This window comes from Carex rostrata, chromosome 27 (genome assembly GCF_964058835.1).
Source record: "Carex rostrata chromosome 27, lpCarRost1.2, whole genome shotgun sequence".
Classification (NCBI taxonomy): Eukaryota; Viridiplantae; Streptophyta; class Magnoliopsida; order Poales; family Cyperaceae; genus Carex; species Carex rostrata.
In genome coordinates this window covers 509,669-581,757 of record NC_135944.1, presented here as the reverse complement: position 1 = coordinate 581,757, position 72,089 = coordinate 509,669, and the positions used below count along the sequence as shown (strand labels likewise).

Genomic DNA, 72,089 nt, shown 5'->3' with positions numbered 1-72,089 from the left:
CTTGTCATCTAGAGACACTACTAGAGTGTTCCAAACATCTTCAATTGGAGTGTTGTATTAGGGTTGTAAATCACCTATTATCTTGTTATATAGAACACCATCAACTTGAGTGTTGTGGGCTTGTAAAATGCCATATTTTCTTGCTTTATTGAGTCAGTACTAGAGTTCTCCAAAGACCTTTAATTGGAGTCTTGTATTAGGGTTGTAAAAGCCCTATTATCTTGCTATCTGGAAACACTACTCGAATGCTCCAAACACCTTCAATTGGAGTGTTGTAATAACTTACTATCTTGCCATTTGGAGTCATTACTAGAGGGCTCGAAACACTATAAATTGGATTGTTTTGTTCGGATTGTAAATTCCCTATAATCTTGCCATATAGAGACACTACTAAAGTGCTCCAAACACATTCAATTCGAGTGTTGTATTAGGGTTGTAAATTCCATTTTATCTTGCCATATAGAGACATTACTAGAGTACTCCAAAAACCTTCAATTGGACTATTGTATTAGGGTTGTAAATGCCATTATCTTCCTATATAGAGTCACTACTAGACTACTTCAAATACCTTCAATTGGAGTGTTGCACGAGGGTTGTAAATGCCCTATTACCTTGCGATATAGAGAAACTACTAGAGTGCTCCAAACACCTTCAATTTGAGTGCTATATTAGGGTTGTAAATGCCCTATTATCTTGCTATATAGTGACTACTAGAGTGCCTCAAAGACCATCAATTAGAGTTTTGTATTAGGGTTGCAAATGTCCTATTATCTTACTATAGAGAGTCACTACTAGACTACTACAAACAACATCAATTGGAGTGTTGTATTAAGGTAGTAAATGCCCTATTGTCTTGCTATATACAACCACTACTAGAGTGCTTCGAACACCTTCAATTGCACTGTTGTATTAGGGTAGTAAATGCCCTAATATATTATCATATCAAGAAACTAATAGAGTGCTCCCAACACCTTCAATTGGAGTATTGTATTAGGGTTGTAACTGTCCTATTATGTTGCTATATAAAGTCATTACTAGAGTGCTACAATCACCATCAATTAGAGTTTTGTATTAGGGTTGTAAATGCTCTATTATCTTGCTATATAGTGTCACTACTAAAGTGTTACAAACATTATCAACTGGAGTGTTGTATTAAGGTACTAAATGCGCTATCATCTTGCTATATGGAGTCACTACAAGAGTACTCCAAACACCTTCAATTGTAGTGTTGTATTACGGTTGTAAATGTCCTATTAACTTGCCATCTTAAGACACTACTAGAGTGCTCCATGCACCTTTAATTGGAGTGTTGTATTAGGGCTATAAATGCCATCTAATATTGCCATCTTAAGACACTACTAGAGTGCTCCATGCACCTTTAACTAGAGTGCTCCAAACACCTTCAATTAGAGTGTTTTATTAGGGTTGTAATTGTCCTATTATCTTGGCATTTGAAAACACTACTCGGGTGCTCTACACATCTTCAATTGCAGTGTTTTATTAGGGTTCTAAATGCATTATTATCTTACCATATATAGACACTACTAGAGTGCTCCAAGCACCATCAATTAGAGTGTTGTATTAGGGTTGTAAATGCCATATGATCTTGCCATCTAGAGACACAAATAGAGTGTTTCAAATTCCTTCAATTGGAGGGTTATAAATGCCCTATTATCTTGCCATCAGGAAACACTAATAGGATGCTCCAAACACCTTCAATTGGAGTGTTGTATTGGGGTTGTAAATGTCATTTTATCTTGCTATATAGAGTCACTACTAGTGTGCTGCAAACACCTTCAATTGGAGTGTTTTGTTGGGGTTGGAAATGCCCTATTATCTTGTTATATAGACTTACTACTAGAGTGCTTCAAACACCTTCAATTGGAGTGCTGTATTAGGGTTGTAAATGCCATATTATCTTGCCATCTAGAGACACAAATAGAGTGCTCCAAACAACTTCAATTGGAGTGTTTTATTCAGGTGGTAAATGTCCTATTATCTTGCTATAGAGAGTCACTACTAGAGTGCTTCAAAGACGTTCAATTGGAGTGTTGTATTAGGGTTGTAAATGCCCTATTATCTCGCCATCTGGATAAACTACTCGAGTTCTCCAAACACCTTCAATTGGAGTGTTGTATGAGGGTTGTAAATGTCATATTGTCTTGCTATATAGAGTCACTCCTATAGTACTCCAAACACCTTCAATTGGAGTGTTGCATTAGGGTTGTAAATGCCCTATTATCTAGCTATATAGAGTCACTCCTAGGGTGCTACAAACACCATCAAGTGCAGTGTTGTATTAGGGTTGTAAATGCCATATTATCTTGCTATATAGAGTCACTACTAGAGTGCTGCAAACACGTTCAATTGGCGTCTTGTATTAGGGTTGTCAATGCCTTATTCTCGTGCCATGTAGAGACAGTACTAGAGTGCTCCAAACACCTGGATTTGGAATGCTGTATTAGGGGTGCAAATACCCTATTATCTTGCCATTTGGAGACACTACTAGCGTGCTCCAAACAGTTCCAATTGGAGTGTTGTATTAGGGTTGTAAATGTCATATTATCTTGCCATCTAGAGACACCAATAGAGTGCTCCAAACAACTTCAATTGGAGTGTTGTATTAGGGTTGTAAATGCCCTATTATCTAGCTATATATAGTCCCTACTATAGTGCTTCCAACACCTTCAATTCAAGTGTTTTAGTAGGGTTGTAAATGTCCTATTAACTTGCCATCTGGAGGCAATACTATTGAGCTCCAAAGACCTTCAATTAGAGTGTTGCATTAGAGTTGTAAATGTCCTATTATCTTGCTATATAGAGTCACTACTAGGGTGCTCCAAACACCTTCAATTGGAGTTCTATATTAGGGTTGTAAATGCCCTATTATCTTGTTATATAGAGTAACTGCTAGAGTGCTTCAAACACCATCAATTGGAGTGCTTTATTAGGGTTGTAAATGTCATATTATCTTGCTATATAGAGTCACTATTAGAGTGCTACAAACAGCATCAATTAGAGTGTTATATTATGGTCGTAAATGCCCCATTATCTTATTATATTTAACCACTACTAGAGTGCTCCGAACACCTTCAATTGAAGTATTGTATTAGGGTAACTGCCCTATTATCTTGCTATATAGAGTCACTACTAAAGTGCTACAAACACTATCAACAGAAGTGTTCTTTTAAGGTAGTAAATGCGCTATTATCTTGCTATATGGAGTCACTACAAGAGTGCTCCAAACACCTTCAATTGGAGTGTTCTATTAGGGTTGTAAATGCCCTATAATCTTGCCATCTGGAGACACTACTAGAGTGCTCCAGAAGCCATCAATTGGAGGACTCCATTAGGGTTGTAAATGTCCTATTATCTTGCCTTCTAGACACACAACAAGAGTGCTCCAAACATCTTCAATTATAGTGTTGTATTAGGGTTGTAAATGCCATATTATCTTGTCATCTTGAGACAATACTAGAGTGCTCCATGCACCTTTAATTGGAGTGTTGTATTACGACTGTAAATGCCATCTAATATTCCTATTTAGAGACACAACTAGATTGCTCCAACCACCTCCAATTAGAGTGTTCTATGAGGGTTGTCAATGTCCAATTATCTTGGCATTTGAATACACTACTCGAGTGCTCCAAACACCTTCAATTGGAGTGTTTTGTTAGGGTTGTAAATGCCATTTTATCTTACCATATATAGACACTACTAGAGTGTTCCATGCACCATTAATTGTAGTGTTGTATTAGGGTTGTAAATGTCATATTATCTTGCCATATAGGGACACAAATAGAGTGTTTCAAATTCCTTCAATTGGAGGGTTATAAATCCCCTATTAATCTTGCCATCTGGAGACACTTATAGGATGCTCCAAACACTTTCAATTGGAGTGTTGTATTGGGGTGGTAAATGCCATTTTATCTTGCTATATAGAGTCACTACTAGTGTGCTGCAAACACCATCAATTGGAGTGTTTTGTTGGGGTTGGAAATGCCCTATTATCTTGTTAGATAATAACATCCAGGCTAAAATGAAAAATGGCCATTCGTTCCTTCTGACATTCAGGTGTTTGATGTAGGTCAAAGTCAAAGTCACACCACCCCAACATCTGTCCAATTCTAGGGTTTCTAGAAAAAGTCAATTATCAATATATATTGCAACCTAGGGGTTCATACACTCTAGAGAGTATTTTTCTTTTAGCTTTACAGTCAGACTGGTATGTGAGATTCTTGGTGTTACCAGATGTTAATTGAGGATCAAGAAATAGAAAAATTTAGTGCGGAATACAAAATGTTGATTGAGTATCAAAAAATACAAGAATTGACTTTGGAATACCAAACATTGATTGAGGATCAAGGAACACAAGAATTTAGCACGGAATACCAAAGTAAAGTGGATCCCTTTTTTTTCATTCCCGAAGAAGTGCATATCTTACCGAGATACTACTAGAGCGCTTCAAACACCTTCAATTGAAGTGTTGTATTAGAATTGTAAATGTCCTATTATCTTGCTATCACTACTAAAGTGCTACAAACACCTTCAATTGGAGTGTTGTATTAGGGTTGTAAATGTCCTATTATCTCGCCATCTGGATACACTACTCGAGTGCTCTAAACACCTTCAATTGGAGTGTTGTATTAGGGTTGTAAATGCCCTATTATCTTACCATATATTGACACTGCTAAGAGTGCTCTAAACACCTTCAATTGGAGTGTTGTATTAGGGTTGTAAATGCCCTATTATCTTACCATATATTGACACTGCTAAGAGTGCTCTAAACACCTTCAATTGGAGTGTTGTATTAAGGTTGTAAATGCCCTATTATCTTGCCATATAGAGTTACTACTAGAGTGCTACAAACACCATCAAGTAGAGTGTTGTATTAGGGTTGTAAATGTCCTATTATCTTGCTATATATAGTCACTACTAGAGTGCTCCAAATACCTTCAATTGGAGTGTTGTATTAGGGTTGTAAATGCCCCATTATCTAGCTATATAGAGTCACTCATAGGGTGCTACAAACACCATCAAGTGGAGTGTTGTATTAGGGTTGTAAATGTCATATTATCTTGCTATATGAGACACTACTACAATGCTCCAAAGACTTTCAATTGGAGTGTTGTATGAGGGCTGTGAATGCCATATTATCTTCCTATATAGAGTCACTACTAGAGTGCTCCAAACACCTTCAATTGGCGTCTTGTATTAGGGTTGTCAATCCTTATTATCGTGCCATATAGAGACAGTACTAGAGTGCTCCAAACACCTTCAATTGGTGTATTGTATTAGGGTTGCAAATGCCCTATTATCTTGCCATCTGGAGACACTACTAGAGTGCTCCAAACAGCTCCAATTGGAGTGTTGTATTAGGGTTGTAAATGTCATATTATCTTGCCATCTAGAGACACCAATAGAGTGCTCCAAACACATTCAATTGGAGTGTTGTATTAGGGTTGTAAATGCTCTATTATCTAGCTATATATAGTCACTACTATAGTGCTTCCAACACCTTCAATTGAAGTGTTTTAGTAGGGTTGTAAATGTCCTATTAAGTTGCCATCTGGAGGCGTTACTAGAGAGCTCCAAAGACCTTCAATTGGAGTGTTGTATTAGGGTTGTAAATGCCTAATTATCTTGCCATCTGGTGACACTACTAGAGTGCTCCACATACCTTCAATTGGAGTGTTGTATTAGGGTTGTATTAGTGTTGCAACTGCCCTTCTCTCTTACCATATGGAGACACTCTTAGAGTGATGCAACGACCTTCAATTGGAGTGTTGTATTTGGTTTCAACTATCCTCCTCTCTTGCCATATGGATACACTACTAGGGTGTTGGAAACACCTTCAATTGGAGTGTTGTATTTGGGTTACAATTACCCTCTTCTCTTTCCATATGTAGATACTACTGGAGTGCTCCAAAGACCTTTAGTTGTATTGTGACTTCTCTTTCCATATGGAGTCACTACTAGAGTACTGTAAAGAACTTCAATTGGAGTGTTTTATTGGGGTTGTAATTACCCTCTTATCTTCCTGTCTAGATACACTACTAGAGTGTTACAAAGACCTTCAATTAGAGTATTGTATTAGGGTTGCATCCACCTTATTTTTTGTCTTACGGAGATACAACTAGAGTGCTGCAAACACCTTCAATTGAAGTATTGTTATTCTGGATATAACCCCCCTCTTCACTCGCCATTTGGAGACACTACTAGTATGCTGCAATGGCCATTAATTGGAGTGTTGTATAAGGTTACAACTATCCTCATCTTTTGCTATCTGGAGAGACTACTAGTGTGCTGCAAAGATCTTCAATTGGAGTGTTGTTTTAGGGTTGCAAGCACCATATTTTCTTACCATCTGGGAACACTACTAATGTGCTGGAAAGACCTTCAATTGGAGTGTTGTATTAGGGTTGCAACCACCCTCTTTTTTTTGCTATTTGGAGACATTATTAGTGTGCTGCAAAGATCTTCAATTGGAGTGTTATTTTAGCGTTTCAAGCACCATATTTTCTTGTCATCTGGAGACAATACCGGTGTGCTGCAAAGTCCTTCAATTGGAGTGTTGTATTAGGGTTGCAACCACCCTCTTCTTTTGCTATCTAGAGACACTACTAGTGTGTTGCAAAGACTTTCAATTGAAGTGTTATATTAGGGTTACAACTACCATCTTCTCTTGCCATCTGGGGGCATTATTAATGTGATGCAAAGGTCTTCCAATGGAGTGTTGTCTTAAGGTTGCAAGTGATACCTCGCATATTTAGCCTATATTTGACTTGATTTCGTACCAAATTCACGTTCTAAATTGTCAAAATCATGTGCATTTCATTGATATATCCTTAGAATTTGGTACTGTTGAGAGTTTGTTTGTTTTCTGCAGGATTGGAGCAAAATACACGAAGAAACGGCGTTTTTGGACTCCCTGGTACGACCCTTACCAGGCTTGGTACGGCCTGGCCGTACCACCTTGGTACGGCCCTTACCAGGCTTGGTACGGCCCTTACCAGACTTGGTACGGCCTACCCTTACCAGGCTTGGTACGGCCCTTACCAGATTTGGTACGGCCCTTACCAGACTTAGCCGATCCAGCCTCTTTCCCATCTTGTACGGCCTGGCCGTACCACCTTGGTACGGGCCGTACATAGATGCCGCCTGACAGAATTCAAATCTTGGCAGAGGCTATTTAAAGCGAGGGATCTCTCCATTTTCGGAAATTCGACTTCATTCCAGATTGAGAGCTCAGTGAAAGAGAGAAAGAGAGCAAAGGAGCAAGAAGAGAAGATCAAGGAAGAGGAAGAGGCGAGAATCGACGGATCTACACCTTCTCCATTCCCGATCTTCAATCTAGTTCTTTCATGACTTTCTCTATCTCTTTTCTTGTATATCTGGACAGATCCATGACTTGTGAGTAGTAGACTTTCGTTTCTAGGGTTTGTAGATGGATTTTCTTGATTTGTGTTGCTTTTCTTGATTTGGATCTTGTATGAACTCTTGTGATTGATTTGATTGTGAATTTGCTTGTCTTGATTGCTTTGTGTTTCTGTGATTGCATGTGGTGTGCCTATAGTGGTAGATCAACCCTAACAAGGTCATGTGACCATTGCCTTCTCTCAACCAAACCAATCCCTTTAGGTAGACTTGATCGAATTGAAGCCGAAAGGTTGAATTCTCCTCTAATCGACAGATTAGAGGTTACCTTAGATCTCCAATCAATCAACTAGAGGATCTGGACCAAAACACGAGAGTTGAGGTTTAGAAACCCTAGAAGGTAAAGAATTGAATCCAAAACTTAGATCTTGAACCAACACACGAGAGTTGAGGTTTAGGAACTTTAGGTATGGTCAATTGAACCTTTATCAAGAGTTTAATACGAGGTACCAGCAAGAAATGCATCAACTCGAACTTGTAAGCTCTGTTCTGGTAAACCAGTACGGCCCTTACAAGAGTGGTGCGGCCTACCCGTACCAAGCCCCATACGGCTTGGTCATACCAGGTTGGTGCGGCCTGGCCGTACCAACTTGGTAAGGGCCGTATCACTAGAGGCAAATCAGAGATGAAGTCTGAAACCCTTGAAACACCTTTTATCCCAAATCAAAACACAGTTTATACCTTTTCTTGCACATTTACTATTATATATCATTGTGTGATTGCTTGAGTTGATTCCTTAGGAAAATTAAACACCAAAACCCCTTTTTCTCACTTCTAGTCTTTAGCTAAGCTAAGTAAAATTCTAGATAAAGAAACCGTCCCTGTGGATCGATACCCGATTATACTCCTCGATAGGGTTGTGCACTTGCAACCCTAATCGGAAGGTGTAACCGAGGTTTAAAAGGTACGCTCCCAAGCGTACCGAAACTTGTGTTGCGCTTTACGCCGATCAAGTTTTTGGCGCCGTTGCCGGGGACGGCTACCATTTTCTGGATTTTTGCTTATCTTAGCTAATCTAGATTTTAATTTGTATCTTTTTCTTTTATTTTTCTCTTACCACAGGAACACAGCTCTTGCTGCACAACCACCTCTCGACGCGCCCCGCATCACGACCGACGCGACTCGCGTAGAAGAGACAGAGAAGCTCAAGACGCTATGGCAACATACCAACAGTGGTCCGGCCACGACAATTCTCGAGGAGGAGGGGAGGCGGTCGATACAGGGTTGATCAGATCGCAGCTCTATCTGCTAGAGCTGCCGAGCTGGAGGAAGCTTTAATCAAAATGAGCATGAAGGTAGTCGGTAAACATCAACCACAGCCATGTGTCATATGTGGGGATAGGAGGCACTCTTACGAGTATTGCCCACTGGCGGAATGGGATGAGGAACCCGAACAAGTCAACTATCTCAGCAACTACAGTCGCAACTTCTATAACAATGCACAATTCGACAACTCAAACAACTGCTCATTCCAATCCGATCCACCCGAGCCGTACATTGATCCCGTTGTGAGTGACTTCATGCACCAGCAAAGGAAGATGAATCAGATGATGCTCGAGCAGATGCAAGCGATCAATGCCCAATTAGCTTCTCGAAGCAAGATTATAAATACGCTAATGGATCAATTGGCTAAGGGACAACTCCGCAAGGGATACGAGAGTTCAGTTAAAGATGACCCTGATGAGTTGCAGGTTGAAACAAACGAGTTAAAACCAGTGTATGGAGCAGAGGTGACAACTGTTGACCTGGGGGAACCTGGACGCGAGCCGCATGAATCTCACGCGAGTCGCATGCCACAACCTGAAGACTTGGAGACCAGAGGAAGCGGGTCGGATGAAACCCACGTGGGGTCCGCACGCGAGCCGATTGCACCAGACGCGGGCCGCGTCAAAATCCAAACAGAGAGTCCGACCCCTGAACTCAAGCCTCTTCCAGTAAACTTCAAGTACGAGTTCCTCGACCCAGATAAAGCCTGTCCTGTGATTGTAAATGCAGATCTCAATCCTGATCGGACTGCAACACTCTTGGGGAAATTGAAAGCTCACATAAGCGCGATCGGGTGCTCGATCAAAGACTTGAAAGATACGGGGTGGATTTTTCTTTTGCAAGTGTTTGAGAACACGACGCTCCACTCAGATTTGCCCCCGTATTGCACTGCTGGACACTTTGAGGATTTACAAACTCCGCGAAATGTGATCGCGAACTTGATCGAAAAGCTGATGGGCACGAACCCAGCCACATGCATGCACAAGACCTTACCAGCGGATGATCACAGATACACGGACCATGCAGACCATCATACGGGCCATGCACAACCAACCTGGTCGATGCATTATGTTCCTTGGTGTGTTAGAAAGAAAAAACCACCCGACCCTTATGAGGAAAGAATGGTGTATCCCTCCGACACATTCGACAAGGCGCTCCACCAAAAACCACCCGATCCACCTCCCACCAACCAGTGAGGCGCCCCCGCCTCACCCTTCACTTCATGTCTGGTTAGTTTCCATATTTTCTTCTATTTACTTTTTCTTGTGTGAATTCAAGCATTGAGGACAATGCTTCATTCAAGCTTGGGGGGGGTGAATAGAAGAAAACTGTATCTGCATTTAGGTCATGTTTATTTTTCCAAAATTTGCATTTTTAGGTGATAAATTTGTGTGATTGCTTGGGTTAAGGACTTGTTCGAACAATTTTGGTTGTGATTTGGATGACTTTGAAAAATTAGAACTAACATCATAATTGATCAAAGAAATGATTAGGAAGGGATGTTTTGAGAACTTGAAAGGATGAAAACTTGAATTGTATCAAAAATCAATTTTTGAAACTGAACTGTGCCTTTTAAATAGGGAAATGGAGATTTTAAATAAAGATAGATTTGGATATTCATTGGTATGAATGAATACCAATGGATGTGTGTATTCATGGTATGTGCAAAAGGAAAAAAAAATAAAATAAAAAGATGGAGAAAATAAGAGTACTGGCAATAAGTCCTATTGGGCGCCTTTGAGCTCGTCTCCCAAATTTAGAAAAGAAAAAAAGAAAGAAAGAAAGGATGGAGAAAATAAGAGTACTGGCAATAAGTCCTATTGGGCGCCTTTGAGCTCGTCTCCCAAATTTAGAAAAGAAAAAAATAACTTTTGCATATATCAACACACGAAGTCCGGGACTTGCTAACCTAAGCTTGTTCCAAGCTTGGGGGAGAAAAAGGGAAAATCTCCACAAATGAGAGCTTGGTTTTAGTAAAAGAATGATAGATTGATCAATTCGAGTATTCAGCTTTGCAAGTATTAAAACATTCTAGAACTTGAAGTTTGATTAGTCAATTTGTGGGGTGAATCAAAATTGATCAAGGAAAGTCCAAATCATACCATAAAGATTCTCGAGGTTCTTGATTTAAGCAATTCATGTAAATTTTCACATTTAGGAACTTAACTTGCATTTAGAGTTCAACCCGGTAACAAAGAACAGATCTTTGCTTGAGGACAAGCAAGAGTTCAGCTTGGGGGAATTTGATACCTCGCATATTTAGCCTATATTTGACTTGATTTCGTACCAAATTCACGTTCTAAATTGTCAAAACCATGTGCATTTCATTGATATATCCTTAGAATTTGGTACTGTTGAGAGTTTGTTTGTTTTCTGCAGGATTGGAGCAAAATACACGAAGAAACGGCGTTTTTGGACTCCCTGGTACGACCCTTACCAGGCTTGGTATGGCCTGGCCGTACCACCTTGGTACGGCCCTTACCAGGCTTGGTACGGCCCTTACAAGACTTGGTACGGCCTACCCTTACCAGGCTTGGTACGGCCCTTACCAGATTTGGTACGGCCCTTACCAGACTTGGTACGGCCCTTACCAGACTTGGTACGGCCCTTACCAGACTTGGTACGGCCCTTACCAGATTTGGTACGGCCCTTACCAGACTTAGCCGATCCAGCCTCTTTCCCATCTTGTACGGCCTGGCCGTACCACCTTGGTACGGGCCGTACATAGATGCCGCCTGACAGAATTCAAATCTTGGCAGAGGCTATTTAAAGCGAGGGATCTCTCCATTTTCGGAAATTCGACTTCATTCCAGATTGAGAGCTCAGTGAAAGAGAGAAAGAGAGCAAAGGAGCAAGAAGAGAAGATCAAGGAAGAGGAAGAGGCGAGAATCGACGGATCTACACCTTCTCCATTCCCGATCTTCAATCTAGTTCTTTCATGACTTTCTCTATCTCTTTTCTTGTATATCTGGACAGATCCATGACTTGTGAGTAGTAGACTTTCGTTTCTAGGGTTTGTAGATGGATTTTCTTGATTTGTGTTGTTTTTCTTGATTTGGATCTTGTATGAACTCTTGTGATTGATTTGATTGTGAATTTGCTTGTCTTGATTGCTTTGTGTTTCTGTGATTGCATGTGGTGTGCCTATAGTGGTAGATCAACCCTAACAAGGTCATGTGACCATTGCCTTCTCTCAACCAAACCAATCCCTTTAGGTAGACTTGATCGAATTGAAGCCGAAAGGTTGAATTCTCCTCTAATCGACAGATTAGAGGTTACCTTAGATCTCCAATCAATCAACTAGAGGATCTGGACCAAAACACGAGAGTTGAGGTTTAGAAACCCTAGAAGGTAAAGAATTGAATCCAAAACTTAGATCTTGAACCAACACACGAGAGTTGAGGTTTAGGAACCTTAGGTATGGTCAATTGAACCTTTATCAAGAGTTTAATACGAGGTACCAGCAAGAAATGCATCAACTCGAACTTGTAAGCTCTGTTCTGGTAAACCAGTACGGCCCTTACAAGAGTGGTGCGGCCTACCCGTACCAAGCCCCATACGGCTTGGTCATACCAGGTTGGTGCGGCCTGGCCGTACCAACTTGGTAAGGGCCGTACCACTAGAGGCAAATCAGAGATGAAGTCTGAAACCCTTGAAACACCTTTTATCCCAAATCAAAGCACAGTTTATACCTTTTCTTGCACATTTACTATTCTATATCATTGTGTGATTGCTTGAGTTGATTCCTTAGGAAAATTAAACACCAAAACCCATTTTTCTCACTTCTAGTCTTTAGCTAAGCTAAGTAAAATTCTAGATAAAGAAACCGTCCCTGTGGATCGATACCCGATTATACTCCTCGATAGGGTTGTGCACTTGCAACCCTAATCGGAAGGTGTAACCGAGGTTTAAAAGGTACGCTCCCAAGCGTACCGAAACTTGTGTTGCGCTTTACGCCGATCAGCAAGCACCCTCTTTTTTTGCCATCTGGGGACAATACTAGTGTGCTGCAAAGACCTTCAATTGGAGTGTTGTATTAGGGTTGCAACTGTTCTCTTCTCTTGCTATATGGAGAACTCTTAGAGTGCTGTAAAAACCTTCAATTGCAGTGTTGTATTAGGGTTGCAACTACCATCTTCTTTTGTCATATGGAGACACTACTATAGTGCTCCAAAAACCTTCAGTTGTACTGTTGTATTAGGGTTGCAATTACCCACTTCTCTTTTCATATGGAGTCACTACTAGAGTGCTGCAAAATGAAGTATTGTATTGGGATTGTAATCACCCTCTTCTCTTGCTATCTAGAGACACTACTGATGTGCTGCAAATATCTTCAGTTGGAGTATTATTTTGGGGTTGCAAACACCCTCTTCTCTCGCCATCTGGGGAGACTACTGATGTGTTGCAAATATCAATTCGTTGGATCTTCAGTGTTGTTCTGCCTATCCTTCTACTTCGACGTATCTCTTTCGTACTCCATTGGATCTCCTGTGTTGTTTTGGCCAATATTATTTATCCATGAATCTCCTTCTTACTCTGTTGGATCTCTAGTGTTCTTCTGGCTCTCTTTCTTTATCCATGAATCTCCTTCTTCCTCTATTGGATCTCCAAAATTGTTTTGGCTCTTCATCTTACTTCGTTGGATCTGTAGCGTTGTTCTAGTTCTATTTTTTGACCCAAGAATCTCCTTCTTACTCTATTGGTTCTCCAGTGTTATTATTATTCTTAATCTTCAATGTTGTTATGGCTCTCATTCTCCATGCACGAATCTCATTCTTACTCCGTTTGATCTCCTGTGTTGTTCTAGCTCTCTTTCTTCATCCAAGAATCTCAATCTTACTACTTTGATCTCCATTGTTATTTTGGGTCTCCTTGTTCAATCACGAATCTCTATCTTACTCTGTTGGATCTCAAGTGTTGTTCTAGCTCTCCTTTTTCATCCATGAATCTCCTTTTTACTATGTTGTATCTCCAATATTGTTTTGGCTCTCCATCTTAATTTGTTGGATCTCTAGTTGTTTGTTTGGCTATCCTTCTACTTCAATGAATCTCTTTCCTACTCATTGGATCTCCATTGTTATTCTGGCTAACGTTCTTCATCCACGAATCTCCTTCTTACTCTATTGGTTCTACAGTGTTGTTAAGGCTCTCTTTTTTCATCCATGAATCTCCTTCTTCCTCTGTTAGATCTCCAATATTGTACTGGCTTTCCATCTTCCTTCTTGCTCCGTTGGATATCCACTGTTGTTCTTGCTCTCCTTCTTCATCGACGAATCTCCCTCTTACTCTTTTGGATTACTAGTGTTGTTCTGGCTCTCTTTTTTCATCAATGAATCTCCTTCTTACTCTGTTGGATCTCTAATATTATTCTGGTTCTCCATGTAATTTGTTGGATCTCCAGTTGCATGATGTTTGGTGAACATTTTGCAGCGATGTTAGGTGAACATTTTTGCAGCGATCTCCAGTTGCATGATGTTTGGTGAACATCTAATTCGTTGGAGGTGAACATTTTTTTACCAATTTCTCTCAATGTATGTTCTTTTCCTTGTGGTGTCCTCCAATGACTCGTGAAAATCATATTGCATTTTCACCTACAAATGCATGTGAAATGGATTTTGTAAGGTGTTTGGGTGTTAAATTATGAAATTAACGTGTCATAATGTGGAGGTTAATTTGTAGGTAAGACAAATTCAATGTTACTTTTTTAGAATTAGAAAATACAAGTTGCATTGCTACTAAATAGTAGGTAAGACATCAATTTTGTGCTCACATGAAAAGTTGTATGAGAAGTGAATATATATTAAGAAAAACAACTTTTAGGGCCCAATAGGCCCAGTAATCTTGTTTCTATTTCATTATAACCTACACGATGAGACTTCAAGCAATAATGGCCACACATCAGTTCTTTTCTCTTAGGGGCATTATTTTATTACTGGATCAAGCAATAATGGCCACACAAAAAAAAGTACAAATGCAGCTATCGCAAAAAAAAAAAAAAAAAAAAAAAATATCTTGCAATGCAGAAATAGCATAAAAAAATGTGAACTACCAATATATTAATGACTTTTCTCCATTCATCTCTTATATGTTATATCTACATCTCTTATACACCACCCAGGGACACTTAGAATAACTGGGTGGAAATTTTACCAATTATGCCTTGGCTCTTTTCTCTTTGTTCCTCTTTTCCTAAGCTTGTTACAAATGGCCAAAAGTACAACGGCTATTTGTATACTTTAGGAAATATGTTCAACAGCTATATGCATCAAATTGTACCATGGAAACTATGAAAAAATTCAATAGATTACTTTATTAATTACAATCACTGTTTTATCAAATTACAATAGGATGCATATTTTATACTTCCAGAAATAAAATAAGACCAGAGCCTAATCAACAAAGAACAATGATCCACTAACTCCAAGATAATTATAGGTTTTTCATCCGATTCACAACTATCTTGGTCATAGTTTCAAACTATCTTATTGTTGAAGTGGAGGTTTAAGAATTAATTTTCACAACTTCCACACTACAGGAAAAAAATTAATAAGACTAGAAGAAGCTTACTACCAACATAGCACTAGAGTAATTAGTAATTACCACTCTGTCTTGTAGTCAAATAGTCCATAGAACAGCAACCGTTGTGAAGTACAAAAAGAAGTTTAAGAAAATAAACCAATTCCATCTCCTAACATATGAGGCCAACTTGGGGAATTGAATTGTAATTTGGTGAGTTGTCTGAGTTTGTTTCTTGGTAGAAGAAAGAAATTTTCTTATTGTTTCAAATTTTGCTGGGGAGCAAATATTTAGAATAGCCAATACTGTCCAGATGAAGAAAGACATTATAATAGAAGAAATAATGCACTTGGTGGCAATTTTACCATTCCCCAAAACTACTGATACGGCAATGAAAAAAGCTAATTCCATAGTGAATAGGGATATCCACAGGAAAATCAAAGCGAGAGAGAAGCTAATCCAACAGCCCTTCTTACTAACCGCCTTTGAAACAACGAGCAAAACTGTTGCAGACACAGAGGCTGACATGGCAATAGTGTCGAGTACGAGGAAGATGTTGTACTGTCTTGCTTGACGGAGGTTTGCTATTCCGTCACCGTTGTATGACCCTGGTATGTTGAAAGCAGCTGAGAAGGCAATTGTAGCAATTAAAACGGAAACAATTATCAGGTTGTCGGAAACACTGTCAATCCACTTTGTTGTCTCGTCTTTCCAGTTCTTTATTACTTTGTCTTGTCTCTCAGGACTAAAAGTGGCACCATAAGCAGACAGTGTTGCTACAGCACCTGCCTGCATGTTGAGATAAATTTTACAACTAATTATAAGTTTATAACTAATGCATATTAATACAGTAATACTAATTAAGAATATTATGGTGTTTAATTTCCAAATAAATATAACATGTTGGAGATTAATTATACCATGAGGAAAAAACTGTCTAATGAAACAGCATGGTCAAGCGCCGTCTTGCCTTCATTATTCATTAGCGTTGTGTCTGCCTCGCTTACTTTAAGCAAATGCAAAATTACCTCTGTAAAGCCATTCATAGAAGCATAGTGCAAGGGTGTATTTCCTTCATTATCCCTCTCATTAACTAGCTTTTTCAAATCAGGTTTTCTAGAAACAAGATTAATGATGGAGATTATATTTTTCAAATCATGACCATTAAGATTAATTTCTTTACCACCATGTTGGGCCACAATATGTAGGAAATTCTGACCATGGTTGTTGCAAAGCTCAAATGAGTCTGGACAAATATCAATCATACAAGAAATGGCAGAACAATTGCACATTCGTGCCGCAACATGTAAAGGTGATGATCCTTCTTGATCTTGAATGTAAACAGCTAAAGGCACTCTATCCAAAATAGTATTCACTGTAGTGACATCTCCACTGGATGCTGCATAGTGAACCGGAGTGCTACCTGAGGCATCCTTTTTGTTCGCCAATTCAGCCTTCCAATCCAGTAGCATGGACGTTATTTCTGATAATGGCACACAAAAAGTTTAGTCCTAATTTTTAATTTCTGAAAAAAAAAAATATAATAGTCTCTAGTTCTTTTACTAATTCGACAGAAGAGTGATGTTCTTACCTGGACTTTGTAGGACAGCAGCATGCAAAGCATTTTGCTGGTTTGGTCCAAGAGCAGATGAGTGTGAGTATTGTGTCAATATTCGTACAATATCAACAGAATTTCTGACCACGGCAAGATACAAAGGAGACATGGAGGCATCATTCAACTCAACAGAGAGTGCAGGAGCCACTGTCATGAGTACTTGCACCACATCTTCTTGACCATGTTGAGCTGCCTCATGTAGAACCGTATCTCCTTCGATGCTTCTTTTCGTGAGGACTTGATATGCCCCAATACCGGACTGCTGAGCTAGAAATACAATATGTGAGACCATACGGCGGTTTCCTGCTCTTGCAGCCAAGTGCAGTGGTGTTTCTTCCATGGAATTTTCAGATACCAAAAGAGTATTATCTCTCTGGATAATTTTTTCGACAAGTTCTACATGGCCTTGTTCTGCAGCTATGTGGAGCACCGTGTTCTTTTCGGCTGTGACCTCTTGAAGCGTACATAAACCGTCACCGCGTCCCCAGTGCTTATTTGTCTTTTTAGTCTCAGGTGTATCTTCCAACATAACTTTCACCTCTTTGGGATCTGTAATGGACCAGCAAAATATGAGAAACAAACCTCATGAAATATATTGTGTAAGGATATTAGTACACAAAAATAAATATCCTTTCACGTATTTGTGTCATTATATACCATGACTGGCACCGTTTATACTTGTCATCTCCTCTTTAAACCCAAGCAATTCCATAACACGATTTATGGATCCAGATTTTGTGGCTCGATATAGATCGGGGCACATGGCATGTCGTCCAATTCCTTCATCTAATGGAAGATCACCCTTGCCTCTTACGTGATCGTGTGGTGGCTGGAGCAAGGCCGCTAGTCGCCGGTCTCCCTCAGCTAGTAGCAAGGCTGCATAGAGCTCCTCATCTTTCAAATCATGTGCTTTCCATGATGAACTGTTTAAATTGATAGACATGTTGCTACAACTTTAATTTCCTTGCGCAAGAATAAAGAATGGCCAAATTTCTGTTAGAGCAAAAAGAAGACGACCACACACACATATATATATATGCTGTTATGCTCTTCTAAATAGATTAATAGGATTATTACATATAAGTCCCCAGAATCATGTTATGTTTACATAGACGTCGTTTTCAACAAATATATATGGTCCAGTTTAAACCTCAAAAATATGGAATTAAAATATTTAAAACTGGATTCTGTTTCTGTTGTCCTTTTTACCGCAAACATATATTTGTTAATATGAACTTAAAACTGTGGTAACTAAATATTCCAATATATTATAGTGGCAACAAAATATCAATTTAAACAGTGTCATTTTACCTTCTAAATTATTTTCGAAACAAATCCAAGCATTTTGGATTAGGTAGCAATTTATCATTTTACAAGTACCTTGGATTAAATTGTAGTCATTTTTGTGGTCCAAATTAATTATTTCAACCCCTTTGTGTGGCTTCAGTTAAACCCACTAGAGGATGCCCGTGACGACTGGCGCTACTTAATTTCCCTAATAGAATTACAAAATGTGATAATGTAATTATCGGTGAAAAGTGCGTTCCTTTCGCTTTCTCAATTATTTTTTTCAATAAATTAAAGCAGCTCGGACTAAATAGAAATTTTTCTTTTTACAGGTACCTTGGACAAAAATTATTTATTTTGTGGACTAAACTAATTCGTCTACTTGTGTGGCTTCAATTACTACCAAACGAACAAAAGATCCGTGACGCTAGCTAGCTTAATATTGCTTTCTTGTACGTATCGCATATTCGCATTTCATTGTCTCATTAACTGCTGTTAAACGCGTTGCTTTAACATTTCACAGCGGACATGATTCACTGTATCGCATCAAAGAAATGTCGATCGGCTGAGAATTACATACCATGTAACAGATTTAAAACTATATATTGGCAAATTTGTATAGTATTAATTGCACCTAGTCTAAAAACTATTGACAAATTCGATCGTATAATCCACCTAGTCTTGTCAAAATTTCTAATAAAAACATTTGTTCTTTCAACTCAGGATATTAATTTCCTTGGCCACCCAAAGGTTTCTACTGAAAAATATCCAAGCAGTTTGGACTTGGTATCAATTTTTCTCTTTACAAGCATCTTCGACTAAAATTAATTCATCCCTTGTGTGCTTACTAACTTTTTGAATGATAAATAATTTGAGTATGACTCCCATCGGACTTAAATTTGAGTTGGATGGATTTCGCATTCGTCCGATTCTCTTTAAAATCCGTTGAGTCTGTTACAATATTTACGCACACGGATCTTAAAATCCAAGCAGTTTGGACTAGATAGCAATTTTTAGATTTGCGCAGGACTTCTAACAAACGATCCAGATCTGTTCTTTTTTTTTTTTTTTTAAAAGGACCAGAATTGAAGCATTTGCAGTAGTTCGTGTAGTGGGTCACTTCGATAACAGGTCCAAAAAAATAATGTAAAGTTGGCTTCTTGGGTTCTTGTTGTTTACTTGTACAAGAAGTAGCAACTGAAAAGAGGATTCATATGACCTAAGATTATTTAAATTTTAAGTTTGAATCCGAACCGTTTAATCTATTTTGACATGAATATTAAAAGAGTCCGTACATTTTATCTCAGATTGAGTTTCTGAAATTATAATTAGACAGTTTAGATCCGAACTCAATATTTTGTGATTGGAATGTAAAAAAGTCATGCCAAGATCAGATATGTTAGGTATTGACCATTCTCGCATGTTCCATGTATATAGTGACCATTCTTATTACGTGATCTTTGAAAAATTAACATGGCAAGCCACGACACATGAACTAGTCCAGTCATAGCACGTGATCACACAAGTTACATGTTATTATGAGTTTATGACCATTATATCTTAATCGAATGTAAAATTTTAATTGAACCAACTTAAATCGAATGTAGAATTTTAATTGAACTGATCACTTAAATTACAAAAAATTATTAAACATGAGCAAACGTATACTCACTGTGTTATGTGGTCATAGTATGATTAATTAATGTTTTGTTTTGTTATTATTCACGCGTCATAACTATTCTTTTAAATTTAATCATACCACGGCACAACATCATACATCATACGTAACACAAATCAAAACTTAACTAATCACGATACCTACGTCACGCATTTAAATCCTTATTATGTGACCTCAGATCGAGGATATAATGGATTCTACACATGGTGTGTCTGGTGCCACATATGATCAATGTCGGCATTTTTTTCTTTTAAAAGTGAATTATCCTGGCATCTTTTAGCTAGTGGACTGGAGAAGTGGATGAACAGTAATTAAGTCGACGTTGAATCATCGGCTGACAATGTTCAGGTCTAGCACTCTAGCTGGAGTCCCCGCGTTATTCGCAGCCCACTAAATAAGGATCGATGTAACAGTGTTTGAATCTGATTCCTTAATTTTTTTTGTTTTGAGATGACAGATTTGTGAATCTGGCGCCTTCCTGCGTGAAACAAGCCAATTAGTCCAAAAATAGAGGTGTCATACAGTGATTTTTTCCATTGAAGACAAAATATACGCAGACACGTGGAGGAGAGCTTGAGACGTCAGGAATCACAGGATCTTTTATTTTGGAAACTTAACAAATTAAAGATTATCGGTAACAGAAAAGAGTGTTTTCGTTTTCAGATTTTATAGAAGAACGTCCCGGTTCATGTGAAAAATTATTTTAAATTTTCACTGACTATAAGATACACCAGAAATAAATTTAATTATTGATTTAATTTCTTTAAAAATATGTAAAGAAAACAAAGAAAACGAATAAATGATTCAGGTTCTTGCATGTAATCAAAAACCTAAAACACTCTTTCTTATTTATGATAATCGTTTTACTAAAATTTTAACTATAAAAATATTTTAACAAAAAGCTTAATGTTTGATCTAGTTGCAAAAGTAATTTCTTTATGAGATATCTGCTGGTTCGATGAGAGATCCCAGTAAAACTAACAAAGAATACTAGGGATTCAAAATTTGATAACCCAATTGATGAAACGAAGCTTTTCACTAACCACATAAAATTAAGGGAAAATTTCTCCTATGATCATAGAAACTTTTAAAATAGCCAATTTACCCATCAAAACAACATAATATCCAATATCCCCATACAAACTTTACATTATTTCTTGTATCCCCTAATTTTTATTTAACTATTTATTCATTTATTTTAAATATTATTTTGACGAATATACCCTTCCCTCTCCTCTCCTTTGTTTGTCTTAAACTTTTTGCTGCACTAGTCGACCAAAATAAATGAAATATGGTGCTCCTTTTGTTTATTATTTTCTCAAGAGTTAGGATGTTAATCTCATTTTTCTTTCTATTTCCTGTCTCCACAGGTTATGGTCTCATCTATTTCCTGTCTCCACAGTTTAGTTATTATTCTTGAGTTGACTTTCATCTCCAACAGGCCGATCTCTCTGTCTTTGATCATTAGAATTTTCAACGGTCTTTATTTTAGATGAAGTGTGAAATTATGATGATGGTATGCCGACCTCTTATGGGTTTGCTTCTACTAAATCAACATTTTAAACGTACGGATTATTATTAAGATCCAAATCCATGCATAATGAAGCCTATATGAATATAAGCAATTGTAACAGTCAACATAAGAACCACTGTAATTGGTATGAAGCTTTAATAGTTGATGATATGTTTTTATACTAAACATTGATAACAAGCTTGTTTAAATCGTATATATATATATATTGCTGATAAGAGACAGGAGGGGAATGCAATTTTTGTTAGAAACATTCCAGGCTTGCTGATATCTTAATTAAATTAATTCCTTCATGCGTTCTTCTATCTTAAAGATCAATAATGAATTACTGAAAGAAATTCTTCAAATTAAATCAAGTAAATAAACAAAGAGAAAAGTACACTCCAGTACATTTTTTATACAATGAATTAAAATAAGACGAGGAAACTTACAAGCTACAAAGGTTCAAAAGGGAACTCTTCATTTGACCGGCTAGATGGCGGGACATAATTTCCAATACATTCTCTAACAGCCCCTAATTTCTTTATATCATATTTAAGTGTTGATTGGAGATCTTGGAGCTGACCTTTGATTAAATCCAATCTCTTGATATGCTGCAGATGTCAATCAACTTGATAGAGGCTTCAAGCTATAGATCGACAAACCTACAACAACAGTTCGAGGACACTAAACTAATTTTGTTATTTTCACCAACTGAAATTGGATTATCTAATTTTGTTATTTTCACCGACTGTCATTGTGGACATACAATATTTCCTTACACGAAAGGAGTGCATACTGCATGTGGAGTCTAAAAACAAAATCAGAGAGAGAGAGAGAGAAGGAAGGGTATATTTGTCAAAATAATATTTAAAATAATTGAATAAAATGTGAAGTTTGTATGAGAATATTGGATATTATGTTGTTTTGATGGAGAAATTGGCTATTTTAAAAGTTTCTCTGGGCATAGGCGAAATTTTCCCTAAAATTAAAAGCTGAAAATCTACCATTAATTTTTGAGGCCCAATTATGACATTTATTTCTTTGGAACTTCAACATTTTTAGAGTGTCATTACTTCTATTTTTAGAATTTCCCTCAAACAAATTTATTTTAAAATAGCATTTCATTAAACAATTAATATTATCAGAAACATCATTAATTAAAAACTTTTGCTAAAAGAGCATTAATTCAAACAATATTTTAAGAAATGGGATTAACTCAAACATTAATATTTTCTGAAATAGCATGGAATAAAAAAAATTACAAAAAAAGAAATTGCAAACAATTTTTTGAAAATAGCATTACAGGAAACAATTTTCTTAGGTATATTACACATAATAATTTCTGAAATAGAATTACCGTTTTAAATATATTTGAATACAGCATTACGTCAAAGAATTTTTTTGAAAATAACATTTCCTCCAACAATATTATTGGCAACATCATTAAATAATAATCTTTTTCAAAAATAGTATTAATTCAAACAATTTTTTCAGGAAATGGCATTATCTCAAATAATATTTTCAGAAATAACACTGAATAAAAAAATTACGAAAAAAAACAAGTGCAAATCCTTTCTAAAATAGAATTACCGTTAACAATATTTATGGCTACAACATTATCTCAAGGGAAATTTTAAAAAATAAGCATTTGCGTCAAATAATATTATCGGAAACAACATTAAATAAACAATAATGTGAAATAGAATGTACAAACAAAAATTTCGACAATAGCATTGAGTCAAATTTTATTGTGAAAATAGCATTAATGCAAAAAAAAATTTCAGAAATAGCACTGTGTCAAACTAAATTTGCGAAAATACCATAGTGCATTCAATATTTTTGGAAATAGCATTGAGTCAAACAAAATTTGCGAGAATACCATTGGAGCAAACAATATTTCTGAAAATAGCATTACCAAAACAATTTTCCGAGGTAGCATTACACAAACAATATGTAGAGTTGTTTATGTTGTGTTTATGATGGCGTATGTATCAATTTGTGTTGTATGTTATTTAATTTATGATGTTTGGAAAGAATATTGTATCATGTTATTTTATAGCCGTTGCTTGGCACTCCTTGAGAGTTCGGCCGGAAGTCTTAATGAAGCCATCTTGCTCATTGCTTGCTCCAAATGGGGGTGTCAACGGGAACGATACGGGTCGGGTGGAGACATTTTTATATATGTACCTGATATATTAACAAAAAAAAACTATATCCTTACCCATTTTCTGAATAAGATACGAGTCGGGTAAAAGGATAAAAAAAACGGCTCATTGACATTTCGATTTATACTTTCGAAAAAATATTTTTTAAACAAGCAAAACAATAATAATAAATACAACTATTTGTATTATAAAAATTTAGTGAAACATAAAACTTTATTGTATCATGTATTAATGGAAAAAATTTATCACCTTTACTCGTATTCGATAAACTAACGAAAAGAAAATCTTATCCTTATCCATTTTTTCGGATACGATAGTGATAGTGATAACACAACTTTGACTATGGTCAAAGGTTGTTAGCATGTTTGTTATGAAAGGTTGTTAGATTAGTTTGTTAGAGAAGTTATCAAGCATCTGTTGGCTGATACTATAGGTTATAAATATAAAAATTGGCTGATACTATAGCGTGTCCAAATCAAGAGGGGTTGCACTACCTTCACCCTCGTGCATCTTCAAGAGTGCATCGAGCAAATCCTCATCTTTGGCATAAGTAGCACCAGAAATTGCACTCCTCTCTCTCTCTTCGTGTTGATGATGTTTTCGAATAGTGTTCCTAATGTCCGCTTGCATCTCTCAGCCTCACACGCGGCACTACTGACAATATCAGTGAGCCATCACATTGATGGGAAAAGGTCCATCATGTTTGAACCGGTAACCAATTCCAATAACGTTCCCCATGTATGGAGAAACTTGGGGTGTTCCTTGTGCGTTACACCAGTTGCAGCTCTGACAGTTGTATCGTTGACAAAGGCAGTCATCAACTCACTGAGATTGACGAGACCTGTTGTTTCTGCAGCAGTGGTAATTTTGTGAAGGAGGATAATTTACCTCTTCTTCTCTGAGGGTTCCATATAACTGAACTCTCTTTGGACCGAAGAGCTTGACGATAGAGACCTTGCGTATCTGCCTCCAGTACTCACTGTAGGGAGCCAAGAGGATGTCTTTGCCTCCCCAGGTCAGGGTTTCACTCGTGACACTTTTAGGCCGGGTAGCGAAGTTGATGTCCTACATGTGCACCAAAAACATACAAATACTTTTATTACTATCACTATCAGTACTTATGTGAATATATATAAAAATAATAGTTCGTGATGAGTAAGAGGTTCTTGATGAATTAATATAAATGTTCTTCTTTAATAAAGGTTCTTTATGTACAAATAAATGATGTAGAATTAATAAAATATTTATAACATGCACACTAAATATTTCATAACAAAAACACTAAATATATTTTGCTTGGTTTTATTGCTTGTTTATTTATATAATTTGTCTCTCTGTGTTGTTTAATTCTCTTATTTGAATAGTTGATTGTATAGGGATGAATAGTTGAATACTTGCTATTACTATCTATAATCCTGGATGCATCTTGCAATAACTCACTAATGTTTGGTCTTGTGTATGTATCCTATTGTTGCGGAATAAATGATTTCACCTAACATTATGCAATTGAAGCTTAAAACATGAACTCTTGAAGGACGTTTTGAAGTCTTTTTCACCAATTTCTCTCAATGTATGTTATTTTCATTTTGGTGTCCTCCAGTTACTTGTGAAAACCAAATTGTATTTTTCATCCATAAATGCATATGAAATGGATTTTATAAGGTGTTTGGGTGTTAAGCTATGAAATTAGCATGCCAAAATGTGTAGGTCAATTTGTTTTATATTTCATCGCATGCCATATATAAATGCAATTCAAAACCATTTTTTAGAATAAAAAATATGCAAGTTGCATTGCTACTATAAATAGTAGGTAAGACATCAATTTTTTGCTCAACTGTAGAGTTGTATGAGAAGTACTGAAATGTAATTAGAAGCTCAACATGCAATGTATGGTAGTGGTAGTGGTAGTGGTGGTAGTGGTAGTGGTAGTGGTCGTAGTCGTAGTGGTTGTAGTCATAGTAGTGGTGGTGGTAGTGGTGATGGTGGTGGTGGTGATGGTGGTAGTGGTCGTGGTAGTCGTGGTAGTGGTAGTAGTGGCGGTCGTAGTAGTCGTGGTAGTAGCCATAGTCATGGTAGTAGTAGTAGTAGTAGTAGTAGTCATAGTCGTAATAGTAGTAGTCGTCGTCGTAGTAGTAATAGTAGTCATAGTAGTGGTGGTAGTAGTGGTGGTAGTGGTGATGGTGGTGGTGGTGATGGTGGTAGTGGTTGTGGTAGTCGTGGTAGTGGTAGTAGTGGCGGTCGTAGTAGTCGTGGTAGTAGCCATAGTCATGGTAGTAGTAGTCGTAGTCGTAGTCATAGTCGTAATAGTAGTAGTCGTCGTCGTAGTAGTAATAGTAGTCGTAGTAGTAACAGCAGTCGTAGGAGTACCAGCAGTAGGAAAAATATTGTTATTCAGCACATTTTGGAAAATTTGGTTTACTGTAATGTTATTTTGAGAAAATTTGTTTTACCTAATGATGTTTTTGAGTATGTTGTTCGCAGTAATTACTAGTTTTTGCAAAAGAAAATTGTACCAATGCTTGTTTTGAAAATTGCGACAATGTGTTGTTTTCCTTGTTTGAGGTGATGTTATTTCCGATGATTTTGTTTGTCATAATATTTTTTTTCTGAAAATATTGTATGTGGTTATGCTATTTCTGAAAAAACTTAATGCTATTTACGTTAATATTGTTTGAGTTAATGCTAGATTAAAAAAGAGTAGGATTCTGCAAATTTACGTTAATATTGAAGTAATGCTTGGTCTTTAAAGATAACCACTAAAGCAGACCAAGCATTTTCAGAAGGAAGATTTTAGGGTGAGACATAATTTCATATTTTTAAATTAAAAGTATATATATATATTTTTTTTTTCTGATAAAAGCCTAGGATTTGACGCCTTGGTTTCACTATAGAAGTGTTCATTAAAGGTTTATAAGTTAAGTTTAATGTGTTTATTTTTAATTATTTTTTGACCGGTTAACTTTATACTAAATAAATATATATAAAAATTTATATATTTGACATGTAAACACATCACTCGTAAAAATAAATTGGTTTCAGTGATTTAGATTCATCATTGGAAGTGCATTTGACGTCTTGTGTTTGATTTGGCATTCCATTTAGTGTGCTTTTAAAGGAACATTTTTATTACATCTAAAGCAACTAGGTATACGGTTTTTATTGCATCTTCTTTGTGCAAATTTCTGCCCAATAAGATAACAAAGAAGCATTTGTCAATATCATATTTCTAGTATTAATAAAGATTTTGTTAGAAAAAATTTATATATTCCTCATTTTCCAAATGCCCCAACTTATGGCACTAAGCACAACTCTAAAACTTTGTTGTTGGCTAACAGGCAATTAAAGTCCCCTAGCATAGTAAAATATCATCAAAAGTGTTACACTTGTTTAGTATTTTTTTTATTTTATCTTCTTCTTTTTCACAAATAAAGCAGGGTAAGCTGTCATGGCAAATGGTCCTGTCAATATATATAGAAAGAATTTCCATTCAAGAATCAGCGGTCAATGTTTACCTTTAGAAGAAGTACGTCTTCCATTAATAGTTGTGATAAAGACATCTCTTGGTATAAATTCACTAGTGGAAAAACTAGAATCAGGATCGGCCTATTTAGATCGGTTATAAGAAACAACCGATACTAATACCTATCTGAATCGTTTTTATTAATAAAACCGATCCTAAAAACTAATAAGATCGGATTTTTTGGTCAATCGATCCTAATTTATGAACTTTTAGTATCGGTTCTTATTAAAAATCGATCCTGATAGTATCAGGATCGATTCTAACAAACAACCGATCCTAATTAGCATATATTAGAATCGGTTGTTTATAAAAAACCGATCCTGATACTATTAGGATCGGTTATTTGAAACAACCGACCCTAATACTTCTTTTTTTTCAAAATTGGTTCTGGAAAGCAAAAAAAAAGAAAAAAATAGTATTAGGATCGGTTTTTTATAAACAACCGATCCTAATACTTTTTTTATTTCAAAGTTGGTTCTGCAAAAAAAAAAATTTATATCAGGATCGGTTTTTTATAAAAAAAACCGATCCTAATACTAATTTTTTTTTTTTTTTTTGCTTGCAGAACCAACTTTGAAAAAAAAAATAGCATTAGAGTATGTCAAGTATCTAGCTACCTAATGTAACTGGAAGCAGTGTGTAACCAAAATCGAAAATGTTGTTCTTCTTATCGTTCTCTCCTTTTTTTTGTCTTCTGTCCGAAAATGAACAGCTCTTAGATAAATAAGAAATTGATCTCCTATATATATATTTATAAGAAAGCATCTAATTATTCATAGACTTTTGTCCACCATTTGTCAACAGATTTTACTTGCGCAAATACTGTAAAACTACTTTTATATACTGTATAATTATATAATATATCACATAAAATATATCAGTTAATCACAAAATATCCAGCAACTATTTGAAGTGGTCCCATGATAGTTAGAAATAGATTGCAACTTGCACAACAGGACAAAAAAATATACTTTTAAACTGTACTTTCAGAAATTGCAGTTATAGGAAGTTATTGGCAATTAGTGTTAGTTATTTTGATAAAAAAAAATGTGATAAAAAGGCAAAATTAATTTTTTTTTTATTTTTTTTCTCAATTTAATGAACACACAAATAAATCATCAAAATAATGAATACTGTAAAATTGACCACTTTAACTATAAAAATAAAATGTACAAACTATAAAATTACATGCATGCAAAATTCACAGATGAAAACGATAAAATAAAATGTTGAAAAATATTTATTTTCAATATTGTAAAAATATCATGTTAAACTATGAAATCAAAAGGTAAAAACTATAAAATTACAAAATTATAAAATTAGCAGATTAAACAAAATTTAAAAAATATTAATTTACAATACTGTAACATAGTCAACTAAAGCTGTGAAAATAAAAAGTAAAAACAATAAATTTACAACATTGTAAAATTAGCAGATGAAAATGATTAAATACAATTTAAAAAATATAAATTTTCAATACTATAAAATTGTGAACTTAAACTGTAAAAACAAAACGTAAAAACTATAAAATTTCAATAATGTAAAATAAGCATATGAAAACGATAAAACAAAATATTAAAAAATACAAAATTTCAATACTATAAAATTTCTAAATCTAAAATATAAATCAATTCCATGTATACTGTAAAATTTCTGAATTTAAACATACATCCATCATCTGTTCAACAAAACCATAAAATTCATCACACAGCATCTATTCAACACAAACCATAATATTCACATCAGTTCAACAGCATATGTTTAACACAAACAATAATATTCATCACACAATAGCAAACCTAATTATATCATTCAACATCCAGAATAACATCAAAAAAAATAATGAAAAGATAAAACTTCTACATTAAAAACCTCTCGTGATCATTGTTCAGATGAGTAAGAAGCCTCGTCACAAGAACCACACGTTCTTTTGAGATACAATCCTGCATACAAATAAAATAAACAATGAAACAAATTGGATTTATTACATGTAGGTACTATAAAACTGTGAACTATATCCTATAAAACACTCTATGTATCATGTAAAACAGTGAACTATATCATGTAAAATTGTGAACTATATATTGTAAACCTGTAAACATCAATAATAATAGATACTATAAAATAGTGCATATATCATGTAAAAATATGAACTATATCATGTAAAAATACTCTACATATTTCACCAGATCTGAAGCGGTATGTGTTAATTGACTACTTCAGATACAACAAAATTTCGTCGTGTTCTTCTTTCGAAGGTGAAATCGAATACTATAAAATAAAATATATAATCATGTAATTTCGTACATCAGACAATTCAAAACAACGACATAAAGAAAACGAACTATGCATTTCAAATCAAACCATCAGATAATGTGAGATCCATTATTGAACAGTAAATGATGCACTTAAAATTCAAATCAATGTTCATATAATGCATACACGCCTGAGACTACATCAATTCAAATGAAACTTCAATAGAAGCAAGGAAATCATGATTATCAATTCAAATCAATAAAAGGAACGAAACTTAAATAGATTAGTAAATAAACAAATTGTTTTGAATACTGTAAAACCACAAGATGCATATTGTAAAACTACAAAATGAATACTGTAAAATAACCCGATTATGCTCCAGATCGCCTCGCTCTTATCTCTCTTCTCCATATCACCTCGCTCTCATCTCTCTCCACCAGATCGCCTCTCTTAGATCGTCTCTCTTCATTAGAATCTAAGAGAGGTGCCCGAGAAGTCCGTCGGAGAGAAGAAAGCGTCGACGAGTAGTGGCGCCAGCGAGCGGCGAGTACTGGTGTTGCCGTTGAAAAATGAACTGTAGGAGAGGAGGTCATTCAGATCTGCACGATCAAGAACTCGTCGAAGAGGAGACCATCAAAGGAGATTTCGTCGGAGGGAAGGGGTTGAGGGGAGGAGAACCGTCAAAGAAGAGGAGAACCGCCAAAGGAGAGGAGACCGTCAAAGGAGAGGTCGTCGGAGGAGAGACTGTCAGAGAGGAAGTCAAGGAAGAAAGAGAACTGATCGGGAAGAAAGCGTAATGGATTTTGTTTCTAACACTACTACAGAATAAGTGATTATACACGGACATAAACAAGCGAGCTACACGGATTTCCCGCCGCGTAGGCTGTCACGGTTTAGAAATCCTTGTATATATACACACGGATATTTACCGCGTACAATTACTGAATAGCTACACGGATTATTACATACACAGCCGTTTACAAATACTTGACACTGGCGCTCTCCATAACCGAGCTTCACGGATTATTACATAAAAAACCGTGTACAATTAGATTTCTACACGGTTATTTATCTAAATATCCGTGTAGCTCTCTTATTTTTTAATTTTGTTTAATATTGAAATATCTTTCTACACGGATGTATAAATAAATATCCGTGTAGCTCTCTTATTTTTTAATATTTTTTTAATATATAATTTTATGTATTAATTTTCTTCTTTATTTTTTTAATGTGGAAACACCTTTCTACACGGATGTATAAATAAATATCCGTGTAGCTCTCTTATTTTTTAATATTTTTTTAATATATAATTTTATGTATTAATTTTCTTCTTTATTTTTTTAATGTGGAAACACCTTTCTACACGGATGTATAATTAAATATCCGTGTACCTCTCTTATTTTTTAATATTTTTTAATATTGAATGACCTTTCTACACGGATGTATAATTAAATATCCGTGTAGCTCTGTTATTTTTTAATATTTTTTTAATATATAATTTTATGTATTAATTTTCTTCTTTATTTTTTTAATGTGGAAACACCTTTCTACACGGATGTATAATTAAATATCCGTGTACCTCTCTTATTTTTTAATATTTTTTAATATTGAATGACCTTTCTACACGGATGTATAATTAAAGATCCGTGTAGCTCTGTTATTTTTTTAATATTTTTTTAATATATAATTTTATGTATTAATTTTCTTCTTTATTTTTTTAATGTGGAACACCTTTCTACACGGATGTATAATTAAATATCCGTGTACCTCTCTTATTTTTTAATATTTTTTAATATTGAATGACCTTTCTACACGGATGTATAATTAAATATCCGTGTAGCTCTCTTATTTTTTAATATTTTTTTAATATATTATTTTATGTATTAATTTTCTTCTTTATTTTTTTAATGTGGAAACACCTTTCTACACGGATGTATAATTAAATATCCGTGTACCTCTCTTATTTTTTAATATTTTTTTAATATTGAATGATCTTTCTACACGGATGTATAATGAAATATCCGTATAGCTCTCTTATTTTTTAATATTTTTTTAATATATAATTTTATGTATTAATATTCTTCTTTATTTTTTTAATTTGGAAAAACCTTTCTACACGGATAAATTTTAAAATGTCCGTGTTTAATTGAACTATTTTTTTTTTAAAATTTTTTGCTTTTTTTTGGCTAGCCTCCAGTTTTGCCAGCCATTTAAAATCAGATCAATTCCAGAACAGAGAATTTCCAAAATAAGAATACCAAAACCCCTAAATTTTTGAAATTTCCAAATTATATCAAAAATTAATACAAAATTCATGTACACTGAATTATACAAAGATCATACAAATCCATATTCTGGTTTACAAAATTGTTTTATAAAAAAATCTGCCCACATACATCTAAACTGATCTAACTGCTCCTTGGAGTAACTCTTTGAATCTGGTGAATACTACAAAAAATTCGAAACATGCAAGTTACAAAAATATGGCAACTACATCTCTGTTTTGCTTTATAGAAATAAATTATTGCAATTATAACAATGCAACTAATAAAACAAGTTTAGAGGAAATCAATATTAATTGTATGGACAAGTCAAGGCAAAACATATGAATTACATACCGGATATGCTGGCCATTTGAATTGTATGCTCTCAACAAAGTGAAACATAAAAATCATCGTGTAATAACCGCATTCCCAACCGCCAATCTGTTGCGGGCACTGATATTTACATTCAGCAGCCTATGTCAGAATGACAATAAATTTTTGAACCCAAAAATATGAAATTATAAAATTATAGTGTGCTCACCTCCTTCCAGAGGCCATTCATTTTATTTCTGCTCTTACCCGTGCTCTGCACTCCACCCTCTTTAAGATATTGCCGAAAAGCCCTTACAAAATTGAGTGACTGTAATTAGCAATTCCACAATTATAAAAAAAAAAATCAAACCAAGTGATATTTAGATAACTTACTTAATTATAACAATCATGACTCTTTTGGACTGCTGAGTGGTGATGGATTTGTCGAGCCGCCTTGAATCCATGACATAAATCGTATTTTCAAGTGGCACAATCACCAACAAACACCAGTGGGAGCTGTAGGGGGAGAAGAATTGTAGTACTTTAGCATAAAATTAGTGACATATATATTTCAGCATGTAATTGTGACACAAGTGTTTGCTATGGTTCATTGTGTAATTGTTTAACTGAAAATATAAACAATTAAGGGTTACAAGTAACCTACCTTTGGTGGTATGGCAGGAGAAGGAATTTCTTTTGATCCCCACGAGCATGATGCATCGCTTTACGCAAGTAGTCGACGCAATCATCCTCATACCAGTCCAACATGTTTCCATTAATTCTGCCGGGGTCCAAAAGTGCACACAAGTTCACCTTACCTTTCGATGCGGTCTCACGGCATTTCTGGACTAGGAACCTGAAAAATCATCATTTTACATTAGAGTATATATTTGAGTGCTATACACATGATATAAATAATTGATTGGTCACTAACATGAGGAAAACGGTGATGACTCCCACATCGAGCCATTTATCGCTTGACGAGGCGCCCTGTAGAAAGTCGTTGAATTATGTGAAAGGCAGCACGACCTCCCTGCCATCGTGTAGAAACATACCGGGGGGGACACTGAAGGTAACAGCCGTCATGTCCTTGGGTGCCTTGATCAAGTGGGCGTGCAGAGTCTGCAACTGATCAGGCAAACGGCTAACCTCTTCTGCTGTGAGCCCCGTACGGTCTAGTGGCGCATCTACTGGCGCATCCACTGGCGCATCCACTGGCGCATCAGGCACTTCTGGCGCAACAGACACCAAGGCTAATTCCATGTCCCGTACCGGTGACAACGCTTCATCCTCATTGATTGTTTCACCTCTTCATGCCTGTATCAAATTTTGTATATGTCTTTTTCAAGTATTAAAAAAGAATGATTTGAATAAGATATCCTATTGTATTTGGAGTTTACGTACATTGTCCAAAATAATTTGATTTTTTGGCCATTGGACTGTCGAATAGCGGGCATCATCAAGCACCACCATTTCATCGACAGGGACAGGAAGAGGTATTCTCACAGCCCAATCCTGCGTGATCTTCTCAATCGCTACGCGGAGATAGTTGGGCCTCAACTGATCACCGGCTGCAGGAGGATATACAATGCCCTTAGCAATGGTCAGAGGAGTAGTACCGAAATACATGACGAGGTCGCATGCTGTGGCCTCCTGCAATAATTATCAGCAATTAGTTGTCTTTAGAATGAAATAATATTGTCTAGCGAATTAACCGCGAGAATCAACAATACCTTTCGATTATGAACAAGTAGTGGTTACCTTTAGATTGTCCAAGCCGCCTATCACTTCGGTCCCGGATGCCTGACTGCTTCGCCGAACTCCCGGAGAAAAGGGAGGTCGGTCCTCGGATGGCTGCCTAATTTGGTGCATTTGGTTCACCATCCTTGATTCCAGCTCAGCCAGCTTCTGGTTGTACTCCATTGAAAGCTCCTCGCGTACCTCCTGGCGCACCTGTGCCAACCTTGATTCCATCTCGTCTTTGTTGACCTTGACACGAGGTCTTCTCCGGGGTTTTGCTCCATTGAATTCCTCCTTCCAGCCCGTGTAGACCCCTCTGCCCCTAACTCGACCGGTGTGTTCTGGATTCAGGAGCGCCAAGGACAAGGAATCTTCTTGTCTTGCGACAGTCCGGGTACCATAATTGACCTCCTCCTCCACCTCCAACTGTTTATTAAAAAATTGGTTATAACAAAACACTAAGTAATGTACACAGAGTTATGATTTTGTTTGAATGACACAGTTATAACAAAAGGCTCTTACCATTTTATGAGCAACGGGCTCCACGTCTTTTGGGAGTACTATCCGCCCCTCAACGGTTACCTCAGATCTTCCCATGAGCCAATCTTGGCCCCTAGGATTTTTGATCTTAACCACGGGTGAGTCAGACTGTTGGTTTTGCAAAAGAACTTTTGCCCATTCTTTCGACTTACCCTCGTAACCACCCGACCCTAATTTGTGCGGGTACTTGTTCATTTTGGCGATCTTCCTGCCATTCTCACTTTTTTTCTTCGAACATCAAAGTAAATCTATTACTTAAGGAAGATGAGTACAGATTGAGAAAGAACAAAAACTAAGAGCATCTCCAATCCAGCAATTGAAATTAATTGCTAAATTAGCAATTATGAAATTAATTCCAACCCAGCAATTACAGAAACAATTGACACATCAGCATAAGCAATCCATAAGCAATCACTGTTGGAGATGCTCTAATGAGTTACCTAAATTTACATACCTTGAATTCTTCTGTTTTCTTCAAAGCTTGGAACTCCTCCCACACCTCTTGTGTCAGCCAAGGATACACTGGCAACGGATCTTTCCCTTGATCCATGTAAACTGTTTTCAACCTGCTCTTGAATTGCTTCCAAGCTTCATTCATTATCTTCAAAGACACTCCTTTTATCTTGCCTTTTGGGTCGTCCACGATGTTCCACTGGTCCTGATTGACAACGAAATACTGCATGTAAGTTCATCTACTCCAAAAAAAAAAAATAGAATTGTTAGGTACTTTACCTTCACAATGTTCCACCATTGGTCCTTGTCCTTCTTTTGATCAAACTGATCCCAGCGCTCGACCAGGATAGATGCATGTTTCTTCACCGTGGAGGCGCAAAAATTTGAGTACTTTGCCCGATTATCACCCGTCGCACAGCCGTTCTTGTGGAATTCGATTGGCAATATTTCCTTCTGCTCAGTGATCTTCTTGCACATTGTCGGACCTCTTTTCCTTTTTTCAGGCCGAGCCTGCGAGACCTCTTCTTCCATGACAGCTACATTCTCTCCTTCTACATTATCCATCACAGCTACATTCTCTACATTATCCTCACCTGAATGTGTCATCGTTCTTTCTACAATCTACCGAGCGAGCGAGAGGAGCTTAGAGGTTCACCAACTACAGGAGGACAGAGCGAAACACCAACAGTGGCAGCACCAAGAGAGAGGAACCACGGAAAGAGAGAGGAGGAGACGCGTGGGTTTAGGGTTAAGAGGAGACGAAGGGATTTTGAAAAGAAAGTGACCAGGCCGACCCAGCGCGCATTTTATTTCGCGCAAACCATTTATACACGGATATTTAATTAAACATCCGTGAAGGAAGACATTTCTAGACGGTTATTTCATTAATAATCCGTGTATAAATTCTATGCGTTCGCGGAAACAAATTCGCGCCTTGGGAAGTTCGAAATGTAAAGACATATTTTTATTTTATTTTTATATTTTTAAACTTAATTTGCATCTAAACTCAAATATTTATAAATAATAAAATTTCAGAGTTTGAAGCGACGTCGTTCCGACTTCCATTAGATAATTATTTAAAAAGCACATTTTCAGTTTAAATAGCAAATCTTTTAACTTTCTACACGGATGTTTAAGTAAAAAAACCGTTTAGAAATGATAGAGAATGTCTCCACGGATATTTCATTAAACATCCGTGTGCAAATATTTACTAATTTAAAATTCTTAGAAGACGAAACGGCTCTTCAAAATTCTATATGAAACTAGTTCAATCAAGATATTTATATAAATTTTATTTGCAAGTAGAAATGGCCGAAGTCCCTCCGGCCGACAGTGCTCACCCCTCAAATGTGCCGTGGCCATTGCCCTCCGGCTACGTCCAACCCGAAGAGGTTGATGTTAATTTTGAACTCCCCCCCGGTTTCGAAGTCCCTCCTGGCTATCTCAGGCCTCCTCCCAACTACAGGAGGACATGGCCGTGGCCGCCTTCAAATGTGCCACGCCGAAGTCCAAGGGGGCATCCACCACCAAAGCCGTACATAAGGAGGGGCGATCGCAGGATCAGGCCAAAGAGCCCCTGGATTAGGAGGAGGCCGGGGTCGCGCCAGGGCCTTTATGAAGGCATGTTTCATTAATTTAGCTATCTTTTTTTTGTTTTCTTCTTCTGTATTTTGTTTAATCAGTTTTTTTTGTGTTATATGATGTATTAGCCAGGATCCTTTTTGATGTAATATATTTTGTTTAATTTAATCAACATTTTGTTTTCTATAAATTTTTCTTTTTTGTTAAATAAATGATGCTATCTAAATAATTAATAATGTTAATATGTTATAGATATAAATTAACGTGTTAAATTAAAGTGTTAAAATACCTTTCTACATGGATATTCAATTGAAGTGTTAAAATACCTTTCTATTAATAATCTCATATTTATATTAATATTTAAGTAAAGATTCATAAAATATAAACAGACAAAATATAAACAATTAAAATATAGACAAATGAAATATAAATTATTTAATATTAAAAATAAAAATAATCTATTTCTTGGTTTTATTTGAAGATTCATCTTTTTTGTCTTTATTGCTTTCTTGATCTTCTTCATTTTTTTTCTGCTTCTTCCTCGCCCTTCTCTTCTCCTCGTCTTCCTCTTCTCCTTCCTCCTCATCATCTTCTCCAGCAGTCTCTTCCTCTTCCTCCTCTTCCTCCTCTTCCTCTCCCTCCTCTTCTTCTTCATCGTCGTCTTCGTCATCATCTTCTTCTTCTTGGTCATCGTTCTCGCACCTAGGGCAGATCCATGAATTGTATCTCGGATCTCTGCTGCCTTGGTAAGTATTTGAGCAGACGCATAACGGGTGGTATGAGTCTTGACAGTGGTTGCAATGGAACAACCACTCATATTTTCCGACCTCTTGGCACACTGTGCACTGTATGCCTCCAGTGGGTAAGTCGTTTTGTGAGTCGTCTGAGTCTGAACCTTCAGTTTGCTGGAAGAACTCACTCTCAGAACTATTTGAATCGTTAGAGTTTGAGTAGTCACTGTTATTTTGTGAGTCATCGGATGAGTAGGGATCCATTTTTTCTGGGAACAAATTAAAGAAGTAAGTTCAAAAGAATTGTACAATTCAGATTGTTTTGTAATGGAGTTTCTCGGATTATATAGAATTATGAAGTTGTTTTGATCGTCTTCTCAGATAATTACATAGAAAGGCAACTATTCGAATTCCGCGCTTCAAAATAAATGCAACATTTTACAAGATTCATGCATAACGGACGTCTTAATTAAAATAACTATTTCTACACGGACGTTTGATTAAACGTCCGTGTACGATTCTTTCTAATAGTTTTGGTCAATAAATATGGCTCTAATTACTAAAGGGTTAGGGAATGAATATGGTGCCCTTTCAATTTTCTTTTATTTAATAGTCATAAGTTCCAACGATGCAAAAGCCTGCTCATAATTAATACATGTAAAAGAGTAAAAACTAATTAATAAAGAGTAGGGCTAAAAGTCCGTGTGGAATACCTTTCTACACGGATTTTTAGTTAAAAGTCTGTGTGAAAAACCTTTCTACACGGAGTTTTAATTAAAAATCCGTTTAGAAAGGTTTTCCAAACGGATTAAAGGTCCGTGTGGAAAACCTTTCTAAACGGATTTTTGTTGGTACTTACATAAATAATAAGTTGCCTTTATTTTTTTATTCTTAAATGATGCACTTAATATGTCAACTAGAAAAAAAAACACTACATATAAACAATGATACAAAATCATAATATTGAACAACAGATCATACAAAACCATATTAAACAGTAAGAATAAATGCAAAATTTCATAATATGGAGCGTAGTTTCCTTTTTCAGTTTAAATAATAAATGTAAAAACTTAAGAATAAATGCAAAATGGCTGCGAACATTTAGAAAGGTTTTTAAACATTTTAAAATATTCAAAAAAAGAAATACATAGCTAAAAGAGAGCTACACGGACATTTAACTACATGTCCGTGTAGAAAAGCAATTTGTCATTAAAACTCTTCTTAAAGGAAAAGGGGGCTGTTCGATGGGTTCTCTCATCATCGGTTCTGCTTATCAGATATCTATATTCATAAAATTTATATTTAAAAGGAATAAATAAACAAATAAAATGTAAAATACAAAAACACAGTAAAATATTATCGATCGGTTTACAGTCATCCAAAGATCTCATCAGTAATGCAAATAAACTATGCTTATCTATTCGGCTATTCATCTCTGAAATATTATAAAAGAAATAAATATTATAAATTGTTTTTTTCTGGAATATAAATATGAAATTGTTCACGGTTAAACGAAATAAATATTATACATTGGTTTTTTTTTTCCTTTTTTTCTTTTTTTCCACTGTTTGAACATTTTCCCATAGTCCTTCACTGTGGTCAGATCTCATGTAATTTGCTTCGTCTTGTTCTTCAGTAGTTGTTGCTATCTCAGCCTGCACATCGGCACAAAATGGAGGTATCTCATCGAACTGGTCGTACTCTTCTTCGTCGATTACGTTTTCTATCCCAACAATCCTTCTTTTTCCGGGTAAGACGATGCTCCACCTAGCATCACTCGGGTCAGTGACATAAAAGACTTGGGTTGCTTGCTTGGCGAGTATGAACGGATCATCAACATACCCGACTCTGTTAAAATCTACCACTGTGAACCCGTCGTTATCAACTTTAACACCACGGTCTTCGACCCATTGACACCGAAACAAGGGAATGCTGAGGTGAGCATTGTAAACGAGCTCCCAAATTTCTTCAATAACACCGTAATATGACTTTGATGCCATTACAGGCCGGGCATCCCCTGATCTACTGAATTCTTGAGACGTCGCCACCAACGTCACCCCACTATTTTGCATGGTGCTCTTATCACTTTGTAATTTAGTGTAAAATGTATATCCATTAATCTCGTATCCTTGGAATGTTCTAACAACCATTTGGGGTCCTTGGCCCAGCAATCTAACCGTTTCACTTACGGGCGACATTTCGGAGTGTGACTTCACTCTTTCTTTCAGCCATCCTATGAAACAACGGTTATGCTCGTCAGTAATCCACTTCTGACTTCTCGTGTAGTTCTGTTGTCGAAGGATTGCCATGTGCTCATCTATATAGGGAGTGACATCTGCCATGTGCTGTAGTATAATAAAATGTGCCTTTAACAGTTCATCTCTATCAGCAAGTATGGCTTTCAACCCAATAGTCCCTACTCCTTGGAGCCTTCCCTCGTATCGAGATTTTGGAATGCCAATAGGACCAACACCGGTCATGTAGTTGGTGCAAAACTCAATCACCTCTTCCGTGGAATATCCTTCTACGATGCTACCTTCGGGCCGATGTCGGTTCCTTACGTAACTTTTCAAAATACCCATGAATCTCTCGAATGGATACATATACCGCAGGAACACGGGACCACAAATCTTAATTTCCCTCACAAGGTGAATAACAAGGTGAACCATAACATCGAAAAAAGATGGCGGAAAATACATCTCAAGATGGCAAAGAGTAACGACGACCTCCTTTTGCAGAGAGTCCAATTTTAGCGGGTCTATCACTTTGGAATTAATTGCATTGAAGAAAAAACAAAGCTTCGTGATGGCTTGCCGAACGGGCTTTGGTAAAATTCCTCGGATTGCAACAGGAATCATATGTGTCATTAAAACATGACAGTCGTGGGATTTCGGACCAATCAATTTCATGTCCTTCATCGACACAAGCTTCTTAATATTCGAAGAATACCCTGATGGGACTTTAATATTATGAAGGCATTTACAGAAGCTTGTTTTCTCGGTCTTCGACATTGTGCACATTGCGGGAGGTAGGTAGGTATGTCTTTTGCTTCCCTTTATCCTGCGGTGCAAGCTTGGGTCTTATTTTCATTTCCACCATGTCTTTTCGAGCATTGATACCGTCTTTAGTCTTCCCCGGAATATTCAACAATGTGCCGATCAGACTGTCGCAGACATTTTTCTCAATATGCATGACATCTAGGCAGTGTCTCACTTCTAAATATTCCCAGTACGGTAGCTCCCAAAATATGGACTTCTTTTTCCAAATATTTTTCGGTGGTGCTTTGGCACATTTTCCGAAAACAACTTTAAGATTTTTAACCAGCAGGAAGACACCCTTCCCGTCTAACGGACGACGTGACACTCCAAGCTCAGTGTTCCCGTTGAATTCTTTCTTCTTCTTACGGTATGGGTGATTAATAGGAAGAAACCTACGGTGCCCCATGAAAACATTCTTTTTACAATTTTTCAACCTCAGCACCTGCGTGTCATCTTCACAGATAGGGCACGCTTTTGCTCCTTTAGTACTATAGCCCGATAAATTTCCGTACGCGGGAAAATCATTTATGGTGCAAAATACCATGGCCCGCAGCTCAAATTGCTCTTTACCGTACGCATCCCACACCCGGACGCCATCCCTCCACAATTTTTGGAGGTCCTCAATTAATGGTGCGAGATATACATCTATGTCATTTCCGGGTTGTCTGGGTCCTTGGATTAGTAATGACATCATTATATACCTGCGTTTCATGCACAACCAAGGAGGAAGATTGTAAATGCATATAAGAACTGGCCAAGTACTGTGCCGACTGCTCATGCTTCCAAACGGACTCATTCTGTCTGTGCTCAACCCTAGCCTAAGGTTTCTTGATTCGCCACCAAATCCTGTGAAATCTCTATCAATGTTTCTCCACTGAGGAGAATCAGCTGGGTGTCTTAGTTTACCGTCCCTTTTGCGCTCGTCTTCATGCCAACGCAATAATTTCGCATCTTTGGGATTTGCAAATAACCGTTTGAATCTCGGTATTATCGGAAAATACCACACCGACTTAGCCGGAGCCCGACCCTTGTTTCCTTCATCGTTACCATCGTCAGTGTCCTGGTTCTTACGTCTGTACCGTGAAACACCGCATTTAGGACAAACATGCATGGCCTCGTACTCTCCACGGTACAATACACAGTCATTCGGACAGGCATGTATTTTTTCGACCTTCAAGCCCATTGGACAGATCAACTTCTTCGCCTGATATATTGTACAGGGTAACTCGTTGTTATCTGGGAGCATTTCTCGTAAGAGCTCTAATAAGGACGTGAAACTCTTGTCGCTCCAACCATTGTCTGCTTTTAAGTTCAACAATTTCAACACAGCTGACAGTTTTGAAAATTTGGTACACCCGGGATATAACGGCCTTTTGGATTCATTAGACATATACTGAAATTTTTTATAATTTTTATCACTAATTTCATCTTCCACATCACGTAACATGTCTTCTAGATTTTCAATAAAATCGTATTCTACATTTTCATCAATATTCACACAATCATCCTCGTTGTAATTAAGTTCAAGTAGATTATCAAAATTTTCGACATTCTCAAAATCATCGTTGGAATGAAGCTCAAAATTATCATCAACTTCTACATTAATATCAACATTGTCTTCCAAAACAAAATTTCTATTGGTAGCACTACATTCCCCAATTTTCTCACCATGCATAAACCAACACGTATATCTCTTCTGAAATCCCCGACAAATCAAATGAGCTCTAATTTCTTCCAAGTCCCCAAATCTTTTAAAATTGCTACAATCTCTACAAGGACACAAGATGTCGTTATCCTTTGTCTTCGCTCTATAACTCTCGGCACATTTTATGAACTCATCAACGCGAGCCAAATATTCTGCAGTATCACGTCGCAATTCGTACATCCAACTTCGATCCATCTGTAAATTAAATTAAAAGAATGATTCCAATTAGTCATGGTGGTCGAGCAACATACATTGTTACAAATTCTTGGCTTACAAACGGGCCGGTTTACAATCGTAACCCACTCCTTGAATATTATGCCTCATATGTGAACACATTAATTAGCGGGATTTAATTAGTGTTTAAGAAAAATTCGACAGCATTTCCCCTTAACTCCCCAAGTATGCGTAAACCACATACTCGTAGGAGCAATAAGGAGAAATGCTGACGAATTTTTCTCAAACACTAATTAAATCCCGCTAATTAATGTGTTCACATCCTAAATGAGACACAATATTCAAAGAGCAGTCCCAAACGGGGGACTATCCAAAATTAATCACTATTAGATTAATTTTGAACGGGCATGGACCTAAAAGCATCAATAGGTCGGTTATTGGACCACAATACACTAATTATTTACATTACCTTAACAGATCAAGCATGCATGCATTAATAAATAATTGACCTAAATAATTAAGCAATAATAAGTACCAGAAAATTAGCGAGAGAAAAGAGGAAGACTAACCCTAGCAAGATAGAGAGGAGAAATGCAAATTAACTTCAAAGATCTCAGCTTCGGTCTCGATCCTTGTGCGCAGAAATCAGACCAACAGAGAGAGAGAGAGAGTAATTGATCAAAACGGCGCTGGAAGAAGGCCTTTTTGTAACCCTAAACCTTTCTACACGGACATTTATCTATAAAGCCGTGTAGAAAGTCGAGAGAGCTACACGGACTTTTATATAAACAGCCGTGTATAATTATTTTTTAACTCTTTTTAATTAAAAGAAAAAACCTTTTTTAATTCTACCTTTCTACACGGCTCTTTATTAAATGTCCGTGTAGCATTGTATTTTTTTTTGGTTTTTTTTTTTATGTTTTTCAGATAGCAAAACAAACAATTTCCAAAAAAGAGGAAGACATTTAAAATCCAGAATTCCAAAACATATATAGCAATTTGAACAAAAAATTCATGTACATTAATTTATACAAAAATTACAAATTCTTATTGAGCATTAATTACAAAAGTTAAATCCATATAAACTAAAAAATTCTATCAAGGACTGGAAGAGGTGGATATATGAAGGACCCTCAGAATCGGATGGAGAGTCAGATGAAGACGATCTCGTCCGACTCCCCACCCGGCTCTGGTCCTTCATCCGACTATCCGGCTCTGAAATTATCCTCCAAAAAAACTTTAGCGCACAAATCAGACCAATTAATTGGGGAAATGAAGCAATTCGCATGGGAATTCGAGATGTAGGTTATCAATTATATCGGACTGGTCATCTTATGAGCTCCAGAAACAGTAGCTCATCTTTATAGATTTGCGATCCGAAATAATTGATAAACCTAAATTTCCGCCCAATTGTTAACTGCGAGAGGGAGAGTACAGATTGATCAATATGTTCTAATAAAGAAAGAGTTCAATAAATATTCATATGTAAACTAAAATTTCCATTAAGGACTGGAAGAGGGGATCCCCTCTTCCAGTCGTTAATGGATATTTTTAGTTTACAAGTGGGTGATTCTTTCCTTTTGGTGCCAGTAGGGTTTAGAGAGGGTAATATGAAGATACATATTTTAATAAAGAAAGAGCTAGCTGAAAATAAAAAGTTGGATGAAGGACCTTCAAAAAAAAGAGAAGAGGTGGATGAACAACCTTCAGAGTCGGATGAAGAGTCGAATGAAGAGTCGTCCGACTCTTCATTTGACTCTTCATCTGACACTTCGTCTGGCTCTGAAGGTCATTCATCCCTCCTCTTCCATTTTTTTTGAAGGTCTTCATCCCAACTCTTTATTCGATCAGCTCTTTCTTTATTAAAACATGATCTTCATATTACCCCCTCTGTAAATAATCAGATTACAGAGAGAGAGAGAATTGATCAAAACGGCGCTGGAAGGAGAAGGCCTTTTATATAACCAACTTGGTGCTCGAAAAGGCGCGCCCTTACCAAAACCCTAAAATAACCTTTCTACACGGCTTTTTATTAAACGTCCGTGCAGCTCTCTCAAGCTTTCTACACTGTTATTTAAACAAACATCCGTGTACAAGTTGGACATTTCTTCACGGTTCTTTAATTAAATATCCGTGTAGCTCTCTCAAGCTTTGTACACTGTTATTTAAACAGACATTCGTGTACAAGTTGGACATTTCTTCACGGTTCTTTAATTAAATATCCGTGTAGCTCTCTTAAGGCTTTCTACACTGTTATTTAGACAATAAGCCATGTACATTCCCTAATAAACGTCCGTGTAGCTCTCTCAAGGCTTTCTACACCGATTCTTTAATAAAAAACCGTGTAGAGATTTCACAGATATTCCAGGCACCCAAAAAATTACAATTTCTCCATGGTTTTTACGTAAAATTGTCAAATCCGTGTACAATGTGCAGTGTACAATGACCATTTTTGTAGTAGTGTAAAAAGTGAAATGATTGGTAAATTTGAAGAGAGAGAAAGAGAAGAGAAATTTTAAATACGATAGTTTGGGAGATAGTTACGGGGCCGTTCATTAATTACGATTAATGGCAGTTTAAAGCTTATCAGATCAGTCTGTGGACAAACAGTGGTCAGCAGTCTGTGGATGAAAACTATTTCTCTATTTATAATACAACACACCATTTGATCGCACCTATTCTAAATGTGATCTGATCAGAGAGATATACCAAAAAATTTCGGCTCATATTGTGTTCAACCCAAAATGACCTAGTCCATATCATAATTACACAATTAACTATAAATTATGGTCTCAAATATTATGACTATGTTAGTACATTAGTAACATCCGTAATCCTTGGTATTCTCTAGGTACTTCAATATTTCATCAAAGCAGGCAGTGTGATATTTAATCGATCGAATTAAGTTAGTTGTATGTGCATATCACCAATTAAAACTTTTTAAATCCATCCACAATTTATATTTTCAGGTGTTTTGGGGTCTTGATAAAAAGCATGCTCAGAGAAAACATTTTCGGGTGAATATATTGGCTCGGACCCGACCGATACAGTTCTGACTCGGCCGATTTTCCAAGCAATGGATTTGAGTGAGTTGGATAAGAAGACAGAGAGGCTCGAATGTTTTAATTAATTTTCTACACCAGGTTGAGTATTTTTGTGCAATTTTTAGCACCTCTACAAGAGAAGTTGCCAAAATGACTTCTATCTCTGATCCATAACATCTCTCTCAATAGCGCACTATTAGATATATATACTAAAATAAAGATCGAATGTAGGTAAGTGTCTTCAATGAGCCCTACTGGATCTGCCCCTGACTCAAACAAGTTTAAAATGTCAAGGACTAAGAGAAATTTGTTATCAACAGATGCCGTTATCAGATCACAATTAATACAATATTTCTTCTAAAGAAAAAATTGACTGCTAGTTCTGAAAATTCTTCTTGAAAATTTGAATAGAAGTTTGTTAAGGACCAATAAGTCTTCGGATTCCTCTCTTTCAGTCGCAGTCTTCATTATAATGATTAGAGGCTGAGATTGTAACTGTTGCCAATAAGACTTTCTCATCGTCACCTACTCGGTTCACAAGGGGCTCACTGTAGATGGTTTTCATTTTAAACCACAAATAAACATGACATTCGAGTTATAGTACACCTATCTAATTAAATTTGTAACAACTAATGCCACCTGAACCCTTAAATTATTGCACCGAATTAATTAAGTTCGACAACGACTTAATTAGGCTCCCAATTTAATTATGACTGAATGTATACACACCCATTCTAAAATACACATTTTGTTGGAGAAGTGTTGCAAAAATGCCTCTAATTTATTCTCAATTATCTTTTAAGATCTCATCTCCCATTTGGTTCTCTGGGTTTTTTACTTTTTTCCACTCACATACATATACTTGCAAGTTGCAATTATACTATCTCCTATTATATTCCTACAATTCTGGTGCTTGCAAATCAAACATTATAAAAGATTGTTCCCCCATTAAGATGCAGAAAACACGGACCCATAGTTTTGTGTTAATATATAATTTGTGTTAATTTTCATTGACACCTCTTAATTCCTACGTACACAGATAAATTAATTTCTTTATTTTTATATTTTTTTTTTTAATTTCATTACCGTGAATGTATGATGCAGGCAGCTTGTAGGGGAAGAAATAACCCTGAAGAAAAATGTGGGCCAACTCTAGGCCTCTCTGGGCCTATAGAAAGAAGAAATATGGGCTGAAATTCCAGTGTTGGAAATAAAATAATTTCATTTAATGGGGCTGGGAAATCTCAAAATGTCATAGGTAGTTGGTATGTGTATAAACCAAACTTGGCACCAAGAATGAGATACTAATATTGTTTGTTATATGTGCGCATGAAATTAGTGTGAGAGCATTATTGTGAATTGAGTATATGAATATTATTCAGTTCTCACTCCATAAGTTAAACCAGAACACCGTTCTCAAGTTCTCTGGTTTGTCTATATGACATAGCTAGGGTTCTAAATAGCGCGCTATATATAACGGCGTTATAGTATATGACAAAACTAGAGTTCGAAATAGTGCGCTATAGTATATGATAAAACAAGGGTTCTAAAAATTATTTACAAACCAAATGCTAAGATGATCATGATATAGCTTAAACACTATTTACTAGTGTCTATGACATTTTTCATCAGATTGAGCTGCAGCATGGTTTGATCAAATATTATTAGATGAAAAGATTCATTAGGCTCGATGTAGTTATCCATATAATTTTTTTTTTGTGTACTCTGATCTTCCAAAGTAGAAGTAAAATGGAAAACACAAGAGAAATAACGAAATGATTTTACATATAGATTTTACAAGTAAAAAATCCAATATCGACCCAGGTTGGTAGGAATTTGTATCCTCTCAGCTTTTAACTTCAATTTTGAGTTAAAATCTGAACCGTTTGATTTAAATCCGCACTAATATTAAATGGTTCTTGCGTTATAGCTGTGGATCAGATTGACCTGAATTATCATCGCACGGTCCAAAAATTGACTCAAACGACACGTTAATGCAGAGGATGCGGATTCGGTTGGCAAATTTTATGGTACTCGCATTAAAGAGTGTGCTGTAGCCAAATTATTTTATTATAAATTAAATTAAAATTGAAGGTGACAATCGGATGTTGAGAGTAGATCTCTTCTATAGAAAAAGGATTACAAGCAGCACTTTCAGGCAAAGGAAACCATTTCTGAAACTGATGTGCTATCCTACGATTGATAATCTCATGATGTCATCAATATATCAAATGATGATGATGCTTCCGACAAGTGAAATGGAAAGAATGCTAGCTATATGCATTGTTAGGTAGAGATATTAATTATATGTGTCATCTGGACATAATCAAATGCCGAACTGCTTGAGTTTGTTAAAGAATGGCTTACTAAAAATAGAAAAAAATAATAATAATAACCAAAGAAGAAAAATAACAACATTAACCTACAAGTTCATACTTTTTGTGCAATGCATGGGACAGCTATAATAATAGAACCTTAATATATGTTGTCTAGCTTCTGCATTGTTCAAACAATTCAAATTTCAGCAGCCATAAAGCATAGGAAACCATTAACTCGAGTCGTTTTTGTATGCAATTTAATAAAGCAAAAAAGAAAAACGAAGACAACAAGAAGTACACGATATCTAACAGATCAGCATTATAATTATGATTATATATAGTCCTAAAGTGTTATATGTACGTTAGTGGATTTCTTGTTTTTATTTACCTAATTAATTCTTCGCAAACCTGCAAATGTAAATAAGAGTTAGTTTAACGAACATATAACACACTTTTCTGTGAAACAAATAGGGACCCCCATAAGCATTATGGAACTATTGGAGTCGCTTACGTATGATATAAAAGGCGTTAATAAAGCAAAGAGGAAACCGAAGATAATAATTAAGAAGTACACAATATCTTACGTACCAGCATTGTTATGATTGGGTTGTCCTAAAGTGTAATATGTACGTTAGCGAGGTCTCCTGTTATTATTTACCTAATCCTTCGCAAACCTGCAAATGTAAATAAGAGTTACTTTAACGGGCGTATAACACACTCACTACTACAAAAATGGTCATTGTACACTGCACATTGTACACGGATTTGACAATTTTATATAAAAACCGGGTAGAAATTGTAATTATTTGGAAGCCTGAAATATCTATGGGATCTCTACACGGATATTTATTAAAGAATCAGTGTAGAAAGCCTTGAGAGAGCTACACAGACGTTTATTAGGAATTGTACACGGATTATTGTTTAAATAACAGTGTAGAAAGCCTTGAGAGAGCTACACGGACCTTTATATAAAGAGCCGTGTAGAAATGTAGAAATTGTACACAGTTTTATGTTTAAATAACAGTGTAGAAAGCCTTGAGAGCTATATGGACGTTTAATAAAGAGCCGTGTAGAAATGTTATTTTAGGGTTTTTGTTATATAAAAGGCCTTCTCCTTTCAACGCCGTTTTGATCAATTAATACTCTCTCTCTCTGTATTGAATGTTGGTCTGATTTATGCACATAAGGAGGCCGAATCTGAGATCTTTGAAAGTGAGAAGTAAAGAAAACGCCTAAGGTCTCCATCATCAGATCTGAGGAAAACCGTTGAAATTAAGATCAGTACTAACGCTTCCGCCTAAAGATGTTTGCACTTCAGAACTGTAAGATTTAAATTACTTTGCTATTTTATTTTGGATTTACAAATTCTAGATTGCTTGTATTTTTTAATTGCAAAACACGTCATGAATTATTAAGACTATCATTTGATATCAGAGCAATTATAAATTCATATAATATGCAATATTTTTTTTTTACAAAATTGATTTTCAGTGGTTTGAATAAAAGCTATACATATTCAATTAATTTTATGTATAAATTTTACTTATAATTTTGAACGAAAATTTTAACTGAGAATTTTTATTCTCTATTATGTATGCACATATATGTTGATGAATGTCATTTTGAGATGCAATATGTTAGAGATCTTTAACCAAGAGACATCATGTCATGGATCACATGCATACTATTTTTTTATATGTTTGATCTAATACGCCTTAGTTTGTATGAAATTTCGGTCCAAACTAGATCATAACCAAGCGTTTTGGCAATTTGAGCCCAAGCTTGATCATGTGGTTACTAAGTGGTAAGGATATAACTTTTATACAAACATTGTATTGGATTTTGAGGAGTATATGTTATGTTTTATCACATGGGATTGCATGTACAAAAGGCTTTGTATATATATATGTTGCATGAATTGTAATCTTCTACCTTTTCTTGTTACTAACTAATACCAAATTATAATTGTAGTATGGACCAAAGCAAAAGTGTTACACCAAGGAGTGGATCGACGATGTCAGATGTATGTGGGCAAGGTGGTTTCAATTTAAATTTTGTAATGCTCAATATGGATTTGTATAATTTTGTATAATTTAGTGTACATAAATTATTTATACTGTTGTATAGTTTTGGAATTCTGAGTTTAAAAGGCCTTTGTTTAATGTTTCTCTATTTTGGAATTATAATTTTAAATGACTAGCAAAATTGGAGGCTAGCCACCAAAAAAAAAAGGGGGGGGGGGGGAGGACAATTCTACACGGATATTTAACTAAAGTCCGTTTAGAAAGATATTTTAACATAAAAAAATAAGAGAGCTACATGGACATTTAGCTAAATATCCGTGTAGAAAGAGTAATTGTACACGGATATTTAGCTAAATGTCCGTGTAGAAAGAGTAATCGTACACGGCTGTTTATGTAATAATCTGTGTAGCTCGGTTATTTTGAGAGCGACGCTGACAAGCGTTTGTACACGGTTGTTTATGTAATAATCCGTGTAGCTCTCGATAATCGCACACGGATAAATATCTGTGTAAATATTCAGGAATTTCTATACCCTCGCATTCCACATGGCAGGAAATCCGTATAGCTCTCATGTTTATGTCCGTGTATAATCACTTATTCTGTAGTAGTGACTTTTCTTTGAAATAAATAGAGACATCCATAAGCAAAGATCACATATTAAGATATACAGAAACAATAAGGTATAGAAAGAGAAACTACTCGTCTTTAAAACCATTGTTAGTTGGCGGACCAGCTGGTCTGCGGTAGCAGCATGTTTGTTCATGCTTTTGATTCCCTTGCTTGTTCTGGAGAAGGGCGATTGCATAGAGTCGCTATAGAAAAAGAAGGCGTATGATCGACTTAAATTGCACCTCGCCAAACATGCAGCTACTGCCAGACCAGCAGGTCCCGCTCCAACTACTAGTACAACTATGACCTCGTAAAACAATTTTTCCAGCTACCATACATGGCATTTCCTAGAGAAATGCCTATGTTTATCTCCATTCCCAACTTGAAGTGCAGAACCTCTCCATTCAAATTACCCAAACCAGCGAGATCTGGAGTTAATACAACCCATGGAGTTCTCTCCAAGAGGCCACTACCATGAATTTTGCAAGGTAGTTGTTTGTTTCATTTGTTATAGTATTTGTTGACTTAATTTTTCATTTTTGTTCTTGTTCATCATATATATATATATATGCAACTGATTCAACATTCATATGATAAATAAAATTTATACCGAAATGAAGTGCATAGTCATCAAGGTACCTTATGAAATCATCTTTTGGTATAGAGAAATGCCTATGTTTATACCGAAAGATGATTTCGTAAGGTACCTTGATAATTATGCAATTTATTTCAATATAAATCTTATGATTATTGAATCGGTTGCATCATACAAGAACAAAAATGACAATTAAGCCAACAAATTAATATCATAAATGAAACAAACTACCTTGTAAATCATGGTAGTGGCCTCTGGAGAGAACTCCATGGGTTATATTAATTCCAGATCTTTAATATGGATTGGGTAGTTAGAATGGAGAGGTTTTGCACTATTCTGACTTCATGTCGAGAATAGAGATAGCACATGATCTTGACACTCGTGGTGCCACGGCGACAATGTCAGTGAGCCATGCAAGTATAATGATCAATGTCCCTTCCTTGAAGCCATTTTTTTTTATATTCTCTAACTTTAGATAACAAATGATAAATGAAATCAATTTGATAGGTGCACATAGCACATTGTAAAGAAGCACTTCACTTCAAAACTATTGTATTTGTTTGCCACCGTAAAGGTGCACATAGCACATTGATAGGTGCACATGGAGAGGTTTTGCACTATTCTGACTTCACTTCAAAACTATTGTATACTGCAAGTGCTTGGTTTAATTAAGGTAGTCAATTGAATATCACTAATGATCTTTTTTTTCTTTTTTGTTGTTCCTAATTAATGTTTTTCATTTAATTTTTAATAACACAAAAAAAAGATATATGTATGGTACATTGATCAATATGTACTTATTGATTGCAGGACCAAACCATTGGAAAGTCAAGAATTAATGGTGAATGTTGAAGATTAATATGCAATCTTCAGTGAAGTTTGCATTATCATTTTCAGTGATTTATCTTTAAAAAGTATCAGTTTCAATGATTTAATTCATGCATTAAAAATTATTCATATATATATGTATATGAAACTATTGTATATAAAATTTTACCGAATTAACCCATTAAGCTCTCTGTACCATTATAAGGAATATTATTTCACTCAATGAACGGTTGAACAAATATAGAGGACTCCCATATATATAATTTTTTTCAGAGGGGGAAAATCACAATTATTGCTTCAGGGTTTTCTTTTATGTTCGAGCAGCCTCCGTATGCATTCTCACTGTCATTCGGGACCCACTTTCAATGACAATCGCCTTCCGACCCGTAATCATATTCTCGATCGAATTCATATAACCTAAGGTAAAGTAATAGATCCAGAACGTCCGATCAGAATCACAAGAATATTAAAGGATCCCCGTGGATTTAACGTACGGCCGGATTGGCCCGGATCCTAATCGGACGGTCCGGATCTAAACTGAAATAGTCTAGAGGATATGGCCTCGTTGACGTTGATTTACCCCTCCGTCGCAGAAATTCTCTGATGAATTCATATAATTAACCTAAGGTAATAGATCGAGACCGTCCGATCAGAATCCGCACGAATATTTAATGATCATGTGCTTTCTACCTAAGGCCGGATTAGCCTGGTCCTAATCGAACGGTCAGCATAAAAAAATAAATATTCTGTTACCTCAGAGGACATGGCCTCGCTGATTTCCCCCCCCCCCCCCTCCGTCGCAAAACCATTAAACCAGTGCCGAAGCTCGTCTGATCTCCTCTCTCTCTCTCTCGCTTGCTCTGACGATGGCTGCCCGACTGGTGGCGAAGCGCCTCCTCGAGATCCGATCAGCTCTACGGCCTTCTCCATTAGTAAGCCTTTCATTTTTCTCCATTTGACCCTTTCTCTCAATCTCCTCTTTTCCAGTTCTCGCCGCATCTATCAACTAAGCTTGGGTTTCTTTCTCGTTTTCCTTCTTTTTTTTACTAGATCGCTTTGTCTAATGGTGCCTCCAGCTCCAGATCTTTCTCCTCTGCGCTCAATTATGTAAGAAATTTCGATTGTTGCTCTGAATTTGATTTGGTTGGACTGGTATAAGTTTTAGTTTCACAATTTGTGATTCTTTTTTGTTTTTTCCTTTTGTAACTTTTGATTAGCACCTTGAATCTCCGGATAATAAGGCGGATATGATATGGGAGTTCTCCAAGGCCAATATGGAAAAGGTAATTTTTATTCAGTTTCTCTCAGTCAGAGACCGTATTCTCTATTCTCTATTCAGTTTCTTTTCGTAAGGAATTTTCTTTGTCAGTATATGGGAAGAGACTGATACTCTGGTAGAAGTTCTCCTGATTGCATAAATTTTGTTTAGTTCCCTTTGGAATTATAATTTAGAATCAGTATAATCAATGGTGCCAATGATAGCATAGGAAAGTCAGAACCAACGAAAGGTAATTTTTGTCTTATCCATCAATGTATGAAGCGGCTGTAGTTTAATGTGGCTTTAAAATGATATTTTGGGAGCTATTATTGTAACACATGTTTAGGCAAAAGACATCATGCCAATAATGCAGTAAACTCTATAGTTTTTGTTCAAGCATTGTATTTAATTTGAGACCGAATTTTGTATTCAATTTCTTTTATATATTTATTTTCTTTGTCAGCATATGGGAAGAAACTGATACTCTGGTAGAAGTTTTCCTGCTTGCATAAATTTTGTTTAGTTTCCTTTGGTTTCCTAATTTAGAATCAGTATATGAGACTGGTGTCATTATATTTATTCTATTATTCTATCATATATTGGTGGCACCAATGATATCATAAAAAATTCATAGTCAATTTTTTTTATAATAAAATCAGAACCAGATAAAGCTATTTTTTGTTTTCTCAATCAATGTATGAATTAGCTATAGTTTTTTTTTTTTTTAATAAAAATGATCATATGCCACTGATTTTCATTAAGAAAATCACATGTGAAGATGGTACCACCCCACAATTAGCTATAGTTTAATGTACCTTTCAAATTATATTTTGGAAACAATTATTGTTACACCTGTGTAGTCAAAGGACGTAATGTCAATACTACAATAAACTTGGTACTTGGTAGTTCATGTACAAGTTTTAGAACCAAATATGCGGATGTTTTTTCTTAAAAATGTAAACCAATTAGCTGTATGTCCTTTTTGAGACTCTGCTGTTGTACTTTGCACAGATGGTGTAATATGTATTCATTCTTCGAGTGATAATGTTTACAGCTTATTATTCATAGTTATTTTTTGTGGATGAAATTTAAAAAACAAAAAAAAAAAAAACAGGTCAAGGAGATAATATCGCACTATCCATCGAATTACAAGCAGTCAGCAGTAATTCCTCTGCTGGATTTGGCACAGCAACAACATGGTGGATGGCTCCCTGTGTCAGCAATGAATGCTGTATGTTTAAATACACACATAATAAGTATACATATTGGCTTACGTTGCTGTTATTCTGTGTTATAATTACTTTCTCAGAACTGAAATTTTGTTATACAGAAAGTTGGTGTCCTGATTTAACTTGAATGTTTTCTATTACTTTTTAGTGGCATTGCAATTACAGAAAATTATAAAAGATAGTGAAATGTATAATATTGAAAGCACTGTTAAAAATATATGTTTGTACGAAATCAATACATTAACACTTCAAAGTCAAAAACAGTTATTTATTTTGCAGATAAACAAGTGTCATTTTTGACGAGATCCTACAACCTGAATTGACTTAAAATGAAATTTTAGTTATTTGAAAATATATGATGCAATGTGAGGCTATTATTTATATCATTACCCAGTTATTGATACGTTGTATTTACTGGGCTTGATCGGTACAAAGATAATGCTGTTGGATCTATCCCATCCAATGGAAATGGAAGGTTACTATTTTCAGCTGTATAACCCTGATAACCAATGTGAAAAGTTCCTAAAAAAAAAAAACTAAATTTATTAGATGTGCATTTACTGTTTAGGTTAACTAGGTATCAAATTTAGGGGGATTCAAAAATCATTTGGTTCTCATTCAAGTGGCCTATCTACATTATAGATAACATATCTGTAATTTTTTTTTTTTGTGTTTAATTTTGATAAGCATTGTGTCAGTTTCAGGGTTATTGAACAAGTTTGCTGTCAATATAGCACATCCTCTAGCGGAAAGGGATTTATTTGACAACCTCTATACAATTAGATAGCACTAACAGTGTTAATATTCCAGGTTGCTAAAATCATAGAAGTTGCTCCCATACGCGTGTATGAAGTTGCCACCTTTTACACAATGTTTAACCGTGCTAAGGTTCCTATCTCTTTATATTGTATTGATGTTCATCTTTTTTTGTCATATTAGGTCAATATTCCATGTAGAAGAAATTTTGCTACTAACATCTGTTATTTACAAATATCGGGCTTGCTTGCAATGGAGGGATATATTCCTCTTTTTAACATGTTAAATTTTTGTTCTAATCAGGTGGGAAAATATCACTTACTAGTGTGTGGGACAACTCCTTGTATGATTCGTGGGTCCCGTGAAATAGAAGACACTCTGCTCAAACACCTTGGTGTCAAACGAAATGGTTAGTATATTGAATTGTCTGGTATACATAATATAGCATCAGGTAGAAGCAGTACCAGTTTGCATACTAGATGGAAAATATAACTTGTTTGCATATAAATATTACCTGACAAATCCAAGTGAGATCAAGTATCATCATCCTCCCAAAATGGACACAAGCTACTTAGAATTTTATTTATAGGGGGATTTCATGTACACCCCTCAAAAAATGTCAAGTATATACCTACATGTCGCACATACCTAAAGGTCACTATGTATGTGTCAGAAGTAGAGAAATGACTTATTTGCCCTTTAAAACTGACCAATTAGAAGACTGACATTTTTCTTAAACTTACTACATTTTTTTTATTAACAAAAGGTAAAGTGGGTACTTTATAAATTTTAAAATGAGTTTTAATAGAAAAGACAATAAATGGGTAAATTTGTGAGTTTTTGAAATTTATAAGGGTAAATATAATATTATGAATTTTAGAGGGGGAAATACGTAATTTCAAAGTTTTTGAAGGGTATGCATGGCATTCTCCCTTATTTATAATATGTATACCATCACATTTTGTCAATATAACATTTTACCAAGCCATTTTTTATTTAATATTCATTGGGTATTAGTATGGTACTGAGTTTTTTTTATATATTCTATATTTGTGTACCTTTTGTTGCAGAGGTAACAAAGGACGGTATGTTCTGTGTTGGAGAGATGGAATGCATGGTAAGTGTATCTTTTTACTCTGTGTAATCTCAAATTGTATTCTGTTAAAAGGTGAGAATAGTTTCATGGATGCCCCTACAAGACATTCTCATATTTCTCTTTAAAACATGGAACATATCAACCAACACATCCTCCTCATCTAATTTTTGTAAATGCCAAAACTACCCCTTTACCTTCCTCGCCTGTGTAGAATTAAACTTTGTTACAAGGGTGATAAGGGGATGTATAATATTTTCTATATTTGTCCAACTTTCAGGGTTATACATTGGGTGTATTTCAAAACTTTTTCTATCTAGATCAGCTACACTTTTTTTTAATTTTTAGTTTTTCTGTCTTCTTTGGTGTGAATTCTACAGGGGTGTTGTGTGAATGCCCCCATGATTACAGTTGCCGATTATTCCAAGGGTTCTGAAGGCTACACCTACAATTATTACGTAAAAATTCATTCCTGGACTTTCTATCTTCTTTTTTTTAAGTTTTCTTTTGTTTAATTTTTTCTTCCTTAATTATCAGGAGGATGTAACTCCTAAGAGAGTTGTTGAGATAGTCGAGATGTTAAGAAGAGGAGAGGCTCCACCAGTAAGTCTTTTACCGCCAATTAATTTTTGTATACAGATTCCCAAGTTCTTACTTTTCTTGTGGCACTTAAATTACGTAAACCACCTTATTGAATGTCAAAACAATTGTATCCATTAAATGAGGAACTAATCCTCCAGATTGGAATTGTAGAAAGGATTTTACATGAAGATAAATAAGGGGCATGTCTGTCTCATTTATATAGATGGGCTAATGTACATGCCATTTAAAGCACCTATTTTAATTCAAGCCCATATTTTGCAATTTCAAGCTCCAAACAGCCAATCCGAACCACTCAACAAGATCTCCATATTAAATTGTGCTTGGAGACTAAATTTTATTTTATTTTTGGAAATTGTTTACTATTTTTTTTAGATAGGTACAAAATCGTTGTTTTTTTTTTTTTATGGTCCAGAATTTTCTGAAAAATAGTGATTTTGTATCTATCTCAAAAAAATAGTAAAAAAAGTTCCAAAAAATGTAAAATTTGGACTCCAAGCACAATTTAATATGGAGATCATGTTGAATGTTTTGGATCTATTGTTTGGACTTTGAAATCGGAAATATTAATGCGAATTTAAACAAGGACTTTAACTTGCGATGTACATTATTTTTTTGCATGTAGTGGGGATCGTTTAAGGTGATGTATGGTTCTGCTTGTGAATAAGCTTGATTTTATGATATTTTATAGAAAAACTAATTTATTCTTTACGTAGGTCGGCACACAAAACCCAGAGCGCATTAGGAGTGGACCCGCAGGAGGCAACACTACCTTACTAGGTGAACCTAAACCTCCTCCATGCAGAGATCTTGACGCATGCTAAATTCAAACTTGAATTTAGAATAATTAAATAATGAGAACTCATCTTGGTTTGAGATGACCGTACAAACCCAATTTTTGAGTTATTCTTTACTGCCCAATTCTGATAGTTTTTTTTTAGCTTGTTTATTTCCTGTTAAGAAAAGGTTTTTATCATGTTTTTAAATTTATCCCATTTGTCATCTTTTAAGAAGGTTTTTTAGTTGTGTGTTCCTTGAAAAGTTTTACTCGAGCAAATTTCACTGAAATATGATGTGGATTTGCAATGTTTCCTAGTTTAGTGACAGAATTGGAATTTATTTTGCCACAATTGTTTTTTATAAATTGAGATACATTTTATGTGAACACGATATTTGCTCACATGTATCATGTTCAAAGTCACAGATATCATTTTGAAGAACTACACTTTTAAACTATGCATATAATATTAAAGAAGCTTGACCATTAATAAGGCAAGCAGCATGAAGAAGCTTGACCATTAATTTTTTGCCTTGAGAAAATATGTTAAAATTTGATACGAACGAAATCTCAAAATTGCATTTGTTAAATAGATATAACAATGATACTTCATCTAATAATTTGCCAAATTCAGATCCAGGTTGCAACTAGGATACAAGTAAAATCAGTGAAGTTAAATTTGGAGAAATCAATATCACATATAATTTGATTATCTATTCTTTTGCAACTGGAGAAACATAAATACTGTTCTGTATATACAGCAAAATGAAATGAATAACTTAAGACTCTCATGGAATCACCTTTACGCTTAATTGTGATTTGTTATAATTGGTGTCAATTTATATACTTTGTGATTTTCCTCCCTTTTTATGTATTAACGTTTTTAATCACTGCAAAAATTGTGCAAGATACAAAAATACAAGAGCAAACATCTTTCTAACAAAATAAAAACGATAAGCTTGTAAAAGCTACAATGTACTTTTGCATGATTACACTAATTCCCGGTCTCAAAAAACACGACTACTGAAGCAAATTATTAAATCTCAGCTGAAACTAATAAAAAACTGCACTTTCTTTTAACTTTTCATTCACGCACTTTCTTTGTTACTGGAGGTCTCCAGTTCCTTCTTTGGCTCGCCACCAGCAACTGTTTGGGGTTCCTCTGGTGGAGAGGCCCCGCTTTCTGAGGGTGGTTGCTTCAATTCCGTCTCGAACTCTTTTGCAGCCTAAAACAAATTTTGCAAGAGAGTTGTCAGATAAAATAAAAAACCAAATATAATAGGAGGCTAATAGAAGCAAAAGTGTACCTATTCTGACATTCCGAAAGGATCAAAATTCCATATAAATCCCTGATAAATGATATATATCTCAAATTACAGTGAAACATTATACAACCAAATCTACTTTTTACAGAGTGACTCTGGCAAGGAGGGGAAAATAGGGGATTTCTTCAAGTGAACTGGTAAGGGGCATAAATGATACATTTAATTTTGTAGGGTACATATCTCTTTCTGCATTAAATTTTGCAGGGTGCACATTAATTTGCCCCCTTTCAACAACTCTGTTATCAATTTCAACAATCTGATATTGAGAATTTGACAGAGGTGTATTATAAAAATGTTAGAGAAAATTTCTTAAGCTACCCATAACATCATGTATTGTAAGTTTATAGTATATACACCATGATTATGTATGTAAGCTTCAAATGACAAATCTGAACCGTTGAAATCTGCCTATGAGAATCATAAAATCATAAATCAGAAAATACACCAAGTAATTAAATCAAAAGAATCATAAAATAATAAATCAGAAAATAATACAAGTATTAAATCAGAAGAATCATAAAATACACCAAGTAATTAAATAAAAAGAATCAGAAAATCAGAAAATATCTATTAAATTAAATTACAGAAAAATACATAAAATACAAAATGTTAAAATGTATGCAAGTATCTTATTAAAAATAGTAGTGGAAAAATACATAAAATACAAAATGTTAAAATGTATGTAAGTATTACTAAAAATAGTAGTGGAAAAATACAAAAAATATAAAATGTGAATTACGAGTAATGCGTCTACATGTGAAAATTTTAAACATTCAAAATAATTTAGTATAAAGTCAATCAGTCAAAATTAGAAGGTTAATAAATTAATTTTAATGCATTCATTTTTTTGAACGTTTTTTTATCGCTTTACTTTATACTAAATTAATTCGAATGTTTAAAATTTTCACATGTAGACGCATCACTCATAAGATAGGCGGGTTTCAACAGTTCGGATTCGTCATTTGAAACCGATTTGACAGATTTTAAACCAAAGGGCTCGGTGAACTTAAGAACACCCTAGTTCTACTCATATATAGGCATTCATGTCAAAACTGTGAATTATAATTTTTACCATGAACTCATTTGAAAGAGTTTAATCAATGACATCTCAACCCACCATAATTGATGCTTTCAAATAGGAAATTAGGACAAGGCTACACAAAAGTTCCTTGCTTGTTTGTTCAATTCTTGCTAATTAGTCAAAATTACAAAGAAAAATTGCCAAAATAAATTTCATTCTCAGATCTAAATAACAGTATTCGGTAAATACTACCTGTTGAAAACCCTTGACAGTCTTGCCAATGTTCCGGCCAATCTCCGGCAGCTTTTTTGGGCCAAACACAAGTGCCGCCACACCAGCAATCACCACCAACTCAGGCACACCCAATCCGAAGAAACACTTGCACTTCAGCGCCGGCGATCTGGTCCGGCGTGGCCTGGAAACGGAGACTAGCGGTGGCGCCTGTGGGGCCCGCCTGGAAGAGAAAGAGAGCGAAGCATGGGTGGCGACAGAGGAGCGTTTGCTCCTGCTCAGGAGCAAAGAGGCGGCGACTGGAGAGGTGGAGCAGCAAGCTATCTCCATTTCTTGGGGTTTCTTCTCTTTGACTTGATTTGGATAGTGTGGTGTTGTTTAATGTTTACTGGTTTCACAAATGAGATATTTCGGGACTTCATATCCAGTGCAATACCTGACGGAATACAATGAGATCTCAGTCGTTTGTATTAATCTGGCACGAATCTCAAATAATTTTGGTCGGGCTTAGAGTATTCTTGACGGTCAGGTACTTAGGAATACTGACTCGTATTATATTTCGGAACTCAGAAGTGTGATACTTGGGAATTCACATCAGTACAATACCTGACGGAGTACAATGAGATCTAAGCCTTTCTTTTAATTTGGCACGAATCTCGAAATATTTAGCTCTCGGCTTAGAGTTATTCTACATGGTCAGGTACTTAAGAATGTTGACTCGGATTTCGGAACTCAGAATGTGATCCTCGTGCGCAACTTTGTTCCGAGAGTTTTTTTCCAGTGCAATACCTGTCTGCGTAGAAACAAAGTAAAAATATTGGCGAGTGATTTGCGAATGATTCGTGTATAAAATGGTAATTCGCGTATTTAAGGCAATGTTCTAAATAGCGTAGCGTTTATTGTGTTATAGCGGAAAACTTATAAAAAAAAGCTATAGCGAATAATGTCATTATAGCGAAAGTTATGTTATAAAGTTTTTTTTTATTTTTATAAAAATTATATCATATATTTATACTAAATATTAACATTATCTAAGTTTCATAGAACAATAAATAACATCAAGTTGATTAAAAAATTATAATATTTATATTAAACCAATACAAAGTTCAAATTGCGATAGTAACTAATATTATAAATTATCAATCTTTTTCTATTCAAAATATATTCAACATCATGACATAATCTATATTTTTCTATTTAAATTTCAAAATAACATAGACATCATGGCATAATTAACTATCTTAATCTACTCAAAATATATAAACTACCATATAGTAAGTATCATTTTGTTACTTCAAGAAATATTTTAATATATTCAATCTAAGTCTTTATATAAAGCTCATATACATTGAAAAAAAAAACAACTCATGTTGCATAGCGCGTTGTATCTTCCTTAATTGATTTTGTTTGATTGATCTCTCATTTAATAATTAATAGTTTAATATAAAGCTTAATACGTCAATTGCAAAAAAAAAATCACGATTAAAATCCAATCTGAACCTTTATTTAAAGCCCATATAAATTGAAAAGAAAAAAAAAAACATCTCATGTTGCATATCGCGCGCTATTTGCGCTACAGGCTATGCACTATATCGGACCTCTATTACCGTTATAGCGTCCGTAGCTCAAATAGCACGTTTTGATGTCATAGCTTAGCGTTTAGGGTCCAAAAATGCTATAGCGCGCTATTTAGAACACTGATTTAAGAACAAACATCCGGACCTTTTTCCTTTTGATAATCTACCTTTTGGTTTAACAAATCTTACAAGAATTGTGACTAATAATCATAGTAACAAGACTCGCGATTTATTTGCGTTTTATTCGTGTTTAATTCATTTTTTTGACATTTCAAAACCAAACTCTGAATAAAACACAAAAAAAAAATATAATACGTTTTATTCGCAAACAAAACGCTAAAAAAACGCCAATTTTTTTTGCTGGTTTTTTTTGGAGATTTTTTTTTTTGCTTATTGTATTGAATTATTCTTGAATTATAATTGAATCACGAATTTTTAAACCCGCTGAACTGAACTCAAAATTTTCGTTTGTCACTATGCTAATAACTGCTTTTTTGAGTTGCCCATATGCACTGCAAGCAAGAATCCTGGGACCACTCCAGGTCAGATGAAAAAGTTTGTTTCTTTCTTTCTTTCTTTTTTCTTGAATCACGCCTTTTCTCCACAAACAAATAATTGAGACATTTCTATTAGATACATGAAAATTATTCACTAAGCGTTTTTTTTTTTTTTTTTACCGAATCATTTTCGAATTATGCTCGAATTATACCTGAATCACAAATTTTTGACTCCGGCAAACCGAACCCAAACTATTCATTTGTATAGATAGAATAAGATCTAAGTCATTTATTTTATTCTGACACGAATTTCGAAATATTTTGGTCCGGCTTAGAGTGTTCTTCACGGTCAGGTACCTTAGGAACACCTGAGCGAGTAGAATGAGATCTGAGTCGTTCATTTTAATCTGACAGAAATCTTAAACAATTTTGGTCGGGCTTAGGGTATTCTACATAGTCAGGTACCTTAGGATTACTCACTCCTACATCGGAACTCAGAATGTGATCCTCGTGCGCAACTAGGGGTGGCAACGAACCGAACCGATCGAACTTACCTTAGGTTTGAGTTTGGTTTGAATTAATTTTGAACCGAACCTGGTTTGATTCGTTTCGAACCGAACCCATTTCGAACTACACATTTTTCGAATCGAACCCGAATCGAATCACGAACTAAATTATTTTTTAGCAGCCCTAGTTATACCGGTAGTTTATACATTAATTTTTTCTCGCGGTATGAACTATGAAATGAGTGTTTTTAAGTTGAAAAATTGTTCATGAAAAAATACATCAGAGACGGCTTTCCTGGTATGAACTATGAGAGACGATCGAAGAGAGAGGAGAGACAGTCATCTAGGCCAGAGAGAGGAGTGACAGCCGGAGGGACAGCCAGTCGCCGAGAGCGTCAGCTAGATTTTAGAGCTAGAGGGAGAGTGAGTTAGGGAGAGGTGGAGAGAGAACTAGGTTATTGAGATTTGAGAGGGAGGGGGTGTCGGCTAAGTTAAATTATGACTCTCTATCTTGAATTTTAATTTCATCAGGTAAATGGACGGCCGATGTTATTATAAGATTCGAACCATAAAAATGATCGAACCCATTTCGATCGAACCAGGCTAGGTTTGGGTTTGGTTTGAATTAATTCCGAACCGAACCTGGTTTGGTTCGTTTCAATTCGAACCCATTTCGAATTGAATTAAACTCGAATCAAACCCGAATCAAACCCGAATCGAATCACGAACCTCGAATTTTTTTGCCAACCCTATGCGCAACTTTGTTTAGGGAAAATTTCGTGGGGATATTTTTAAGCATATCCTTCCGAAATTTTGAAATTATTTATTTCCTTACCAAAATTTATAATATCATATTTTATAATTCAAATTTTCAAAATCTCACAAATATATTCAATTTATCGTCTTTTTTATTAAAAACACATTTAAAATTTATGAAGTTCTTATTTTATCATTTACTAAAAAAATAAAAAAGATGTAGCAAATATAGAAAAATATTCAATATTCTAATTAGTTGGTTTGTGCTCATAAATCAATCCATGACATAGTTTTTATTTATTTTTTAGTATAGAGTAAAATTGATGAAACTTTATAAATTTTAATGAGTTTCAATACAAAATAGTTTTTTGAAATTTAAGTGATATTTTTTACTATTTTAGATTCATTTTTTTTAAAATATAAAATAGTTATGGAATCATAAATATAATAAATTTGATATTATGTAAGATTTTGATATGTTGATTAATCGTGAAAAATCATAATTTGAATTGTAAGTATATATATTAGATAAATTACTAAAGAGAACGGGTTCCAATGACATTATTTTTTGATGCCACAAAATGATCCAACCTTACTTTTTATCATTTATATTATTTAAATTTAAAATCTTAATGAAATATCCAAACAGTTGAGCTGCTCATTACATCAAGTGTTAAAAATTTTATGATTTTTGCAATTTATTTTTCCTTACATTAAGTGTTAAAAATTGAACGAATCTTGTTTACTATGATTAATTATTGTGTTTCTCATTACATGAACTAATTCAAACTGTAAATGCATTTTTTACATTTTATTTGAATTTTTACTGATTTTTTAGGCTGATGCAAGTCAAGATGTGTCCTATTCATTTTTATTGAATTTTTCTTGTACCAGTGGTACATTGCTCAGGTACCAGACTTGTGCTATCAATTTATTTTTTATTTAAGCAAAAAAATATCATATTAGGTGAAAAACAAACCCATAGCACACTGTGAAATCTGTGCTATGGGAGCTGTTTATGCTCTTTTATTAAGACTTAATTATTCTAAAACCTAGATTATGCACATAAGTCCTTGTTTTCTAGAAAAACACAGAGATTAAATTTTAGGGATTCAAACCCTCTTATGCTCAAAAGCTCTCATTTCTTTCATTAAAGCTCTTCTATGCTACTACTTGACTTTTATTCATTCCAGTCCTCATTTCTAAGTGTATACACACAAAAATGATGTTTAGTACCATTGTAGTCATAAACAAAATATTTCACATCCAAAACAATACCATGGTTTTACAGCTTTGCCAAGGTTCAACACATTGGGTACTGAGATGAACAAGGGGATTTGTTTGGGGCACTTTCAGCTTACCAGTATCCTGCATTAACTTGCTTACCAGTAGATTGCAGTGTGTAGAAACACATAGAAACGCACTCAAGGCACAAACTAAAAATTTAATATAACAACTTGTCTAGGAGAAAACTGGAAGTTTTGGATTTTTCATTGTGACATAATCTTCTAAAAATTGAACTATAAGACTGTGTGCTCCATAAATTATTTAATAAGGAGCAGACTATGCTCTTCCAAATTTCCAAATTGTTTTCACAAATTGCATAAAATACGGCCAGTTTGAAATGACCAACACCAATATATTCTCACATATCTGACAAAAGAAACAAGCTCAATTGTTAGCGAAAAGGAAAAAAAGAAAAGAAAAGAAGGCATGAACACAATTAGGAATCACCAATTAACTTTGGCAGTTCATGCTAGATTTGTACCAGTACTTGCCATTCACGAAGAGAAATTGGAAATTACCAATTAAACTAATTGGCAATTAACTTATCAAAAATTGCTATCCATGGTGCTTTTTACTGTTTTAGTATAAATCCGAACATTGAAAGAGCAACCAACATACTTGCCATATACGAAGAGAAGGGATGAAAAATACCTGTCAAAATGGATGTCAAAAGAGAGCTTATCACGATATTAAAAAGGGAGCTGAAAAGGAGAAAGTTTTTTGGTATCTATGCAGGAGAAAGATAGAAAGGGAGCATTAAAAAATGCAACACTTCTACTGTTCCTTAAGGAGAAGGGCAGTGAGGTCCAAAAAATCTATAAAAAAATGTCTTAAGGAGGCTCTAAGAAGACCAAAGGCAATGAAACACATGGATTAAGCAAATTGCTAAGGAGGTATGTTAATCCTGAATAAGGTGAACTTGTTCAGGAAGAATAAGATAGATTAAGGAGTAAAGGAGCCTAAAGGAAGGTTACCGAACAGCTAACATAATTATCAGATTGGCAAGACTAATGTTTCGGTCAGGTAATGCACATGCTTCACATCTGGCTTAGGGTCAAATTGATTTTGGATTGCTCATGTTTCGAGTAGGGTTAATATTTTACACGAGTAAAGTACTGGTGAAAAGGAATACTAATAAATCAGACCGGTCGGGTTCAGGTCCAAAAGTGGACAATTCTGTGTTTCTGATTTGGATCAGATTTTACTATTACCAGCATGTACTGTATTTGGTTATAAAAACCTCAACATCTAGAACTTACACTTTGGGTTATTTAGCACAATCTACATGCTTGGAACTTCAGGTCAACATATAATCTATAGAAAAAAGAAAACATACAAAATTGAAAATTGCTCTAAAAGGCCAATAAATACCTGCATTTCATAAACATGTGGCCTCCAGTCCTCCATCCGCTCTCATCCTGAGACCGTCTGATATACAGTACCAGTAGCCTATAAGATCTGGTACCGACCTGGTACTTGTTTCAGTTACCATCTCCAATATGTACTTAAATCTTTTCAGACCATCAATTTCAATTGTATACCCTTTTAGTTAGCCATATCTTCTGAATTTTTACCTAAAACTTTTAACTTGTTATATTGGGACAGTCATATTTATGCAACAATTTAACTATTTTTATCTAACCATTCTCCTTGCATCCAGATCTAGTGTGATATGAAAGTCCCATATAACTATTCGTGATACTCTTGTATAACATATAATTTTCTTAATGGAATATTGAGTCATATTATTATATAGTAATGGTAGAACAACCTACCTTATATATATGCGCAAAATATTTGTTTGGCATGCAAATAATGATATACAGAAACAATAACATAATAGTAATTACTGCCACATACTACATATTCATGAATCATAGCCAGTCATACAAAATATTAAGGTCATAATTTAGATATATAAAATGGAAATAAATATCCAACATGGTGAATGATTACAAAAGATCAAATTTCACCATATTAGAATATTTGTTGGAATCAAAATAAATCCTAATAATAACCCTGAGTGGGATTAAAATTAACCCAAGCGGCAACAGTGACGATCTATGTTTAGTGCATAATTAACATCAGAGAGCTATACCAGACTAGGCACAAACCAAGTCCCCACTGAATCAAAAGGGCAAGGCAGCACCTCAATTGTACCATCTCCTATGTCGTATCTACAAAGATATTGATTGTATTTCAAGAAGTAAATGCAATTCCCTTTGAATCCAGTAAAGTTACTTGCACATAAAGCTAACCCCCGATTATATTGTAGAAACAACATTTGGTTACCGATATCTATGATTTTCACCCAACAAGGTTTTGATTCACCATCACCAAAATAGAGAGAGTATATATCAAAGTGGCATGGCTTTGCCTCATAATTATAGAACAACCTTAGGATCTTTCCTCCTGACTCGACCATAACTGTATAACCTTTTAGAGAAGGGTTTGTGCCCTCTGGTGGTGCGACTTGATATGCCAATTTTTTTGTTGCAATATCAATAACATGTGTAATGCCAGTTTGTCTATCATTGCTAAAGTATTGTCCCATATAAAATGCATTAGCACTGTTGCCAACCCCTTCTACATAGGCCCAATCGTCATCGTTAGGTCGCCAAAAAGCCATCAAATTGGTTGGGGTATTCCAATTGCCAGAATAATTTTTAATTCCTGATATAACCACAATATCGCCACCTTCAATTGGATTCGGACCAATATAGTCAGGGGAGAACCCAAGGTCATTAACAAAAGGAACATGGATCTGATCACGAGTAAGAGGATTAAGGAGATACCTCTCAGAATTTCCCAAGAGATAGACAAGTAGATAGCGGCATCCGGGGCCATGGAGCCAGGCACGATGGGAACCTGGACAGGTGATAGTATGTACTTTACCAGAAGAGAGGCAGTAGAAACGTATAATGGCGTTTTCAAGGTCTTGATGGCGCTCTAGACGGCACTCTAGAAGCCAGGGGAGTTGTGGGGGAGGATCAGTGACTGGGGCCGACAACTGCCAGCTCTTGCACACAGCACGGAAGCGTATGAAATCAGAAATATCAGGGAGCTTTTTGGATAAGAGATGGAGAATGTCTTCTGGAAGTTCAGACCAGTTTCTCTCATGGCTTAGGATGCCATCACTACCGCTTTGCTCTCCTGATATCGCCATTAGTCTGTTACAGTACATGTTATATTGTAATTTCCATAATTCAATAACAGTACATGAAAAAAAATTCAACCTAAACCAAAAATTGTATCATTAAACAAAAAATGCAGTGAATCCCCAATTCATAACCCTAAACATTGCATGTCATACTGAAAACCCTGAATAGTACCTACTAAGGCACGATTGCAATACTGATCTTAACCTAAATTCAACCAAAAAAATAATTATTGAAGTTCAACACAAAGAAAAATAGTTCATATATGCAAAAATTCAACAAAAAGTGCATCCAAAAAAGCACAATCAGAAAAGATAAAGGTTCTCAACAACTAAAGAAGGAAGTTCAACAAAGGAAGAAACATACCCCACTTGAGAAAGGGAATATACCACAATTATAACCAAATTCTTTCCCTATTCTAACAAAATTAAAAACTCAAACAGAAAAGTAGGTCCGCAGCAACTAAGGAACAACACTTAACACATTTAAAACACTAAAGAACAACAATTAACACATTTAAAACACTAAAGAACATCATTTAACACATAAAATACTGACTGGTTCTTACCCTATCACAATAGCAATCACACAACGTTCATGCATTATTCAAACTCAGCAAAGCACAAATTCATAATATCATTTAACACAAATAAGACCACAATTAGGTTCCGCACAGAACAAAACTAAAAAATTATATCTTGAACAGCAATTAAGCAAAGTCCAAAACTACAAAGTTTTCTGTAATTATTACCGAAATTAAATTTGGTTCAGCACCAGCCTAAAGCTGTACAACAGAAGACACAAAAAAGTTTTATTTCAGCATACTGGTAAAATGAAAATAGTAAAAAGAAAGGAATGGGGGGAAATGAATATGACTTCACATGCCTAGGGACTGAAATACTGGTACAAATCAAATAACTTATGTGATTCAGAAATTCAGACCATGGACTTATACCATACTGGCACAAGTGGTACCATCACCATAGCAAACTGCTTAGGTGAAATGCAAGTTTAAATTATCAAAACCTCAATTTTTCAATTTTACCCCAGATTTCAAGTTTTCAACAGAATTACAGCACAAAACAAACTCAATTTTTCAGTTCAGCTTTTATAATAGAAAAGTAGTACCGGTACAAACTGGTACAGACCAACCTTTTCTTAATTACACGTACGTGTTCAGTTCCTTTCCAATACAGAAATCCTCTTACAAAATCAATGATTAAGATGGAAATGAAAATAGTAAAATGAAAAGAGGAATTGAGAGGTCAAATTAGAAGAGGAATTGAAAAGTCAAATTAGAAGAGGGAAATGAAAATAGTAAAAAGAAAGGAATAGGAAGATATGAATAATTGAATATGACTTCACATGTCTAGGATTGAAATACCGGTACAAATCAAATAACTTTATGTAATTCAGAAATTCAGACCATGCACTTCGACCATCACTGGTACAAGTGGTACCATGCACTTATACCTTACTTCTTAGGTGAAATGCAAGCTTAAATTATCAAAAACTAAAATTTTCAATTTGACCTCAGATTTCAGCAGAATTACACCATAAAACAAACTCAATTTTTCAGTTCAACTTTTATAATAGAAAAGTAGTACCGGTACAAACTGGTACAGAGTCCTCTTACAAAATCAATGATTAAGGAATATATATTTTGTTTAGAGATTACCTGGTCAAGAGAAAGCAGAGATCTCAAATAGAAAGCAGTTGAGCCGATTGAGATATAGATTGAATGGTGAGGCAGAGCATCGTTGAAATTGCTTTTATATATGCATTCAAGGTGTCGGTTGGTAAAATATGGTTGTATATATGCAGCTAAGTACACGATAAAAGTTGTTGAGTGAGTCTATGGTACTATGCATATTACGATTTGTTACTGTGCTACGGCTTTATATTTGAGTTTTAAAATCCTAACGGTCGATCCGAACCGTTCATCTTGTTCTCCATATTAATATGTGTTTGGGGTTTTTTTACTATTTTTTTAGATTTATTGAAAATCACTGTTTTTGGATGGTCCAGAATTTTCAGATCAAGTGATTTTCTAAATATCTAAAAAAATAGTAAAAATTTTTCAAAAAATGTAAAATTTGGTCTCCAAACACATATTAATATGGAGAACAAGATGAACGGTTCGGATCGACCGTTAGGATTTGAAAACTCGAATATAGAGCAGTAGCACGGTAACAACCCGTGATATGCATAGTACCATAGACTCACTCAAAGTTGTTTATAAATTTGTTCCATTGATTTTGCTCTTTTGTGGCTTGAGACGATTCACTTCTTAATCAATCTTCTATTTTAGGGTTAATTTCCTATATAACCTTCAAAACATCTCTAATTTCCTTTGTATCCCTCAAATCTTTAATGTATCTTATTTGTCTCTTAACTCTTGCAACAGTTTCTTATTTATTTATCACTTAATCAATTGTATATTATTTTTAATAAAATATAAAAATTCTTAATTTAACTTTAATTAAAATAGTAAAAGACAAAATTGTCCTTCTTCTTTTCTTTCTTTTCTAGTGACATCAATGTTAGAACAATCCCAATATTTTAGTTTATAGATCCAAAGTTTCCCACTAAATGGGGAGTTGCTGTTGAAAAAGGGTACAACAACGGGCAGCAAGCGATTGTTAGCTAGTTGTATTGGTGGTTCTGTACATAATGTTTTTTTAGTAATGCCATTGATCACTTATCTTTCGCATCTTTTCTCAATTGTTTCTTGAAAATTTCTTTTGAACTTGAGCGGGGTTTTAATTTTGTGTGAGCCCATCCAAAGGTTTCAAGATTTCTGACTTTTTCTTGCTTGTTCCTTTTTTTTTCTTTTTATCAGCATTGTTTGTGCTAACTGAATAAATTTTTTTTCCATGTGTTGGTCTTTAAAAAATTGAGTTGGTCCAAAGAATTGAAACGTTTCATTGCTAAAGGAGTTTATCTACATGTAACAATGGTGTTCAATTAAAGTGAGAAGCTACGCCTATTCGAGTCAGATAGAGGCTTTTACTAGAAATCCTCAAAAAAAAAAAAAAAAAAAAAAATTTCAAAAATTCTTGTTGTTTGACAATAATAGAGTTTTTTTCAAAGATATTTTTCAGCCTACGAAGTCATTCTCACCTCCAAATCCCAATCCAACTCACTAATAATTGAAAATGAAAAGGTCAGGTGCTTCTGCTCAATTTTAGTGGGCTTGTGACACTTGATGATGTAGAAAAGAAAGAAAAGAATAAGGGCAATTTTGTTTTTTAATTTTTTTAATTAAGACTTTTTATAATTGAATTAGAGATAATTTATAAATTGTTAAGTGATGGATAAATAAGAAGTTGTCTGATTTTTTTATTTATATTCAAAAATTAAATCAAATTACAAAAAATAACCGAAGCACCGTTGAATTTCGAAAACTACCCAATCCGGTTACCCAGTAACCGGATTTTTTTTTTCCGGTTACCCAATTTCCGGAATTGAAAAAAATGTCCGGTTATTGAATAACCGGAAATATGGTTTTGGTCTGGTTATTAGGGGTGAAAACGGAGTCGGATTATTCGCTCCGTATCCAGTTCAGATCCGAATTCGTATTAAACAGAGCGGATAATTGCCGGATTCGGATCCGGATATTTTTCAAATATACTAACTATAACCGGATACGGATTCGGATAAATATCCTTACCCACAAACGGAGCGGATATTCGGTGTATCCGAATATACATCCGCAGATACATGCAAAGCAAATTTTAATACCCGAAGTTCAGAATCCGTTCCATTTTCCAAGGAGCCTAGGCTTCACGTGGGTAAACCAAATGCTACTTTTTCTTCTCTCCACGTGGGGGTGTACAATTTAAGTGAGGTGTACAAGTCAAGTGCTTAACGTGGGTTAGAAGGGTCTCAATTTCAACTATTCTCTTTCCAACAATTCAAGTATTCATAACTTAGTATTCATCTCCAGTACTGATACAGTTATTCGTTAATCGAAATGATACTAATATTGATGTTGATGCTATTGATGTCATACCGGAAAGAGAAATGGAAACTGGAGATGAATATCAAGGAATTTGGGAATCTGATATTCAATAATTATGAATATTGGTGAACTTCAGTTGTATAATTGAACTTTAATTGTATTCGTGAACTTTACTTGTTAGACTATGTTAGACTACTTTAGAACTACAGTTATATTATCTAGCATATTCAATAATTAATTCAGAGATAAATGATAAATTGTTTTAATTCGATTAGGTCTGACTGTTTCGAAATTTCAGACTAATATTATAATTGTTTTAATTTTAAACTCCCAGTTCTTTAATAAAAATTTCGTTTATGTTTTAAACATTCTAATTAATTTTTTGGCAAATACCCTAAGCAAAAAAAAAAACTAAAACTTCACAAATGAAAATATAAAAAAATTAGATCTCTAAAAAAAAAAAAAAAGGAGACCGCCAGCATCCCTGGCGGTTTGGTTATATTTGAAAAAACTCAGATTTTGTGGTTATTTTGGTAAAAACGTTTTTTTTTTGGGTTATTAATAAAAATGGCCGGGGTTATTATGCATGATATGAGAGGGGTATGTAGAAAATTAATCTTATATTTTATTATTATGCATGATATGAGAGGTGATCCAGAGCGGTCCAGTTGTAACATTATATTAATTATTTTAGTTGAGTTCTAAGTTCTAACTGATTCAGTGTGATCCAGTATGGCTCCACGTTATTAGCAATTATATTAACAATAATAAAAGTTTATTTATATATTTTTTATAAACTATTTTTTTTTAAAAGTTAAAAGTTAGTGGTTTTAATTTCATTAAT

The 72,089-nt window shown here is 35.2% G+C and overlaps 4 protein-coding genes and 1 pseudogene across 6 annotated transcripts; 1 reads left to right on the top strand and 4 right to left on the bottom strand.

Moving 5' to 3' along the window:
- Positions 1–14,990: 14,990 nt before the first annotated feature.
- Positions 14,991–17,842, bottom strand: LOC144545228 (protein ACCELERATED CELL DEATH 6-like). Of its 2 annotated transcripts, none has more exons than XM_078293815.1 (4): positions 17,492–17,842; positions 16,811–17,383; positions 16,140–16,702; positions 14,991–16,008 (listed from the first exon to the last, which is right to left on the bottom strand). In XM_078293815.1, the coding sequence occupies exons 1-4, from the start codon at positions 17,775–17,777 to the stop codon at positions 15,319–15,321; spliced, it is 2,112 nt and encodes a 703-aa protein (XP_078149941.1). In that variant the 5' UTR covers positions 17,778–17,842; the 3' UTR covers positions 14,991–15,318. The 2 variants fall into 2 exon arrangements, with proteins under 2 accessions (XP_078149941.1, XP_078149942.1); XM_078293816.1 differs by having other exon boundaries at positions 17,513–17,842.
- A 20,289-nt stretch (positions 17,843–38,131) lies between these two features.
- Positions 38,132–40,742, bottom strand: LOC144544788 (uncharacterized; annotated as a pseudogene).
- Positions 40,743–51,984: 11,242 nt separating this feature from the next.
- On the top strand, positions 51,985–57,270 carry LOC144544964 (NADH-ubiquinone oxidoreductase 24 kDa subunit). The gene is made up of 10 exons (XM_078293524.1): positions 51,985–52,141; positions 52,260–52,316; positions 52,427–52,492; positions 53,582–53,698; positions 54,507–54,584; positions 54,756–54,861; positions 55,523–55,569; positions 55,926–56,003; positions 56,083–56,148; positions 56,862–57,270. The coding sequence occupies exons 1-10, from the start codon at positions 52,076–52,078 to the stop codon at positions 56,967–56,969; spliced, it is 789 nt and encodes a 262-aa protein (XP_078149650.1). The 5' UTR covers positions 51,985–52,075; the 3' UTR covers positions 56,970–57,270.
- A 579-nt stretch (positions 57,271–57,849) lies between these two features.
- On the bottom strand, positions 57,850–59,887 carry LOC144544963 (Bacterial sec-independent translocation protein mttA/Hcf106). Its single transcript, XM_078293523.1, has 2 exons — positions 59,522–59,887; positions 57,850–58,149 (listed from the first exon to the last, which is right to left on the bottom strand). Exons 1-2 carry the CDS (start codon positions 59,828–59,830, stop codon positions 58,012–58,014), a joined length of 447 nt encoding a protein of 148 aa, XP_078149649.1. The 5' UTR covers positions 59,831–59,887; the 3' UTR covers positions 57,850–58,011.
- Positions 59,888–65,899: 6,012 nt separating this feature from the next.
- On the bottom strand, positions 65,900–69,065 carry LOC144545340 (putative F-box protein At4g22060). Of its 2 annotated transcripts, none has more exons than XM_078293929.1 (2): positions 68,960–69,065; positions 65,900–67,293 (listed from the first exon to the last, which is right to left on the bottom strand). In XM_078293929.1, the coding sequence occupies exon 2, from the start codon at positions 67,287–67,289 to the stop codon at positions 66,216–66,218; it is 1,074 nt and encodes a 357-aa protein (XP_078150055.1). In that variant the 5' UTR covers positions 67,290–67,293; positions 68,960–69,065; the 3' UTR covers positions 65,900–66,215. The 2 variants fall into 2 exon arrangements, with proteins under 2 accessions (XP_078150055.1, XP_078150054.1); XM_078293928.1 differs by lacking the exon at positions 68,960–69,065 and adding an exon at positions 68,684–68,828 and having other exon boundaries at positions 65,900–68,199.
- Positions 69,066–72,089: the final 3,024 nt, after the last annotated feature.

What these genes read in the sequence shown, in the direction of transcription:
- LOC144545340 (XM_078293928.1), bottom strand. Translation starts at nt 67,307, where the DNA reads ATGTACTGTAACAGACTAATGGCGATATCAGGAGAGCAAAGCGGTAGT.
- LOC144544964 (XM_078293524.1), top strand. Translation starts at nt 52,076, where the DNA reads ATGGCTGCCCGACTGGTGGCGAAGCGCCTCCTCGAGATCCGATCAGCT. An exon ending in CAATGTTTAACCGTGCTAAG is followed by an intron (nt 54,585 to 54,755) that starts GTTCCTATCTCT and finishes TGTTCTAATCAG; the next exon opens with GTGGGAAAATATCACTTACT. An exon ending in CCTTGGTGTCAAACGAAATG is followed by an intron (nt 54,862 to 55,522) that starts GTTAGTATATTG and finishes CTTTTGTTGCAG; the next exon opens with AGGTAACAAAGGACGGTATG.
- LOC144544963 (XM_078293523.1), bottom strand. Translation starts at nt 59,830, where the DNA reads ATGGAGATAGCTTGCTGCTCCACCTCTCCAGTCGCCGCCTCTTTGCTC. An exon ending in CTGTCAAGGGTTTTCAACAG is followed by an intron (nt 58,150 to 59,521) that starts GTAGTATTTACC and finishes AATTTGTTTTAG; the next exon opens with GCTGCAAAAGAGTTCGAGAC.
- LOC144545228 (XM_078293815.1), bottom strand. Translation starts at nt 17,777, where the DNA reads ATGTCTATCAATTTAAACAGTTCATCATGGAAAGCACATGATTTGAAA. An exon ending in TGCTGTCCTACAAAGTCCAG is followed by an intron (nt 16,703 to 16,810) that starts GTAAGAACATCA and finishes TGCCATTATCAG; the next exon opens with AAATAACGTCCATGCTACTG. An exon ending in TAGACAGTTTTTTCCTCATG is followed by an intron (nt 16,009 to 16,139) that starts GTATAATTAATC and finishes CTCAACATGCAG; the next exon opens with GCAGGTGCTGTAGCAACACT.